The 71,345-nt window shown below is 41.6% G+C and overlaps 5 protein-coding genes across 6 annotated transcripts in view; 1 reads left to right on the forward strand and 4 right to left on the reverse strand.

Moving 5' to 3' along the window:
• Positions 1 to 825: 825 nt before the first annotated feature.
• Positions 826 to 1,783, reverse strand: c6h15orf61 (chromosome 6 C15orf61 homolog). The gene is made up of 2 exons (XM_085779031.1): positions 1,203 to 1,783; positions 826 to 1,103 (listed from the first exon to the last, which is right to left on the reverse strand). Exons 1-2 carry the CDS (start codon positions 1,570 to 1,572, stop codon positions 976 to 978), a joined length of 498 nt encoding a protein of 165 aa, XP_085635157.1. The 5' UTR covers positions 1,573 to 1,783; the 3' UTR covers positions 826 to 975.
• A 1,372-nt stretch (positions 1,784 to 3,155) lies between these two features.
• iqch (IQ motif containing H) lies at positions 3,156 to 24,183 on the reverse strand. 2 transcript variants are annotated; one of them, XM_085779014.1, is made up of 21 exons: positions 24,034 to 24,183; positions 23,695 to 23,817; positions 23,515 to 23,609; positions 23,300 to 23,384; positions 22,167 to 22,286; positions 19,965 to 20,079; positions 19,686 to 19,772; positions 19,199 to 19,386; positions 18,577 to 19,116; positions 17,237 to 17,303; positions 16,190 to 16,273; positions 15,921 to 16,102; positions 14,703 to 14,975; positions 14,352 to 14,540; positions 9,637 to 9,757; positions 9,103 to 9,389; positions 5,791 to 5,949; positions 4,424 to 4,546; positions 4,205 to 4,266; positions 3,621 to 3,729; positions 3,156 to 3,410 (listed from the first exon to the last, which is right to left on the reverse strand). In XM_085779014.1, exons 1-21 carry the CDS (start codon positions 24,091 to 24,093, stop codon positions 3,327 to 3,329), a joined length of 3,153 nt encoding a protein of 1,050 aa, XP_085635140.1. In that variant the 5' UTR covers positions 24,094 to 24,183; the 3' UTR covers positions 3,156 to 3,326. The 2 variants fall into 2 exon arrangements, with proteins under 2 accessions (XP_085635140.1, XP_085635139.1); XM_085779013.1 differs by having other exon boundaries at positions 19,686 to 19,784.
• A 470-nt stretch (positions 24,184 to 24,653) lies between these two features.
• Positions 24,654 to 27,771, forward strand: aagab (alpha and gamma adaptin binding protein). Its single transcript, XM_085779029.1, has 10 exons — positions 24,654 to 24,827; positions 25,135 to 25,325; positions 25,433 to 25,529; positions 25,619 to 25,708; positions 25,815 to 25,898; positions 26,001 to 26,080; positions 26,258 to 26,354; positions 26,453 to 26,557; positions 26,731 to 26,780; positions 27,209 to 27,771. The coding sequence occupies exons 1-10, from the start codon at positions 24,731 to 24,733 to the stop codon at positions 27,284 to 27,286; spliced, it is 969 nt and encodes a 322-aa protein (XP_085635155.1). The 5' UTR covers positions 24,654 to 24,730; the 3' UTR covers positions 27,287 to 27,771.
• A 242-nt stretch (positions 27,772 to 28,013) lies between these two features.
• Positions 28,014 to 39,403, reverse strand: smad3b (SMAD family member 3b). Its single transcript, XM_085779024.1, has 9 exons — positions 38,933 to 39,403; positions 34,923 to 35,116; positions 34,675 to 34,809; positions 34,425 to 34,499; positions 34,268 to 34,318; positions 32,059 to 32,271; positions 31,815 to 31,952; positions 31,524 to 31,668; positions 28,014 to 29,967 (listed from the first exon to the last, which is right to left on the reverse strand). The coding sequence occupies exons 1-9, from the start codon at positions 39,133 to 39,135 to the stop codon at positions 29,844 to 29,846; spliced, it is 1,278 nt and encodes a 425-aa protein (XP_085635150.1). The 5' UTR covers positions 39,136 to 39,403; the 3' UTR covers positions 28,014 to 29,843.
• Positions 39,404 to 65,035: 25,632 nt separating this feature from the next.
• Positions 65,036 to 71,345, reverse strand: part of smad6b (SMAD family member 6b) — a 20,112-nt gene continuing 13,802 nt past the window's right edge. The window contains exon 4 of the mRNA XM_085779023.1: positions 65,036 to 65,940. Coding sequence (XP_085635149.1) covers positions 65,399 to 65,940 — 542 coding nt within the window. The 3' untranslated portion in view covers positions 65,036 to 65,398. The remainder of the gene's footprint in view (positions 65,941 to 71,345) is intronic.

Below are 71,345 nucleotides of genomic sequence, written 5' to 3' on the forward strand. Positions count from 1 at the left end.
CATGGGAAGCTGTACATCACAAACAGCATGTAGGTGGATCTCATAGCCTTCAAGTGCAAATAAGGTCAAAAGGTGCATTGATTAACATGTACAACAAGAAATTATTCGTTCAGTTTCATTGTTGCTAAAAATGAAGGGGCCAAGGCCAGAAAATTGAGGTCGCTGATAAATGCTATTAGTAGGAGATGCTGAGGGGTGAAGAAATCAATATGGCAGTTTGTCAAGCCGTTTCTCTTAAGGAGCAGGACTCTGCAGAAGAGGTAAGTGTGCCCTGTCAGCAAAGCACATTACTAGAAATCAAAGGCTAGAGAAGGCCTGAAGGAAGGGATGTAGATGTCTCTTCACAAAGGCCACACTTTTGTAATTAAAACCTATTTTATCAGACCTGTCTTGTCACTGTTTTTTTCCTCTAACACTATTGACTATCTGTTGCATGGAGAGTGATCACTAATTCACCTTCAAGTAAATGAGCTGTGGTAATTTAGGTTCCCATTTGTCACATAAAATGAAGCAAAATACATTGTAATGCAGAACGAATATTTCCTCCTAATGTCATTTATAAGACCTTGACCATCTTAAATCATCATTCTCTCCTACACTGTCATCCCATTTGTTGCAATAAAAAACTTAAAACACATTAAGTGTAAAAACACACATTTACCGCAGGCAGTAAATGAAAGAGGGAGTGTGTCATACAGTCCATTCTTTGAGAAATCCTAAACTTTCCATTAAATTTTAATGGAAAGTTAGCTTTCTGAATAAACACTGCCAGTATTGTATGTCAGTGCAATAACAGGCATAACTGACTCCTCCATTGCAACTTTAAATCTTTAATAATTAAACACAAAAGAACACAATAGGGGCAGGAGGGACACTGGATGGCACTTTTGTCAACAGATCATCACCTGGGAGACATGTTGTAAATACACCCGCTACGTATTTTGCACTCTCTTCAAGGTGCATTCAAAACATTGTTTAATACTGTGCGTTTTCGTCTTCTTTGTAGGCGAAATATACTGTGACAGGTCCAACACTTGTCTGCACAGTCTCTGCAGCTCCCACAACCATCCAGCAACCAATGCCATAGGCCAAACAGGGGATGCCTGCAAAACAAAGTACACAGAGATTATGCTGTGTCTGCAGTGTTTATAATGGAAATTGTAATGAGCAAATGAGTGGATATTAAATATATATACACTGACCCAGATTAATGACTTTCAGCATGGTGAAAAACCTGTCCTCAAAGTCCAAGTTCTGTGGAGGTGCTTTGGTACAGTGGTATTTTATAAAGGGGAAACAGCCTGTTCTCAGTATCTGGTAGTTAGCTCCCTGAACTCTCCAGTTGAAGTTGGACAGTCCGAACTGGTCGTTGTGGACCGAGCTGTAGCGGACACAGTATGAGGTCCAGGGCGGAAGTTTCCGCTGCAGCAGGTGACAGGTCAGCACCTCTGAGGCAGCTGGCCGAGGAGCAGTCCGACCAAACGTGCTCGGAAACAGGGCGACCTTTAGAAAGGTGCTGTGTATCTTCTTCAGAAACCCCTTCATGAGTGGTGCAAAATGTGCTGAACGCATCGCTGCTCTTTGTATTTGTTCACCAGCGCTGCACGTAAACGCCTCACCGACAAGCCATAGTTAAAACAATCAGCTTTTATACAACTTGCCATTCATAGCTCAGTAACAAGGGAGTGTGATGCTCATATCAACACAGTGCAAACGACATAAGAAACACACGTTGAGTGTACGTTAGCAAACATGACCGCCGTGAGCTTAACACAATACGCCTTACATAGAGCTACACGTATTTGTTGAAGACACACGAAAATGTCACCTTAGCCAGCTAAGAGACGTGAGAAGACAGCGGTCTCCTTCGCTGCAGCGGTGTGCTGCTTGTCGCTGCTCTTGCTCTGACCTGGTTCTCCAGCTAAAGTCATCCGGTTGGAAACGTAGCGCTGCTGCACAGTTGTTCCTCCTTCGACAGAGTTAATCAACTACTAGCCTACCTGCATTTATACAGCGTGTCGTGTACTCACTTGTCACCAACTCCCCGTGTCTCCTGAAGTGTTCAGACTCTACACTGTCCTCAGCCCACCCTATAAAACTAGAAAGTGAAAATACAATTTAGCAATTGTTTACAGTCCCTAATTCACATGTGAACTATTTTACAAAAAAACATGTGGCTAATTAACAAATATTTCCTATTCCTACAATTATTTACCATGAAGATGCATTTAATAAAGTCCTTTGCCAAGTCAAATCACAACAAGTAGGCCTAATCCCTTTTTAAAACCTTTTTCCATGCACAGAAGCCAGCTGTAACAGTCCTCCATTGAGTACTGAGTTCTTAAGATCTGTAACCCACTGTCTAAGTATTTTGGTCCAATTGTGTATTATGCCAAAAATAACTTGCCACTTTAGATTAGCAACTGTATGCACAGATGGCTATGAAAATTAACAAATACCATTCAGTAATTTCAGTAATTACCCTGGATACACTGCATTTCAGGCACCTCCCACTCTGGATGTAGAGCTGCAGGAAGAATTGGTGAAATCCAAGTCTTTAGCTTTCCAAGCCAGAACCTTCATGAAGTAAAAATCCATGTACATCCTATTTGCAAACATTAAACTCAGTGTGTATATTTATTATAAAATATACACATGCAACTGTTGCAGTAATAACTGTAGCTACAATCTTTAAAGGAAAGAACCTGACATGAAAATTACAATGACTTTCCAGCCGGTTAAAACTCTAGTTAGTAAGCAACACAATAAGGGATATCAGAAAACAGTACTCTTCCCCACTAGAAGCTGTGTCAGAGAAGTAAAGAAATACATATGGGCAACTTAAAGAAATCCTTTGAAAATCAGATTATAGCTCAAATCAATCACTTTCCCAATGGACCAGCGTCAGGTGTGGCCACAAGTTTGCAGGTGCAATGTATTGGGGAACTTCTTAGCATCTCTAGTAGTTTTTTTTTTATCTGACCATAAAGTTAAGAGAATGTGTACTGCAAAATGAAACAGCCTTTTATGCAGAATATGTATGAGCACAGCCAGTTCACTCCCTTGTGGAATAGTGCATAGTTTACTGTATTTAAAGGACAGTGAACTCAGACTGTTAAAAGTTTTTTTTTTTTTTTTTTTTATAAAACCACATGGCAGTCTTTGACATTGTTTTTCAGGTATTTATTTGGCAATCTCTGTTTCCCCTCAAAATCAATTCATCTCCAGGGTTCACATGTTCACATTGTACTGTGGCGTTAAGACTGGCAAAGACATGATGACTTAACTTGGTGCGAGTAAGTCGAGCTTATCGCTAAAGCAGCTGTTTAAGCAGCATGTTTATCCTTCACCGCTCGCAGCTTGTTTTGAACAGTCATCTGCAGCACATCCTCTATGTCCTTGATCAGCTCCTTCGAAAAACAAACAAAACAAAGTGAATTTAAACTGCTACTACTACTCAATATTAAACCACACTCTTTCATTTGAAAATACATGCTATTGTGATAAATTTCTACAAATTAACTAGTTACACTTTCTTCAGAAGCAACATAGCTGCTTCACTGAACATGCAAGTTTCATGATGTAGATGAGGAGAGATCATTAAGTCATTAACGTGGTACCTTGAAATTGGTTTCTCCTTGCATCTTAGTGGATGATATTTCCTGATGAATGAGTGACAGATTCTGTGCAAAGGTCACTAGAGCTCCCTGGAGGTCCGCAGAGACCGTTCTATTAACGACACCCCAAACAAACGAGTTTACTAATGATCCCCATGTTGCCAGCTAAGAAACAATCACCTTGTTCATCTGACGGTGGTGGTTAAATGAAACTTTCAGCAGACAACATCTTCAGTCTTTGGGGTGTGGGGTGTGGGGTGTGGGGGGTGAGCACAGCTTGATTTAACTGTTACAGCACTGTGTAAGCTAAAGGATTTGTGTGATAAATATGTTAAATAACCCTCTGCTTAACAACTTGCAGAGTTCGTCGGAACATTTACAAAGCCAGAGGTGGCATCTTAATCCTCTGAAAGAATCGTCTTTGCTTTCAGTTCAGAGGAGTCTTTTATCCACCTAATCCTCTACGGTTTCCTCTTACCGTGGTCTATTTGAACAGCGAAAACAAAGCTTAATGTGCTCAGAATTATATCTCCTAGAGATGCAGCCAAAGTTTTATTAATTTATATCATGCAATGAAAAATACTTACATCATTCCAATGTTGCATCGCTCAGTGTTGTCATAAAATGCAAAGGTGGTTCCTTGCTTCCTCTGCAAATCAATCAAAAAAGAGCTCTCATCATGGCATAGTGTAAAATAAATGATTATCTTGTCAGTCATTGTCATGATACTCAGTATAAAGACGTAAGAATTACATAAATACCAGTGACATAAATGACATGAATAAGTTAACTGTGATGGCTTTTACCTTCTTGTTATATTTTATGCCATGAGCCTTGCAAATCATAGCAAACACATTATGGTACAACATCGAAAGGTTGGAGTGAAACAAGCGGCTCCCAATAACTGCATAACGGTGAACCACAGGAGGCTGTAAAAGTAAAAAAAAAAGAAAAAAAAGAAAAGAAACACAAGACAGAGACACTGAATGTACTGTACATGTGTAACTGTTGGCAGTGAACTGAGTATGGGGTTTGAGCAGAAGAGCTGGTGGCGTGTGTAAAATGGGTAGAGATGGCTGAACCCCATACACATGTCCTTAGGGTCACTGCTGAGTTTGGGGAGTGTGTGTGATTAGTGAACGTGATGAGTGTGGGGCATGTGTAGTAAACTGTTGGGCCTTTCTTAATTAACTGCAGGGAGGAACAATTAATGTTTAGAAAACAAGCCAAAACACAAGATGAGCTCGATTGTATGATGCCGACATTGCAAATGTTTGCACAGAATTACTAAATGCACAATGGGCTACTCAACGCATAATACATGTCACCTAATAGAGGGCATCTGAGTATGTGAGTGTCATGAGTAACGCTAGAGAGGTTGATTACTTAAAAGTGGCAGGGCTCAAGAGGATAAAAATGTTCCTGTTTCTCTGGCACCTTTGGGAGACAAAAAGCGCAGGCCTAAGCCCCTGTGAGCTCAGGAGATAGCCCATAACTCGCTGTGACGGCTGTGTGTTTGCAGTTGTCAAACACAGGACCCTCACACAACAATAAAAGTGTCCAACAGGGATTTAATTGTGTTTGTAATATGCAGGCCCCTAATGATGGCCACTGCTAAAGCCATTAACCACTGCAGAGGCTCAACTGCTGTAGTGAAGCACCAGGCCACCAACTAAATGAATGTTTGATAAAATAATACAAGTCGCAGACTAACAAGCGTAAACTCAGGCATACTGCTAATAAAAGAAGTCTATTGTTTAAGGCCTGGCACCAGGTTGATGAGGTGTTCAAGCATGCACACACATGCATAATGAAAATGGTATGAATTATTAATGTGTTGATTATTTAGGCTCATCTATCAAAATGATAATGAATTCAGCACCTAAACACCAATTGAGCTCAATGCATAATTAACAGTATTCAGTTGTATTTAACAAAAATGAGGATTAAAACTTGATCTAGCTCCAAGATTACTGTGGTGCTATAATAATATTCTCCAAAGTATCGGCGTGCTTTAGTGGTTTCTTTCTTTTATGATGACAAAAAAAAACATAATTTGGAGTGGAGAAAAACACTGCAAACGACTAAAAACATACCATTTAAAACTGATGTTCTGATCGTAAAGAAAAAAATAACACAATGAAAACGATCCAAAAGCATTATTAAATTGTACTTTGGCTGCAGTCTGGTGTTCACAGCATTTCTCTCCGCTCGGCATTGGCACTTCTAAACAGCCTGTGTGGCAATTCAGCGTTCCTCCGGTCATCATCAGAAGCATCTGGGTCATGGCCAGTTGGTCGCTATATGTGAGGTGAAGATCAGCAGCCCACACCTGTAAACAAGACATCATGAACTCCATGTCACAGCAGAGAAAAATAGACACTATAAACTTAATAATTCCAATTTAATCACAAAAATAGAACATCATAGTATTTCACCCGTCAATCCTTATAAAGAGAAGGGTCAGTACCTTTTAATCCTTACAATCTTATCCATGTTGAGAGGCAGGGGAAAGGAAAACACGGTTAATGGTGTGTGCTCGACAGATTTAGGTAATTCAGTTGTGGGGTGACACGTGCACAAAGTAGATTCTTCCCTGCGTATTTGGACTCGGCCTGCCCTGGGCTAGTTTGTTTGGCTCAGGTCTGATGAGAAGCGAAGTTCAGATATGTATGGTAAATGGCGTCATTATAAGTATATTAAGGGGTCAGGTATGGTCGTAGCCTTCTGCTTAAACAGGGCTAATTTTCTCAATAATAACCTAATAGCTATGCCCTCTCTTCAAAAGTGGCAAATAAATCACTAGTGAAGGAGTTGTTAATAACTAAGTGGCAGTCGGCTGCCTCCTTCTGCTGTTCCTATTTGTCAAAGTAAACGCTCCTGCCACTGAATGCAAATCGCTGCCTGTCTCAACCCTGCAGTCTCTGAAACCTGAGCACTTTATCTCCACTAACACATGGACATCTGACTGTACACAGTAATTGTCTTATATATTTTCGTTTGTATTGAATTTAAATATATGGTAAAACATAAAGGTCGCTGTCCAGGGTTTCAAAAAACAATTCTGTTCATTGTTAATTAATCCCACAATTATTTTCTTGATTAATACTTTTTCCAACAAAATGTCAGAAAACACTGAAATAGGCCCACAATCACATTTTCCAAGGTGACTTCTTAAGTTGATTGTTCTGTTCATCAACAGTACAAACCCCAAAGATATTTAGTTAATAGAGATTAAAACAAATGAACAAATCTTGACATTTGTTTAAAAAAAAATATATATATATATATATATATATATATATATATATATTCTATCAATAGTTGAGTGTGCTGAGTAAGCTGAGCTCACAACATTACATGCTCATACAACAAATACATAACATGAATGTCATTCATATGTTACGATGATATGAATATCATATGAATGATATTCATGTTATATAATTGTTCTATCAGCATATAATTTGTTTATACCAGGTCATCTATAAATTGCAGTAAATATTGTAATTCTAACATTTTTTTTAAAATACCCTTTAAAATTGCATAAAAGCTACATTATACTAGAATGCCATAAAAGAGAATATAATCACATAAAGTGTTTCTATTCACACCAAGACAATCACAACAATAACGATCACTCTACATTCATGAACGTCTTGCACTCAGTCACCTTTACTGTTGGTGGTACAGCAGATACCACTGGATAGATGCAAGTCTCTATGCATCAGATACCTGGGCCTGAGTGATGGACACACTCTTCCGACCGATTCACTAGACTCACTAAAAATCATACTCCAATGTCCTATTGTCGCTCTTAACAAAGCAGTGGGAAATGTAAGCCTGGATTGCACCTGTTTTCTATTGCCTTGAATTTTCATTAAAAACCCTGATGCTGCAGCTGGGGCCCCACCATTCCACAATGTGAGGAAAGACTGCAAGGGCAAACATATGTGACCCACTTCTTCCCATCAAATAAAGTAGGCAGCTTTTAGCAACAGGTTTGAATCTAAATTGATGTTTAAATCCAGACAGGTTTGCCCATGTGGCTCTCTTCTGTCTGAGCTGTGTGTGTGGGGAGATGGTTAAGAATCTGTCTTTAATGTTCCCGCTTCTATTGAAGCACATGCTGTTTATAGTCGATTCTTAATTATGCTGTCAGTGAATCACATTCAATTTCAGATCAACATTGAAACTGAAAATTAATTTTAAGGCTGTCATTATATCATTCTAAACAGTCAAGGAAAAGAGTAGCTTCTGCCCCTATTATATGTGAAATAGAACATTTTCTGATTTGAGTGTCACAGGTTTGTCCCTGGAAGGACAATTTAATTTGACTAAATGAAATCCTCAAATGTAAAAACATGTCCCTTTAATGTGAAATAAACGTGGTGAACTACATAGTCGAAATGAGGGCTGCTCTGCTTACAAGGATATATTTGGCTGCATTTAAAATAGTGAAGGGAACAAAAAATACCAGTGTATTAAATAAAAAATCAGTTGATTAAAAAATCTTTAAAGTTTCAAGACACAAATTGCATTGTCTGAGCACTGCTTTGCTCTCTGTGTTAACATCTAATCCATAAGATACTACCCTCTAGTGGCAAGTGTGCCTTTAGCTACTGTCTACCTTCATATTTTATTGGGAATCAATTATGGAAGCAAACATTAATAAAGCTTCAAAAGTGAAGGGGGAAAGAAACAAGTAGTGTAGATTTATCGAAATGTCCTGAATAAAACAAATGGTTTATATCTATCTGTTGGACGTGAACACTTTCTGTGTCCTTTTTCATGCCCTTGGTAAAACTGTGAAGTTGCAACAGAGCTTACTCCACTGTTTACAGGATTAGTATTTTATACACTACATTGTAAACAAAGCATTTCATTTTACAGCTCTGGATCAATGTGCAGTTAATGTAGCCACATGTTAGGAGCTGCGCTTAAACCCTCCATAAACCAGTCCATTTCCAATGTCATAAATCAAGAAGGCTTCAACAGAAAGTATCGTAATCCTGACGAATGAGATATGGCTTCGTTTTGCTATAAAATGACAGATTTCAGCAGACCACTGCAGGTAACCAGGCAGGGGTTAAACACTGACAGGACATCCCCGTGAAGCTGCCAAATCACTTTAGAATGACCTATTGTCTGAAAGATAGGTGCCTCTGAATTTCTCGGCGTTGTAAGGTTAAAGGGCAGGCCTTAAATGGTGGAGTCAGTGTATCGACACAATAAGACCTGACAGTTTATTAGATGGCCTTGTCACACATTTGGTCCCTGTGCCCACTGTTTGCCTTGCCTGTTTTCCAGATCCCCGGGGAGCAGTATGGGAGGCACCTATCTGCTCATATGGATCCCTGATCCAACCTAAAAATTGATCTCTTTCACCAATGTGGTGAAATAGAGAGCTTTGACACCATGTGTTGGAACAGCCCAGGTCATATTTCTTTTGGTAGCATGGGTTAAGGCCTTGTCTCGCTCTCACCTTTTGCTCCATGGTGTTGTGGTTTAAAAAGGTAGCCAGGTCCACGGAGACATAACCCGTGATACGGTGCTGCAGACAGGTCTGGCCCACTCGCATGCAGATGGAGTGTAAGGTCTCTGGGTGTACCGAGGTCTGAGGAACAGTGGAGCCTATAGCTTCAACTTGACAGGAGCCATGAAGCTGGTCTCCACACGAGAGCATGGTCACCTCACCCCCCGGCTCCAGCAGCAGATCTACTGTCAGACAGGTGACGCTGTCTGAAGTGGGGGAGGCCTCCACCACACCACCTGGACATACGGTGAGAGCAAAGGAACAGGACAGACCACTTCATTACAACATTACACATCATTCAGCATGGTCTCTCTCAACAGCTGTTTAGCAACCAACAAATGTAGCATCAAAATTATTCCAACTGTCAGATCGCAAAAGCAACATTTCCGACACTAGGAAGGAAACAGGAAATGATTGCTAGCATATTCAAACAGCTATTTCAGCAGGTGAACCGCATTTTGCTCCTGACAATAGGTACCTGACCTTGCCTGAGGAAGGTCTTCAGGAAGCAGGCCCAGCTGGGATAGCGGGAGGTTTTAGCAGGCCGGGCGTAACGGGCCAGCCACTCTGGGATTTCATCTAAATACCTGAGCTGTACAATGTCCTGCACAAAGAGAGTGAAGTTGCATACAGTGTGAATTCACAGAAAATGAAGTGGCGACAGATCTGAGCACATCATCTATGTTTGTTACTTCCAACGAAAGACAGTTAAAAAAAAAAGAGGCTACTTTATTATGTCCCGTTATCAAAGCTTTCCAGGTGTTGGCCACATTATTGGAAATGCCCTTGTGTTATACGGATGACTCCAGTGACGGCTTGTTATCCTTGAGACCTTTGGTGGCTGCTTCAATTTCTGTGCCAGTGTCTGATGGCTACTGCAGGAGGGTCTATCTGTGAGTGACAGCCTATTATCAGAAGGCCTCAGGAGTCTAATGGCTTTAACTTACAGCCACTGAGACAGCACCTGCCCTCAATAACAACTCTCTCCACTGGGCAGCTGATGAATACCTAAGCTAACCCCATCTATCTGGGGATCAATCAGGGCTTGACTGGGATCGATATCGCTCTCGTTTCTGTAACTAGGAAACGCCATAATGGTTTCACCACTTAATTACGCTGTTAATTTCAAACTTTTGTTTTAGGTGTCTCTTAAACAGTTTGGCAACTCAAGCACACTCATTCCTCTGTCAATGCTTTTGGGTTTAGCTTTACTGACAACTATCCAATTAGATTTAGTTTTTTAACATTGAAATAGAATCAGATTTGATATACCGGTAGTCAAAGTCACAACAAGGGCTTCACTAAACCTTTACTTGTAATTCTATCCATTAGAACTGAGAGCTTATGTTGACAGCCTGGTTCAAGAGCTGAGTTTTGTTTTAAATACACGGTTCAGTTTATTATAATGTTTTTATACGACTATCAGAGGGGAATTTCATTTGGACATACACAATAAAATATGTGAAATCGGTCTGAGAGTTGACTAAAGTCTGAATGGAAATGATATCTTTGTTCTTTCATTGTTCCATCCAGAGCGTTACTTTGTTTGAGTATATGCTGTCTGGCTTCGCTGGAGACAGGACTGGAGATTATGCTGTTGATATTCCAGTCATGTAACAGCCATCATCATATTCAAGTACTGAAAGAGGCGAGGTCAAATGCTACACAGTGATTCCCCCTATACAAACCATAAAGCACACAATGGTGCGGCAAAAAGTGTAAGGGAACGGTTGTCATTTTCAACGGCAGAGCAAGCTCACCCCAGGACTTTGCCTATGCAGTTCACAGAAACAGCAGGACAGGAAAGAAAGAAAGAGAGGTATTTTGCAATAAATTATTTGGACTTAAACTGCGTACAGTACCCCGTGATAGGATTCAAGCTTTACTTTGTGTCCACATAAAGCCAAGCAATCTGGTCATAAATAAAAAAGATGTTGCCCTGCCTCTGTGATTGCCATTTCATCTCTCCATTACATAGTGGAACAACTGAGAAACTACAGTACGTCTTGGGAATAGAATGATATAATCTGACTGGTCATACGTTTTCTATGAAGATTTATTTTCTGACACTGACCCACCAACGATTCAACCTCAATCTACCAGAGTTCAAGCCTAATTACATGTGTAATATTAGATAAAACATTAAGTTGTCACATAATTCTCATCATTGGTTCAATTGAATATCTTAGGAGAGAGACAGCCTCCCATTAAAAACTGCACAAAAAGCATTTATGACCTTCCATTATATGAAAGAACCGGCAAAACACACTGTTATGAAGGCAAATTCAGTTAGCTGTTAAGTTGTAGCATTATATATCCAAACTCCATGTACACACGGACTGCACAATATTTATACAGAAAACATCTGTATATAATGTCCCTCTACCTCTTCAGTTGTAGTGATTATCAAATGACCCATTTCGTTGACAAACTTAACCTAAATAAGGTGTTGCTCAAGATTTGTTTGTACACAGCATGACAAAAAGAAATACTCCATCTGTTGACGCTATTAGGTGTAATTTTTACCCTCTTGTGCCTAATGATCCATGTGCAAGCTGTGTGAGCGCTTAAGTGTCTGTATGGCCCCCTTCAGGCGTTGCATGGGTGCAGATCTACATGTCTTTAACCTCTCTCTGTGTAAATGCTAAAAGAGGCCTGAGGGCTTTCTGCGGGCTGAAACATTATGCTGGAGGCTGCGGGCCTCGCAATATTTAGAGAAGCACACTATCTCCGAGACCTCCGTGGAAGATCCTTTAGTGTGGATGTGATCCCGCCTCCTCTTTCTTTCACCCTTTTAGGCTTTCTTTTGCAAAGCCAGAAGGGATCTGATTGTTGGCATTATTCTGAAAGACCACATGGTATTCTTGTGAGTCAGGCTTCTTCATGCTGAGTCCTTCAAAACAAGCAATAATTCAAAGAATACACACAGTCTGTAGGCAACGGCCTAGCGTGCTCTCTACTTTGACATTGATAATAAAGAGTATGGGATTTGTATAATATACAATTTAATAACTACTTATTTGTTATTTTTGGTAAACAATAATCTTGGTGAAAAACTGTTGAATTAATATTTAAAATGCATCATTTGATAATTTGTACTTCATTAATAATTAATTAAAATGCTACTATTTCCATAAACATAGCTTTACACATCTATTAACTGAACGCTTAAATGCATGCAAATATTCAGCGTTGTGGGTATCTATCCTATTCACTAGCCATCATTGCAATTAGGTCCAGTTCTTTTCAGCAAAGTGCAACATTAATGAGGGTTATATCTCAAAATATACCGCCATGTTTAAACATCCATCTACAGTTTCTGCTGTGAGGAGATGACAGCAAGGAGATACTTTAATATAAAATATTCATATGTTTGAATCTAATCACCAACATTGCTCTGTAATCTTTCAGCATCTAGAGCCAAATTGCTGTCTTCAATATAAACTAGTACAACATCAGAGGGACAATGTAATACTTTTTAGGGGTTAATTCATTTAAGGGAAAACAACGTCATAACAAAAAAAATCATGCAATGAGGAGCACAGGATGTGGGCTTTGCTTTGATTAAAAGAGCAAGGTGTAGAATAAAGGCCAGTTAAAGTGTTGTGTCCATATGGCCCAGAAGCCCTGAGGCTGTCGGCCTACACTGGGGGCCTAGGCACTCTTCCCTCTCCATGGGACCCCAGCTGGTGAAACAAACCCCATTTACTTTCCTGTGCTGCCTCAGCCACCATTATGGACCTTGGCTGTGGCTCAGCCACTCTCTGCCATAATTAACAGCACCAATGCCACAACAATTACAGCCCCACATTGCACATGCACTATGAATCAAAGAACAAGCTAATAGGAACAAAACAGAGTGAGCCATAAGACGCTTGAGATGACTGCTGTTCTTTCAAATGGAATAAAAAGTAAAATCGTTGTGCTCCAAGCCCACAATCATTAGCCTGTAATTAGTCTACACAAAGCTCCGAGTTAAATGGCAAAATACGGTAATTAACACATGACAGAAAATCAAAGGCTACTATGTAAGCATATGAGAAATAAGAGCCAGGGGCTCAGGAGCTGTGTACAGATTGCATCTGTACCAAATGAATAGTTTACTAATGATTATTTACATCTTATTTGTTTTAAACAGGTCCAAGATTAAATCTGAATTTATTTTTTGAGTAAAGTACAAAATAATGTTAATATTTTATAGGATGATTACAATGCCACATTTTTACCATTAAAGACGAGGTATTTGGACAATAGTGTTTTACTGGCTTGGACCCTTCCAGTGAGTGTTACTGACAAAGATAGACAGGTCAATGCTGTAATGCTAGTAGCTAATCAAAGCATCCAACATGAGGTACAATTACACATTTAGTATAACTTGTACTTAAATATATTTTACATATATATGACATATGTAAGATATTGGATTCTTTTATGAATGTGTTGGGAATTAATTTGCAAACTAGTTTTAGAAAAACTACAAACAAACACAAGACATGTTCTTTTGACCTGAATGTCCACACTGTGATTTAAATGTCACCGCCAGGTGAATTAGGGCATTACTATCATTGGACAGGCTTTTGTCTCCCCCACCACATCGACACTGGTTGATATGTGTGCCCCAGAGAATTGATAATGGCTGTGTATATAAACAGATATTTTATGTATTGATTTAACGTTCTATGGCTCTGGGGACAATGCTCAAAATACTGTTCTACAGAGACCAGCATTGTGACTGTTACATTAAGACATCCTACTCTAAGCTAAATGATGGCATCTGTCTGACCCCACTGTGACCCATGCTTTTGTTCATTCATTGACAGAGGTGGATCCTATTCTCAGCTGTCTTAATATCTAGCTGTTACTGTAATGTTATCTGTTGAGTATCTAGTTGTTACCATGTTGACTTTAAATGGCCGATTCCTTGTTGGTATGACTGTAATAATAATAGCAATAAACTTTATTTGTATTGCACTTTTATAAAATCAGGGAGCCATAAAGACATAATAGTAAAAAACATCAATTTAGGGAGAAGCAATAATGGAAATGAATAAAAATAATAAATAAAAATACAAATCTAAAATTTAAGCTAATTCAGTGAAATATTGCATAGAAATAAAGCTATTAAATGTGCTTTAAGAAGTGGTCCTATAGTTTATGACAGGGGAGGAATGTCATCATACACAAGTTCAAATCTTTACCTGAATCCATCCTGTCTTCCATTGCTCAGGACCATAACGATGGTATTTCTGCAGGGCCCAGTTATAGCAGCCTAGATGGCATACGTCACAGTATGCTGTTCCACGGCCGCTGTGCTCAGAGTCTATCTTGAGGAGCCAGCGCTGCACATCAAAGTTTTGTGTCATAAGCTCAGCCAGTGTTTCATGAAGCTAAACCAAAAGAGAGACATTCAAATTACAAACTAAATGACATAATTAACTACAAATAAAAGTTCAGGGGAAAACAAAAATTCTTCTGTGTTATTATTTATTTATGAATCTTCTCAGGTTTTAACAGAGTCCCTCTATGCATTTGTGCTGTTGCTCTCTGACCTGGTTCAGTGTGTAGATGTCTCCTTGTCCAGGAGGTACATCAACTTCTGCCCCGGTGAAGATCCTCCGTCCTCCAGACTTGGTGCTGTAGAGCTGGGCAGTTGCTGGTTCTGGCCCCAGGATTGGCACTCCCAGCTCGTCAGCCACTGCCAGGTCATCCACATGGGCCACTCCACCCACAATATAGGCTTTCTTGCCCTGGATCAGGTTCCTGATGCGCTTCAGGGTGTGTGGACTGTACTTTAGAAGGGTAGACAGGCACATGTTACGAGTCTGGAAGAGAAGAGGGGAGAAAGATTACTGCTGGAGCTTAGAGTTGTCCGAGTCTCTTCCAAGGGTTGTTTCTTGACCTGATTTATCACTGTGTACACACAACAGATCTATTATTGTAATAGCCAGCGGGGTTTTGACCTCTCCTGTATTCCAGCAGGTTGAATTGATAAAAGCTGCCTGTGGGAGGCCTCCCCTATCCTTCACATCTTTAATGTGTGCTAGCAATGAGCTCCTTGGGAATACAACTAATTACTTCACATCTGTATTTATTTGATCCACATGGAATTATCCCTTCTGTCACTGGCAGAATGCGCTGCCAGCCGTGGGTAGCAGTGATTCATCTCAGCAACACGTCTGGCACAGTTTAACAACAAAACAGCAGGAAAATCAATAGAAAGAGATGAAGAAGACCATGTCATCTTGCACATTCAATCTAGTGCAAACAGATGTAAAAAGATGACTAGAATGGCTGGATGCAAAAAGAAAATATAACAACACTTTGATTTTTATTGTGTTGAGGTAATCAAAACAGTTCAGAATTTATAAAAATGCAGCAGTTACACGGAATGGGTAGGTAATTAAACCAACTAATATGGATTTTAATTATTTACTCAGCATCAGCCAGAGACCATGAAATAAATGTATTTTAATTAAGTATAACGTAATATAGCTCTAGTGTGTTTACTCTGAAATAACACAGATGTTTAATTTCAAAAGTAGTAAAAAGGAATGAAAAATATAAAAACCGTGTAGCTCTCACAGAACAAGTGTATACTAACAATCTCCTCTGGTACCCTCTAGAGGAGAATTCACAAACTACAAGTCCTTCTACCATCTGTACAGCACAATGCAGACTAAAGAAATGTCCTGCTGAAAACATTCATTATCAAGCTTTGTCTTTAGAGTTTAAATTTGCCCACAAAATGTGAATATGATTGACCTTACCGGGAAATAACCTACAGCCTCCGGTACAAGGATGACAAAGCGTCTGATGAAGGAAGAGGCCTCAGTAGCTTCGGCCTCAGACCCGTCCGTGGCTCCATCACACTTCAGGAGGCTGGTGTAAAAGTCCAAGATGTCCTCCCCCAGATGCTGGGGGCATATATAGATCACCTCCACGTTTTCATCTAAGAGTATACAGAGTGGACTTCACAAATCACATGCTGACAGCGGAGTACACAGAGACAAGAGGTGAGGCTGTGAGAAGCTCCTACCTCTAACATCACACAGCCTGGTTATTTGGATGTTCTGTAGGATGTCGAACGCCCTCAAGTTCAGTCGCTGGCTCTCAGAGTATCCTGTCAGAACAAGGTCATAAAAACTTACACAAGACATTTAAAGAGAAATTCATATCTTCTGTAAGTGGGTTGATTAAAAATCTTTAGCTCTGTACTGTACAACCACCCTCGGATGTGCATGATACTAGATTTGGGGGTGGGGTAGTTAAGTCTAATCACACACTAGTGCAATCCGATGATTAATTTAGCTTAATAACTAGCAGGTGCAGTGTCTGTTGTGTGCTGGGAGTCCTGTTGCACCATGTCCAGCCACCGCTGAGCTACATCCAGTGATACCTCCAGGATTTTACTCCATGTCTGTCTGGATTTCTGCCTGAGAGAGAATCCTCAACTGAATCAAGGTAATTAAATGATTGGATTCATGCTAATTAACAACAATGGGGTTCAACTTTCTAATTATCCTTGCTCACACAGCACTCTCTGTAGCCACCCCAAGTGCAAATAAAGCATTCCATCTGCTAGTAATTAGGCTTAATAATTTTAGACAATCGCTCAATGATTTACAATGCACATGCCTGATTACAGTCTAAATGTGAATGCCATGGTGAAATTAGAACAAGAACGGATCATAGCTTGCACTCTGTGTCTTGCGTGAAAACATAGCAACTCCTTCCGCTCGTGTGTGTGTGTGTGTTTTTGTTTTGCCAAGCAGTAAAATAAGACCTTTGTGTCTCTTGCAAATATTCAGCATAATGGCTTTTCATTTGCTTAATCTGCAAATTAAATGGCGATTGAGACTAAATTGTTCAGTTCCCTAGCATGGGGACTGTCATCATCCTGTGAGTGCTTTCCTGCAGAGAGTCATTTGAACGAGACAGAGTGCCTCCACCAGGGCCACAGACTGGGGCAGCAGAGTGGCGAGACATAGGATGACTGCTGCTAGATCAGATGTGTGTGTGTGTGTGTGTGTGAGTGTGTGTGTGTGTGTGTGTGTGTGTGTGTGCAGAAGGCAGAGAAAGCTACCTAATGAAGGGATGTGGATAATGGTCCTCTTGGAGGACTGGATGTGTTTCCAGTTGGCTGCCAGATGCTGGGGATGGAAAAAAGGAGTGATCAGAGAGGGGACTGCCTGAGCATGTACATACGCTCTCTCTCTCTCTCTCTCTCTCTCTCTTTTACACACACACACACACACACACATACACGCACAAACACACATGCACACCCATACACAGACAAATCATCACATCACGGCATAGCTAAAACGCATCAAGCCAATCTCTCTCTGGGCGAACAGAAGCAAACCAAGCATAAAATACCACCTTAATTAAATTAAGCGTTTACTTTAGAAACATCTTCTCACAATTAATTCACTAGGCAAGGTACATGATGCTACTGCCAGGGGAAGATTAGCAAGCTTAATTAACAGGGTATGAATGTTTATAGAGTGAGAACATACATTTAGTGCATGTATACACACACGGGGATGTTAAAACTAAATGAACTTGTAGACACTAATTAATATTGTGTCAGCGCTCTAGAAGATGTTCAGCCCAGATGACAGCACAGACACGACATCAACACCAAATGGGATAAAATTCACAGAGCATTATTCACCTAGAAAAATGTGCTGTCACACTGCCTTCTCAAGGGACTAAGTAGTAGAAACATTTATTTTCTTGAGCTTCAGACTGTTTAAGTTCTGCTATGGCTGCTATGGCAGAAAGGCGTTAAAACTGTTCGGACATGTTGGGCATAAAAGCTGTGATAACCAGGAAAAAACAGTAGTGAAATAAATTGGCTCTCATTGTTTAACAAGACACCAAGAAAATTAAAAATTAAAAATGTAATTATCTAGTCTTATTGAAGCAATATTAAACTGCATTATCAGTAAATTAACTAGTTTTGCTATGGTTTATGTTTTATCCATTTAATAATCTATAAATAAACCCCAATAAAACCAAGACCTCCACATGACCCACTGAAAAATAAATCTTTACATATGCTGCTGTGTTCACAAGATTTCTAGTTGCAAAAAAGAACTTTAAAGTCGGATTTTATTGTGGAAAATCACTACAACCACAACACATTTGTAACATTTTATATATAACATTTATATATATATATATATATATATATATATATATAATTCTGATATTAAAAGGAATAAAAGGAAAGAACCAAAAAGACTAAATGGAATCCTATACATCCAAATTTAGGGTTTGTCATATTCAATTTAGAAGCAATGAATAAAGTGCTGAATCTGAAATGGAAAAAAAAGATACATAAAGGCAAGCTTTGAAAAGGACAAGGAGAAATATTAAGTAAGAGAGAAAAGAGCATTTGGATAGAAGCTTCATCACCTGGGCTCTGCTGCGGTAATTCTCCAGCTGTCTGAACCGCCGGGCCTGCAGGGCCTTCCTGACACGACGCATCTGAGTGTGCATCAACCATGATATGGTGATGGTCCCTACCGCCCACTTGCGCCGGCAGTGGCGCAGGTAGGCTGTCCGGGCTACGTAGCGCCTCCAGCAGGACTGGATGTGGATGGCAGCCGCCTCAATGCCTCCTTCTCCCTTGTAGCGCTGACCTGGGCGTAAGACCAGACCCTGTACCTCCTCCCAGTTTTCAAGTACAGAGAGGAGGTCGTTTACTGGAAGTGCCTTTCTCCAACCTATATCCCAGCCATGGGCGAACTGCACCAACCGTTCTCCACTGACTTTGGCTAGAGGCACAGCAAAATCCCTGAGCAGCTTTACCAGGGCCTCCAGAGCATATACAACACTTCTCCAGCACAAGCTAAAGCTCTGCTTAAAGTGACGGAAATCAGCTGCCATTGGGTTGATCCTTCCCTTTGTGATGGTAAAGGGATATTTACTGGTTCTTACTGACGCAGGTTGATTCTACAAAACACAGTGAAATGACTGAGAGGCAAAGTAGACATTGAATAAATAGTTAATAGAATTCAAATATCATTGATTGTACCTGTAGACGTTTAGGGATACAATCACTGGTTGTTTGTATCAAACTCTTGTGGTCCATGCTCTTGGAGGTTGTGGAGGGGGGTGGTGTCTTGGTGGTCGAGAGCGGCGTGCATTTGCTGCTTGTTTCTTCACATGTGGATTCAGTTTCTGTTTCCCATTTCAGTGGCTTATGACATCTGGACTTCAAGGCTATCAGACCTTAAGTCACAAACAGACAGGCTGAACTATCAGTGTCACTGGCAGTCATCGCTCCTGAATCACTTGCTGTCCCTAGCTAAACAATAAAAGATACAAAAGTTACAAAATACTGTGGCAGCACAGGTTTTCAGTTTACAGGTAGAGCTTTTATACAAATTAAAGACCATGTCTTTCATTCAACATCATCATAATTTTTTTAATTTTGAAATACAGTATGTAGCATAAATATAACCTAAGATAGAAAATCATGTAAAATGTATCTTCTCTACAGCTTTTAAAGAGGCACTAACCCATTCTGGAGGAATGTGAATAGTCTCTGGGGTGAAGAGAAGCAGCCTTGTGCTGGATCGACATACGAAGCAAACTTGCATCTGGCACTAAAGAAAATACTTAATAAGAACAAAAAATCTTTCAAAACATTGTATATGTCCTTGTTTATAAAAATGTTACGCAAGGCAGGATATAAAAAAAACAAAAACATACAAACTAATGATAAAATAGTAGCATTTGTCTGGAGTGTGCCAGAAATGAGGGACTAATGATGAGAATTTCTGAGAATGTCTGTTTACCTGTCCCTGTCCCTGTCGCTGTGTCTTCTTCGGGTATTGCCAGGCTGTGACGGCCCTTTGGTTCAAAGCCTTGAAATCTCACTTTAGGGCCAGTGATAATCCTCTGATGTTTTTCCTGAGCCAAATATGTTCAGAAGATCACAGGTTATCCATCTGATACAAATAAAACCAAAGCAGTGCTATAAGGTCCTAATCATTTCCTGCTGGGGTTACAGCTGTTAGGCTGTAAAATGTCAATCTTTTCTTCTGTGGTTTTTCTAAATATCAATCAATTTACTAGCAGAATGAGTGTGAAGGAGAGGATTGATACATTATTACAAATTATATATTTCATTAATTTAATTAGAATTTGGAGAAGCAACTGCAAGGCAAAGTAGCCAAGACATATGACTCATACTAAAATATTACAACTCATAGCATACCTGCTCTGGTAACTACATTTTTATGTACACCAGTATCATAATTTTGAAATTAAACGAAGATCAAATGGCCTTATTTAAGAAAAACAGGATATGAATTTGAAGCCTCAACTATTTCCTTCAAAAAATTTGTGACATGTCTTATTATTTAAATAACAAAAAAACAAAGTTTGTGCTGTTAATCCTCCACACTTGTCTCCCAATGTCCTTTCCTTCATTCTCCTCAGACCACTGAGCTCTCTGACAGACCACAGGTAGTAGCCAGGTGTTGAGAAAATCTCCCCTCAAAGGCACACATCTGTTTCAGCTCGGGTTGGGAAAAGGTGGCACCTTTTGTTAAACTGCTAAAATGCAAAAGCTCATTCCCTGGCACGGGCACGGAGTGAAGAAGAGCTGGCCTGAGTTGCAGGAGTAGGCAGCAGGCAGAGAGCCAGTGGTTAGCAGTTGGGGAAGCTACGGCTGTCTTATTGGCATGCTGGACCAGGTACCCACTTCTGTCCTGAGACAGCTGTAAACCAGTAGCCCATAGCACAGCAATCAGGCGCCTGTTTCTTTAGAAGAATGCTGATGTGCTGCAATCTGCTGCTTTCCGCTTTCTGCAGCCAGTTCTTTCATCTCTTCCATATGAGAGTGACAGTCTTGGCCTCAATTTCTCATGTCAGATATAGATTACCAAAAACATATTGGAAAAGAAAGTGCGTAAAAATATATCTAAAACTAATGCCGACCTTTGCAAAGATTAATTTGTTTTCTGTGACAAGTGTTGGCTGTCATCACTAATCCGAGTGACCTTTATGTCATCATTCCTCAGAGCATGAGACTTGAGGAATCTTACGACTTCAACCTGTACTATCACTCTTCACTCCAGCATAAACGGTCAATTCTGGGGAATAAGGGAGGCAGTGTCAAGGAAAGGAACAATTATATCCAATTTATTTTGGCAGTTGTAGAACCTCTTGTGATACTTAATAAAATCTTTCCTGGGGCATTATTTTAAGTTACAAATAATATCAACAACAACTTGGGACTCGGAATCAATTTCTCAGTGCACAAAGCAAATAACTGGAGGACATTATTCTGATTCTAGTTTAAGACTTCATGCACTGACTGCTGTCTTTTGTGGCAAGACTTAAGTGTGATGAGAAAATCTGCTCCATAACTAAGAAGCCAGTTTCCCCAACAAATAAGTTCAAATTCTCCTGGGCGTTAAGCTTGACAAAGCCACAACAGTTGAATGAACCGATCAACCACTCTACGATTGTCACGTAGACCAATATGGCAACAAACTGCAGTGCATTATAATGGGGGAAAACAATCCACTTTCACTTCAGTTCCACAGAGAGCCTGAATGGTTGTAGCACAGTATTTTAAAGCTGAATTGCCGGACTTTTAAATATAGATTAATGACCATTACATTCATGCCCTTTCTAAACAATTTCACGCAATGCTGATTAAGCCCATCGGTGCCAGGTACATCTCTCTGTTTTCCACAGAATTGGGATACAGATGGCCCAAACAACATGCTGTATATCGGAACTATTTCTATAAACCTTATTTAACCTTTTACTTAAATAGGCAGTCTTGTTGAAATCATGATCTCTTTTTCAAGACAGAGCCGTGTAACAGTATGAACACTTTACTATAGACATGCACATAGAGTAAAATTATCCACAATCAGTGGTTGCTGTAAATTCTATAGAAAGCATGAATTGCCCCAGAAATGTAATACTATTAATTTACAACTAAAACTCAATTAACCTACATTAATAGTCGGATTACTCACTGCATTTGTGCTCCTCTTGTGGACATCAGGAAGTGTTATCCCACATTTCTTATACAAAATGGCTCTGTTATTTGGGTGAGAAGGATTGCACAGCAAACGCATGGCTACTGGCGACTTGTGCTGAATGAAACAGACAGGAAAAAATTCAGAATTTCAATTATAGCACGATGCACTGTAGAAAGGGAAATGCATGTAATCCCCAGTTGACAGCTGATTGAATATGCCTTACACTACTAAAAAACAAGGAAGTCTGGTACAACAGTACAGCTGTAAATCTTACCTACACCAAGGTTATAATGTTCAGTAAACTTTAAGAAGGTTTTTGATTAAACTGTATGACAATTTTGGAGGTTGTAGTCTGCTGAGCTGCGTTGCATTATAAAGATAAGTGTTTCTGTAGTCTACCCTCACTGATGTGATGGAATGGTGAGAATAAGACAAAGACCAATTCATATTATACAGTAATTCAACAACACAACAAACTGCATCCAGAGTGATCATAAAGTAGTGCCAATACACCCATCAAACAGTTAAAAAAAACAAACCCAGAACATTAAATCTGCAATGGAGGTAAGATTTACTGCAAGACGGTTGAACCTTATAAACTGACAACAGTTACATATGCCTAATAAAATAAGAGTATCTTTGTCGTGATAATGTTTTTTATTGTACTTCTCTATCACACCTTGTCTTCTTTTGTCTTTTGTATCTGATCTGACCATTGTAATGAGAATACTCTAGATTTGCTCCGTTTCAGTGAAACAAGCTCTTCTCTGAATAAACTCTTCTCCCCCCACAGAAGTATCTATCAGTAGTTATACAATACAGCAAATAAAGGTTAAGTAAAAAATCAGAGCTACCAGACTTTGCTGCTACCAGTTGAAGTGCATGTGGTAACCACCTGTCAACAAACCTGTCTGTTCCCAAACATAATCTCACTGCAATTTTCTTACACTTTTTCTCCATTGTGTTCAAATGAGGGGCTGTGGCTTGAAGCAGTGTCTTGTCTGTTTTAATATGTAATACCACATAATAGTTCATTTCATTTCTTGTCCTACAGTCTATATTGTACTTTTTAATCTACATCATCAAGTAAAAACAGTGTTCAGATGTGAACTTGAATCTTAATCTACCTTTTCTGGAGATGAGGATGTGAGATGATGTGAAGGGTCCTCTCTTTGTGGACGCGCATCTGTGAAAATCTCCAGAGCAGGTTTCCTGTGTAAAATCTTTGTTTCAGGCTCACAATATCCATCAGCAGATGCAATCCTAAATGTATTTGGTGAAACAGCGAAGAAAACCTTAATCTTCACCAAATTTCGATCTAATTTGTTAAACATACTCTTACCATTTGGGAATCTGCTCAGTCTTTTTTAAGTCTTCAATACTTGGAAGAACCAGTAGCTGCTCAGTCACAGTTTTAAGATAATCCTCTGCATGCTTCTGTTTACAATATAAGAACACAGAAATGGTCATTCTTTTCTGAATGTTTAATTTCATTGTGATCACATTCACTATTTAGACTTACCTTGATGTTGCTCTCTGTTCTGCGAATGGCATTGTCCAGGGCTTGAATGTCAAGTGCTTTGCCACTCTCACTGACAGCAATTTTCTCAAAACTACACTTGAGTTGTCTCAGATCATCTTGAACCTGAAATTTGCAGTATGCAACAACAGACACTTTCATTTTTAGCTTAACACTTCTGTACATGGCTAATTTAGCTAAATTTCTGAGTCTCAAAATAAGTCTAAACTTTGTCTGTGAAGCACTGTAGTAACGTTAATCATATCAATTAGCAAGCGTCGAGTATAACGTTAGCCCACGAAAGTTAGGAGTTGTTCTCCGAGCAAAGTTAGATAACAATACCTGAACTAGAACTTCTCCCAATGTATCTTCGTTTTTACGCGTATGGGACATTTTTTCCATTTGGACTTTAATAAAATTACTTTAAAATGTGCCACTTTATCATAAGGATGAGTTTGGGATAAGCTACCAATCGAAAACAGTACTCGTCATCATGACAACCAGGGACAAACACTGTAATGTATTTCTCCCCGGGTTAGGACTGTCAGGCAACTTTTGCCGCTCCCACGTCTTTCGCTACAACTGGCAGAAAAAATGTCCAACAATTGCTTGCATACTTTAAATGTGTTTCATACATTGAGGTGAGCATATATCTCTATTTAGTAGACCTTCTGGGGGAGACCTTGCTTAGCCTGAAAGGCAAAAATCAGGGCTCCCTGAACATCAAAACACAGGACACGAATTCAGCGCATCAACCAAGTGCTACTCAGGCTCAATATAATACATCCATGCTCAGGCTTTACTAAATACTAAAATGAACGCAGTGTCTTCAAGTATGCGCACTATATTTGTATGCATAAGTCCCCAGTAGAAACGTGTAAATGTATATGTACGTATAAAAAGCTTTTCGTCCGGTTTCTGCTTTGAAATGTTGCACCGGAAGTGACCGTCGCAGAGTTGAAAGGTTGTCGGAGTTGGTCAGCGCAGCGCCGCGTCAAGCTAGCAGCAGTTGGAGAAGCCTGCCCTAAATATTGTAAAAATGTCAGATACAGAAGAAGAGACCACAGAGATGATTGTCCCCTGTGTGCTCATCACCAGCTGCGACAACAGTTTTAAAGAGGAAGAGCTGATAAAACGTAAGTGTAGCAAAGGTTAACATGCATTGTGTCGCAAACAAGCTACATGTTCAGCACAGCTAACTTAACCTGCTGTTAGCCTGCATGTCGCCAATACAGGTTAATAATATGTTTGTCTGAGCCTGTCAAGCGAGTTAAGTCATTTACATTCGTGGGGCAGATACATAACTTACCGTAGGCGGCTATGCTAAGGCTCTTGAGGGAGGTTACGTACGTCTTGTTTATTTAGCTGGGCAGTGTAGCATACCGCAGTGTGTGTCTCGATTTGTTTGTGTCATTTATTATAACCGATGTGTTTTTGCCTCAGAGATCCTCAGTACCAAGACTTTGCCCGAGCCTACCAAACGAGAAGAAACAGTAGCTTGGTATCCCTGGACCATCAACAACAAATATTACACAGCAGATGTCCGGCTATGTGTTGTACCGAGCACTTTTCAAATGTCGTCAGAGATTGCCCAGTCCATGCAGGCTTTCGTCGCCTACTTTGACAGCTCAGTGGTACGTAATATAAAAAAAAACATGTATTTATTCATATTCTTTCGATCTCAGAGGAATATCCACTGATATATTTGTTAACGTGCATCATGTGTGCATCGCATATGCAGAAGGATGGTCTGGAAAAACTACATCCTTGGATATCAGTGGTGGAAGATCTCGCTCCAGAGGTGCTCATTCTGGTGTGTGACAGAGTCTGTGAACAGGGTTAGTTCTCCAGCACTGTGATGAGTGTCTGCTATTATACAACTCCTGCAAGTTGTTGCATGACACCTGAGATCTGATTCATATTCCAGGGGTCACCAGACATGAAGCACAGCAATGGTGTTTGGCTCACGCTTTTGAGCTGGTGGAGATCAATCCACAGGAGCTGCCAGATGAAGATGGTGAGTTTTTACAGGAAGCAAAAAAAAAAGGACAATACTACAAACATTTATATTTTCCCTATTCGTGTTTTTCCTCATTTTTGATTGTCCGTGTTTCCTTTATCAGATGACTTTCCAGAGTCCACAGGAGTAAAGAGAATTGTTCAGGCTCTCAATGCAAATGTGTGGTCCAGTGTGGAGATGAAGGAAGGTGAGATAAAGAAGACACATGGTACAATTACCTACAGCATGTTCCCTTGCTTTTAAATGTAATAGTATGGTGACAGTGACAGTTTGCATCTCTGTCTGAAAGGGTTCAATCAGGGGTTTGGTCTGATGAGCAGTTTGGTGGCCTCCAGACACAACAATCCACGACCCTGCCAAGATCCACCAGTCAGTAGCTTTTCTTTCTTGTAACCATTTTCAATTGCTTTGACAGTAATTTCATTTACATTTATAACTGTTGTTCTATGTTCTCACTTTCTTTGGTACATAAATCAGTCCATTTTAAATGGGATCAAATATGTTTATTTTTGAGAAATGCTAACCCAGCCTCCCTTTCTGTGGCAGTCTTCCAATTTGCCAGTAGAGGGCTCACTTGAAAATGAGGAGGCCGACCACACAGAAAGTAGTACAAATGCAGACACACAAGGGGACACAGTAGTCGGTAAGTGAGTGGCTCCTGGTGGAATCTGTTTTTTCAAATCATAAGGGATTTTGTTTCCCAACCTGGTTATGAATATCCATTTGTGTTGATTCCCTCAGATGCAATGACTGATTTGGACATTCAGGAACTTGCTAATCTGACAGCTGGAGATGCAGATGTGGATAACTTTGAACGCCTCTTTACCAAATTAAAAGAGATGAAAGGTAATGAAGAAAAACAAATGACACAACTTTTGTCAGCAAAAAACACAATTCTCCTTTTTAAAACTCACAGGATTTTATGTCCACATGTTGCTCTAATTGTTCATATTGAGGTCAAATCTGTGCAGAGCTAAGGTCGTTTATGATGATTTGGTCTCTGATTTTTAAACCTGCAGACAAAGCTTCGTCATTACCTCATGAGCAGAGAAAGGTTCATGCAGAAAAGGTAAGAAACTGTTGACTGCAGGACAACAAGCATGGACTTGTTGATTTCCATAGCTTGTGATAATGGGAGCATGGGTGTCTGTCTGTCTGTCTGTCTGTCTTGTCTGTGTGTGGTGACTGTAAACAGTGTCAACATGTGCATCAGTGGAGTAGGACACCATGGGATTGTTTGGAAGTGTGTCACAGATTGATAATAAGCTTGTCATTACATAACTTTACACCATTATCAAACTAATCAATCCATGCATAAATTATTAATGTCATGATAATCATTCATTATTAAAATAATTTAACATAGAAATGTTACCTTACAGACATATTGTTTACTCTTGATTGGCAAATACTTGACTAGTTCACTTTGTTGTTTATGTAAATGTGTTCATTATAATGTAATTATGTGTTTTTTATTACACAAAATGTCATTTACAGGTAGCAAAAGCATTTTGGATGGCCATCGGTGGTGATGTAGATGAGATAGACGGGTTGTCGTCTGGCGAGGAGAGCTAAGAGGAGCTACCTGTGACTCCGTCTCCTTTCTCCTGATCCTCCTCCTTTCCTGGGGCTCCCACCAGATCCAGCGCCCTTTGATCTGCCGCTTGCACTTGGAATGTGGAGATGCTTACAGATGGCACTGCAGGCATAGTCGTGTTTAGGAACTTTTGATTACTAAAATGAAATGATTGCAGTACTGGTGTATAGTGAGAAGCAGATGGAAATCCTTAGTAGGGAGAGAAGAGTGCCAGTGTGTGGCCCTGACCCTCAGCCTCCTCCCCAGGGTCCCTTCACTATGCTTAAAGCCCTCAGTGAACCTTCAGCACACGATGGTGTTGCAGGTGGAAAAACATGGAATTAAATTGTGTGGGCTTTGATTTGTGTATTTGTCCTTTAGGTACAGTTGTCACATATATTTTCAAGTGACATAATGTGCCTTATCCTTAGAGTTGATGTAATGCACTTTCTGTTGAATCAACATAAAGACTTGTGATTTTAAATTTGGTCTGTTCTTCTGTGAGAGTGTGGTTTATTTACTCTGTAGACAAGACTGCCCTTACACCTGCAAATACATCTTAACTCATTCAGTTTTGAACAGAAAAATATTGAACACCTGTATGCTACAATAGAGTACCTCTGTACTCAAAAGAATAATAAAAAAATCTTACAATATTCTGTCCAACAAGATACATCACAAACTTTATATTGTCTCTGTAGTAACAAGTCACTGGTTTTACTACAGTTTCCCGGTTGCAATTTATTAAATTTTCACAGATAACAAAACAATGGTAATTTGAGAACAAATATTAGGCTACATGAAATAAACATGTACATAAGACTTAGAATAGAAATCCACCAACTAAGAATATCAAGGAACACAAGTACTGATACAGATCTACCAACTACCTAATGCACTGTAGTAGACAGTATTTGAGTTTAGCACCATGTAACTATTAAAATAGATTACATGGTGACTCAGTCTTATGTACTATACATAAGTGCAGGGTTAACATGGTGGCTTCATAGACAATGACCAAGGACAGCGAGCATATTACACATGCCTTATACTGTAGCAATGTACATGTAATATACAGTATTAATTGGACAAGCAAATTACCACTAGAACTAAAGCGTTACACTGGTCAACACATTAAATATGAAGTGCATCATTTACCCACAAGGAGCATAGTGTACTACTGGCTAACAGTTGGTAATATGTGAAAAGACCTGCATTTATGTTTTCACTCCACATCGTCATTGAAGGATGAACCACAGTCACTGCTACTTAGAACCCTTCACACGGTGCATAAAGTCAATCAATCCACGATGATCACTCATACTGTATGACATATGACATGCCATATGACTTGGAATAACAGTAATCGCTGGCATAGAAATCCTGTGTTACACGTAACACCCAGCTGACCCGGGTTAGAAAAGCCTGCATCACTCAGGCCAAGTCTAGGGTCAATACAGCAAAGTCTATCTGTGAGTCTACTCATGCCAGAGGTCAGTCAGGTCCACTGTTTCAAGCAATGCATGACTACAAGAAATCACAAGCTATAAATATTTATGTACAATCATATTGAGGCAATAATAAAAATATATTCCCATGCAGGACAGTATGCAAAAATAACTTATAAAATGTCTCTTTCACTGAGCAAAATAGTTTTCATACAAGGGTTCTTCTCAAGAAACAATGGTGCTAATGTTTATATTTTGTTTAAAATAGATACCAATTAAATGATCAGATATCAGATAATTGATGCTTTCAATAATATAGATAAATCAATACGGTACAAGTACCTTGTACTTAAAATATTAATTAAATATATTCTATTTAATCACTACTCTTAATGACATTTTTCATGTTAATTCATGGTTTGGTTGATAAATAAGCCTCCCAATTCAGTGATCACAAAGAGTGAGTCTGGGACACTGACACACCAGTGATGGTAGCGCGGTCATAATTTTAGCTAATTCATAGAATCAAAAATGTTTCGAAACATGTAGATGATGATCAAGCTGAAACTGTTTAACTTCATCTTGGAAAACAAACAAAAGAAGAAAAAAAAAGAAAAGAACGTAGAGCACAAAGGACAGACATAATATCTGAGGCCCCCAGTCCTTAACCCAGCACCCCAGGGTTCATGTCTGGCCTGGGTGCACCCGCCTCTGTCTGTCCTTGCTCCCCCTGTGTCCCTCTCACTATCACTATCACAATAAAGACAATGCCCAAAAAATAACTTAAAAAAAACACTATGTCCTAATGAATAATGAAGAAAATGTGGTTATTCCTTTGAAACCTACTGCAAATACCCTGTGGTTTCCTGTTAAACACTTGAAAACAAAACAATGTACAAAAAACATAGTCCTAAAATAACCATCACATGGGGACACTAAATGGTACTAAGGAAAGTGCTATGCATTTGAGGTGAAATGTTAAGAGACAGCAAGGGAGGAGAGTGAATTGCCAATTTGACGAATGGCGTCTCTTTCCTAGTTTGAACTGACAGACGCTCGAGTTTTCCTATGTGGTTTATGTTCAAGTGTGTGGATGAAATGGCTGCTCCTACGACACACTGGAGCAATGGATGCTGGGAGAGCCCATCTGTGTGAGGACCTTGTCTAGCCACTGCAAAGGGCCATTGAGATGCAGCTCTATCCAACAGGGGGTGCTGGTCACTGTCTGACGTCTGCAGGGTGCAAAGAAAGAGAGGGGAAATGGTTTGTGAGTTTGAGGAGGAAAAAGTGTCAAACACATAAAATCCTTGTTAATAAAGCTTCCATAACACTCAACGCAAAGCTACTTATATACTGTCTTGTCTAGTATCCTAGTTGAATTGGCACCAACATGGAAGCTAACTCCACTGGTTATTTCTGAAGTTATTCAAGTATCTGTCAGAGATGTTTTTCTCCAAGGTGTTTGGTGCCAGAAACATAACACGCACCACTCAAGTCCGGTGGGAATCCCCTTTGCAAAGCGTGTCTGAAATGGTTTCATCTCCCACTCCACGTCCCCCTCACCACCGCATGCCTTCTGCATTCTTCTTCTGTTACTCAAACCTCTCTTGCCGACTCACAGCTGCATTCTCCCCCATCACCCTCTCTTCCTTTTATAAGTCTGCTACCGTCTGTGTACAGTGCCTCTTCATCTCAACGAAAACAAAATAGCTGATAGCTGAATTCAGTTTATCTATTTAATGGGGGAATGCAATTTAACAAAGTTCCAAAACCGAGAATGAAACATAATAGTTTTGTTATTATAAAACCAGAAAAAACTCTAGATATGGGAGCAAAATAAAATATATTGAAATTCTCTGATTGCACTGCAGTCTAAAAAGAGATAACAGCAAAAACAAAAGAAACATACAAATGCAATTACTGAGGGGCGCCGAGTGGCGCAGTAGGTTGAGCAGGCGCCCCATGAGTTGAGGCTACAGTCCTCGTTCAGGCGGCCCCGGTTTGAATCCCGCATCGGGCAGCCCTTTTCTGCGTGTCATTCCCCCTCTCTCTGCCTCCCCATTTCCTGTCTCTCTCGACTGTACTAATATACTTAAAATGATAAAAGACACAATAGCAAACTAAAAGAACAAAGCAAGTAGACCAAGATACACAATTATTAGCTAGAACTGAGTTCAGCTCTGCTTTGTTTTTATGCAGCACAACAATTTGGAGTTAAATGATTTGAATTGGGCTTATGTTAAAACAGGAGGTTTTTCCACCATAGAATCTGAAGTAAGATAACTGATGTAACTATGAAGTGAGTTTCTACTCAACAAGCAAGCAGTTAAAGTGTGAAGAGAAGGCAACACTGTGTGTCTGATCCTGGCTGTGAATGGCTTTTTGTGCTTTTGTGCCTGCAGCATGACATTTTCTTCAAAAAAGAGCGGCAGATTTACAGGTCCACACCAGTCCCCCTTAAACTCTCTGTCTCCTTCCCACACACTGAGCATTACTCAGACCTTCCAGCATCCCTCATCCAACCAGTGTTTATCTAAGTGGTACATATGAGAAACAAGAGGAGAGAAAAAGTGACAGCAGCAGGAGGCTTTAGTCACTTGTTGGGTTGGTTAAACATTGCTTTTTAAATCTAATTTCTGCTTGTCAAATTCTGTCTTGTCAATTCTGGACCGAGATTTATCATTATCACTCTTAAATCAATTTAATAACCCCAACAGTTCATTCAACTCTAACATTAAACATTAAGCAGCCTACTTTTTTTTAAAAAACAAAATAAAAACATGCTTACCTGTACTCTGCTCCCCAGCCTTTGACAAAGCTCATGCGGATTGTACACATCCTAGTGAGCTGGTAGACGGCCTCAAAGCCTTGGTTGACTGACTGGGCAAGCAGGGCAGCAAACTCCTGATTGTTGAAGATCTTCAGGTTGCAACCTGCCAGGCAGAAGATTTATAATTAGGCTTACTAACACCGGGAACACTGAAGATGTTGGTGTTACTTAGTCATTAGAACTCAGTTGAGCTCTGATTACCTTGCCTCTTTTAGCGTTATGCATTTGTTCATATGCTCTCATGCTAACCTGGAGGGATTTTGCAGACAGTAGCAGGATGCCAGCCGTAGCGCTGGTTGCAGTTCGGGCTCTGGACAAAGATGGCACTGTCACTAAGACACTCTGCAAACACCTCTCCGCCGATGTAGTACAATCTCACACCCCGTCCTGAGAAGCGAAGAGAGACAATTGTGGCTCAGTGCACAGTAACCTCCTGATTATGTCAAGTGCAAATATAAAAACAAAAATGAGAAATGTGAAACAAAACGAGCACCTATGTGTCTGCGTGTGAGCTCTACTGCCGAGTTGCGGTTGACGTTGGACAGCAAGCCCAGACAGAAGCGCTCAGAGTTGGAGGGGTCTGTGAATCCATCTACTGTGAGGGAGGGCTGGGAGGCGTGGAAGGTCTCTCCTACACGTTGGTTCAGTTCATAGTAGGAGATGGAGCACCAGAAGGCAGATTCACAGTACGTCACAGGCTGCAAGTCTGTGGGAGCAAAGGGCTTCAGTTAGGGCCTTGAAAGAAGAACCATTCAGGAGTGTTCATGAGAACAGGTAAATTGCTTCGTTCCAACATCCATTTGACTGAATGATGCACGGTGATGATTATGTTCCCTTTGATTTTTCTTCAACTACCTCTTTCCCACGACCTTTGTGGCCCCGGCCAGGAATAGCCAAGACATGACGTGCATATTTATTTTTTTAACAATGACCTCCTAGTGCCTCTCCACATAGATAAAATAACCTGGCAACCGGATGTTATTATTATTGCATTACCTTGAGCTGTCTGTAACTAGCCTTTCCACAGACGAGGACAGACCATAGACAATGACTCCATTCAGACCATGCCTACTCTGTTACTGCCCTGAGGCTAAGCCTCCCAGACGTAGTCCACTGCTCCTGTCTATTACTCATCAGTCTCTCACACTCATGATCTACCCTCCAAAGATATTCTAATCTGACAGTCTGTGTGACTTCATTAATCACCACTTCATTAAGCAGTTTTTAGTTGACTGGCTTTTTCCAAACTGAACAACATGGGGAAAAAACACAGATGATGATGTGTTGTCATGTCCATGATGACCAAAGTCAGAAGAATGTAATCCCACTGCAGATTAAATCCTACCTAATAAGGATGAGTCCTTTGCAGGGGGCATTTTAGATGACAGGACAGGACATGTACACTTTGGTGCAGTCAGTGGGTGCAATGGAGGTGGGGTGGGATAGAGTTACAGTTTATATGTAGAATAGTGATGGTGAGATGAGAGGGTTTGAAATTTAAAATGAGTAATGTAATATTTCGATAGTCGGTTTGTTGGAAAATTGTCATCATATAAACAGGATTATTCTTTACCTTCTTTAGGTCAACTAAAACCAAATAGTTTTTTATCTGCAAGAGCATACCCATCAACTCTGTTTATCTACAGCCACAAGGGAGAAATTAATACTTTCTAGTTCTATGAGCGTACATCTCAACTTTACATTATTTTAACCGTGTATGTAGACAGACCTTGATTTTCTGTACCTAATTAAACCTTCCACAAAGCGGTGACACCAGTTTTCTATCAGGCAGAGCAGACGGTCACAATGAACCAGACAGTAGCTGCAGACTTTGACCACAATCCTACATTAGCTTCCTAAAGTCTCTTTTAAACTTATGAACATCAACACACATCTCGTCAAGCGTCTAAGCTTATTTATGTTATTCACATATGAAGGAACAAACTGAAATTTTGCCTTATTTTGTTGGAATAAATATCTAAAAAACAACAACAAAAAACCTGTGACCAAACAAACACTCACCGTGTAAACATGCCGGAGAACACAGAACATGTCAACATATCTGCAACTGTCACTTCGGTCCATTAGCTGCTGTTGGCCATTAAAATCTAATCAGTTTGTTGCATCCTAATAAACCTTTGTGCCAGAAGTGAGGGGATTTCTCTGAGGTCTTCCTGAGATACTCTGTTCACAAGGCCAAAACCGTATTTTGTGAGGTCAATGTGACCGCGACTTTTGACCACCAAAATCTAATTAGCTCCTCCTTGAGTCCAAGTGGATGTTTGAAGAAATTCCCTCAAGGAATTGACGAAATATCACATCCACAGGGCCAAGACTGTGTTTTGTGAGGTCACTGTGACCTTTACCCACCAAAATCTAATCAGTTCATTCTTGAGACCAAGTGAGTATTTGTGCCCAATTTGAGATCAGTACTTCAAGGGGTTACTAAAGATGCTGTGTTTGCTGGGACTAAAGGCTCGGTCAGTCTGACAGAATTCTAGTCTACTTTTGATTGGTCGATTTGTGGCATTTTCCTGATTGCTCAGTTTGTAGGCATGCTGGTGTGGAGGCACAAAAACACATTATACAGTACAATATTTCACACTGCAAACGATGGCCACGTGTGATTTCAGTTGGGCTTAATGTCAACCATATGGATCCTGGGCTCTGTAAGTGAAGCTAACCCCTTTGGTTTTGCTTACCAAGATTACTGTTTGCGGGTGACACAGGATTGGGCGACAGGCTGGGTGAACCTGAAATAGAGCAGTGATGCAAGACTTGGTCATGACCTTGATAAGGCAAAATTAAAACAGTATGTGTCTGAATTGTGTGTCTCTCTGTCTCTCTCTTATGTCTCACCTGTGTCCATACTGTGGTTAAGCTGGTGATCATTTGTCTCACCATCCTCACTCAGATACCCTGGTGGGGGTGTTTCTGTAAAACATGGGCACATAAGAGGTTGTTATATACACTGTCCATCATGACCTTTCAAGTGAGATATACATTTGACACTTGGTGAAATTATGCTTTAGTTTTGGGCATGCTTTCTTGTATATTTTTAGTCTCTAATGTTGGATGCCTTCAGAATGAGAGGCGCAGATTTTCTTACCAGGAATATAGTTACTCTGGGGCTCAATGCCAGCAGGGAAGTTGGTATTCTCAGGAATGGATGGACTGTAGTCATCCAGCGGTGGGAACACTGTAGGGATATCTGTATGTCTTGGTACTAGGACAGGAGGCAAAACTGGAGACACACAGATATGTTCATGAAGGACATGTTGAGTTCTGTATACTTTATGGCACAGGCATTATTTTAAACACAGTAATTTGGATCATATAGCAATTAACTGTACTCACTTGGCGTCTCCACCCTCTGGTAGTGGTAGGGGTTGACGCACACTTCGTCCTTCTTGGTGTGGAAGGCAAATTCACAGTGGTCGACCGCTCTCAACTCATGGTGGGACTGCAGATCTGGCCAGCGCCACAAGCGGCAATAGATGACATGAGGAAGACCTTTTCTGTGGGAGACCTGGAGACGCCCATCTAAAGACCTGAAACATAACATCAGAGAAACTCATGATACACACCGACTTTATGTTGCTTTGCTCTTTGCCAGTGCAAAACGAAACTAATATTCCTTATGTAAAAAAGCAACAACTGATTATGATGTCCAACTATGAAGTGGTCAAAACTACAGTGACTGTGTATGTACACTTTTTGGCAAATAAGCTTAAGATGATGAAACCTCATATGAACAGTATGATCTACCTGTGAAGAGAGAACCATGTATATTGCCATGAAACTCAAATGACTAAAGAGGGAAAGGAAGGAGGACCGTAACAGATCCTTGATGTTTTGTCTCACATAGAGTCCAGTGTGGTTACAGTTTTTTTCCAGTTGAACTCAACAACAGTTCAGCTCATTGTTGAGCTGTCAGACAAGAAACATATGGCTTTCATTCGGTACCATGGCCTGGCCTCCTGTGAAGTATGTCAGCGAGGACTTGGGTCCAAGGTAATGTGACTAACAGCTGATCAAAAAACAGACCACTTCAGGCAACATTTATCCTATTCATTTATATAGAGTAGGTAATATAAAATGACCTTTTTATGATTTTAAATAGCAATTCTTACATAAAAAGGGACAGCCACAGCTGTGTCATCTGTCTGACATGAGCGGTAGATTTCAACGCTGAATCATAGTGTATCATCTATATTTACTGTTAGTATAGATGTATGTTTGCTGACATTATGACACAAAGAAGCGCTTTGAAAAGACTGCACAGACTGCAACAACCCTGAACAGCTCATCTTAATTCAGATGACTGCAAGTCAATCGGTTTGTTCAGGTAGCAGGCCTAATTCACTCCTCGTCTTTCTAGCTGCAAAAACTATGTTCAAATGAAACATTTTGCCATTTTGTAATTCAATGCAGCACTTCAGCTACATCAAGCAGCACATATAGTTTTAACTAGTCCGTTGAGAATTAACATCCTTTGACACGTCATAAGAGTGCATTTCTCAGCTAAAGAAGTTAATCAGACTAAGACGGACACTGTTTCCATTAAAGCAGAAGTAAGCGATCCGGTCGTTTTGGCTAATGCTGCGTTCCAGGCAGGCTTTTTAAACCGTAAGTTACAGCTTCAAGTCACGACTTACGACTTTGTAGCGTTCCAGGCAACCCGTAACTCGTGTTTTTCCGACCTGTTACCTGTGAAAGTCACTATAACGGCCACTCGTAACTTCCGACCAGTGAACTCGTACCAGCTCGAACTAGTACGACTTCACAGGTCGGAAAAACACGAGTTACGGGTTGCCTTGAACGCACCATCACTTCTTGTCAGCAGATGGAGTTAGCAGTCTCCGCCCTCGTCCCTACGTCACCACATTCACGCGCATCCCTTGGCTGCACACACAGAGAGGACTGCCCCTTTATGCCGTTCTCTCTCCTCATTGGATAAAGGTTGTAGGATACAAGGAAAATTTTCTCCTCGGCTTACAGCAGAGAAGAGTGACTGACAGACCCGTGTTTCAGACCAAACTGATTGCTGTCGGAAGATATAACTATTTAAGACTTATATTAACACAAAAATATCGCTTACTTCTGCTTTAAGTTTGATACCTTAGTAGTTGTCCACATCCTTCAAACTGCCTGCTTTAAGAAATCGGTTCAAGCTTTCACTACAACAATAAGCAGTGCCCATCAAAGGTTTTGGACTTGTGCTGTAAGTGATATGCTACAATTAAATAGAAACAAAGGGGTCTTTTGCTTTTATTTGAAACTGGCAGTAGACAGGTGGCAGGTAATGAGGCAAGGGAGAAATTAGGATTGTTTTTGCCTTTATACCAAACCAACCAAAATTAAGTTCATGCTGTTATAAATCTCTCCACATACTGCAGACACTTGATCTGCTCTAACACAATGCAGATGTATTAACACATAATTTCCTGCTGCTTGAGTCCACCCTAGGTGCAAGCACCGTAGGTCTGCATTTGACTGCTTTTAAATGCTGACAATCCCTTTCTCTCAAAGCCACATTAGAGAAGGTGAAGAAAGTACGGCACAAAGAAGTCACTGTATAGTGTATACCCAGCAGATAGCAAGACAGCTGTGATTCTGTAAACTTAACAGTCTCTGAACCCACAGAAATTGAACCGCAATCCAAACAGTGACCCACACCCTCCCCAGAGCCTCGAGCACATTCTCAAGAACTGAGAAAAGGTTTTTAATGTAGGTTACCACCCATGTTCTGGCTGCTATGTAGACCACAAGAAGACGCCCATTTTAATTGGTAATTAATCCTTCAAGTTGCCTGATGAAAAAACTTTTAACAATGATTAACATTTACTGAAGAAGTTACTGAAGGGTGTATTCATGTTCCCTCTACACTTCCTATCACCAACATGGCCACTGGCCAGGATGTTGAGCTGTCATATTTACATTACGTAGGGACAATGGGGAGAGAGACAAAGAAATCCATATGGTGCCAACACCAAAAATAGTTCACATTGTAGAAATGATCTAATGTATTACTATTAACAGTAAACGTTGTGTTGTTGTGCCTCTTTATATCTCCCTGGCTGAGTCAAAATTTCACTTATATGCTAAAGTGATGGGATGCATCACTTTATTCATCGATTTCATCCTTTTTGCCTTGAAATGAAGTTACACAACTATCCATTTCATGAATGGGAGACCTTGAAGATTAAAAAAACATTGTTGTGTTTTGTTCTACTTTGGGTAGGGGTACCTCAAAATCTGAGGGCGCCTCCTGTTATTAACTATTAATTTATTTTCACCTTAGACCAGGACAACAGGTGGAGAAAAGATCCAAGGTAAATGCTGTCTAATTTACTCAGTTACAATGCATAAACTGATATAAACTGCACAATATAACATTCACATATAACATTTGCTGACTCACTGACAACACAGCTATATGGCTGCACGTGTCTTGCATCACATCCCAAAAAAAAAAAAAAAAATCAAATTCATATGTCAAACTATACTGATGGGGGACAGATGGTTATCCCATACCGGGAACCCCACACCGGGTAGCTACTTCTTCCAGCTTTCCCACAGTGCACACACTCCAGTCTAAACATCCTCCGTGAGTCAGAGTCCTGCTGCCTCGCCAGAAAAACACCCCTTCTCGCACCGATCATCACACGTGTGAACCGTGGACACACTTGTTTATGTAGCACGAGAGGTACCGCCGGCTAACATACAGGAGATATTAGCTTAAACATGAGGCAAACGCCCAGGCTTGCCCCTCGCATGCCTCCACACCACAGCGGTGACCTGATGGTGGTGGTCGCGGGCAGCACCGGGGGAGGTGACGGCTGGTCCACCGGTGCTGCAAACTCACACCGGACTGTGACATAACAGACTTACATGTGTGGGGTTGCACTGCTTTTTTGTGCAGCAACGTTAGCTAACATCAAACACAGATGCAATGGTTTGTCATTTAGGGGGGGTAAGGCATAATGACATAGTCTTAACTGTTTACACAACACAATGAAAAACGTTTGGCAAGAAAAAGCGGGTTAAGTTTACATTGGACAGCTAATGTTAGCTCTAGCTACTATCCAGTTTGTACTGTTGCGGCTAAAGCTAACGACTGTGTAAGCAAAAAAATAAAAAAGAAAGAAAAACAACTGCAACAATTACAGTTTATCAGTCCCTTAATTAATTACTCCGATAACAAACTCACTGTAGTTAACCTTGATGTGTTATTATCAGAGCTAACTCGCCTGCTAATCGGCTAATATTAGCTGTCAATAGCAATAGCTTGCTCGGCTGGCTAACTGCGAGCAGGAGCAGGAGGCTAGTTAGTTTTTCTGCTGTCTGTGTGTGTGTGTGTTTACCTGGGTATGGTTATGCATTTCGTGTTGACATTCTGTGTTGTGATGGCTTTTTCCAACTCGTCCAGCTGTCCCGTCTTTTTCAACTTCTTCACTAGACTTTTCACAGCCTTTTCGCACCATTTCTCCTCCTGCCCGTTCTGCTCTCCTTTCTTCCAGCCGAGGAGCCGCTTCACGATCGGAGGAGTGAACGGTAATATGGACATTTTTAAATAGAAACTTAAACAACTAGTTATAACACTCTGGGTTTAATTCTGGCGTCCAGAATTGCAAACGACACGGGCTCCCCTGTCACTGTGATAATAACCACTTGGTCGGCTAGCTGAGGTTAGCTCACTAAACTCCCAGGCAGACGAGCGGCTCGGTCGCTGCCGGTGGCTCAGCAGCAGCAGCGGCGGCGGCGGCGGCGGCTGCGGCGCAGGTTCACTCCGCTCAAGTTGGAGCAGAGCAGAGCAGAGCAGCTCCTCCAGCAGCAGCAGCAGCAGCTCTGACTGCCTGCCCCTGCCCCTGCTCCTCCTCCTCCTCCTCTTGCTGCTGCTCCTGCTGCTGCTGCTGCTCCTCAGTCAGCTGTTCTGTCCTCCACCTGCATCACGCCAGCACATGTATGTTGTTAACCTCAAAATTCAAACATTGTTACATCAGATTATATTGTAGACCAGAATATTGTAGACCTGAAAATTCAAAATTAAAACAATCATATGCATTAAATGCTTTTTATATGCTTTAATAATCGATTATTGTCCATTTTGCATTTTAAAATCTAAAGGTTAACTCCCTTTTCTTTTATAGGCCTACGTCCATGCGTTTTCCCCTTGACCCCCACCCTCTTTTTTGATGCATGCACTTATTCAACATACATCCAAGTCAGGTTGCAAGAAATGGAAAAAATGTTGTAATGAGAGATATGTCAACACTGAAAAGTGATCCAACTTTTGCATTTACTGTCTCCATGAATAGAAGACCCCACAGAGTAACCCCTTTGATCCTCTCATATATAAGTGATATAATTTCACACAAATACATCTTCCCAGAAATGGTCATGCATTCATTCAGTGGTATTTGCAGGGTTTATGGTGTTATTCAGAAGTGCACCCCTAGTTGCTGCCTCCAGTAAACAGCAGTGTTCCTGTGCTATAAATATCCCAGTTCAGGACCAGCCCCTTTTCCTTCTCTCTATTTATATCCTCTATTAATGACTGCTATCTATTTTTAAGGAAGTATTTGGCATGGCGTCTTACTTCCTTTTTCTTATGTAAATATTGTAGCTATCCTGGCAGTGGCACTTAAAACAATAATAGTAGAGGACACTATGTGTATTTTAAAATGAGCCATATTCATCATAAAAATCACTGATAAACACTTCAGATTGCAATTATTATTATTAATTTCATAATGGATTAATCTAGTAATGACAGATTTAATGACAATTAATGAGATTAATTATTTGGTGTATAAAAAATACTCCTCACATTTTCCAAGCCAAAGATGACGTCCTCTTCACACTGTCTGTGTAACTGTCTGAAAGTCGAAAATATTTTGGCAGTTTATACAAAGTAAAAGCTCACAATATTAAGTGGTGATTTTCAGGGACATTTTTTGAAAAGGAAAAAAAAAAGATGATCAAACCAATCAATTATTCCACTTATTATTACACATATATTACTATAGGCCTTATATGTGACATATGACATAAAAATTGATTGCCTGTAGTGTTTATACATATCAGTCAGTCTGGCGACAGCTGTTGCATGCACCAGTTTGTGTTGACATAAGTGCATCTATCTTATTCTGTCATTACCACTGATAAATGAATCAGGATGAAGTGCGGTGTACACTTCTCCGTGTCTATTCTAACTGTTTGCCCCAGGGCCGCAGCTCTTTACTGCCAGAGGACACGAGCTGGACAGCTGGTGTGGAGAGCTTTTTGCGTGCGTGTGTGTGTGTGTGTGTGTGTGTGAGAGAGAGAAATGGGGGGCTCGTGCAGTAGACAGGGGGGCAGATGGGCGGCAGCACGCAGGAGAAGGTCTTGGGGACAGACTGAAGAATGATTTTGGACAAAAGGCATGACGGCTGGCTGAATAAGTAATGACTGCAGACAATCTGATGGATAACAATGGCATTGTGATGGACCACTCACGGGCTACGTGGGAAACAAGCAGGATGTGTTGGAAGGGGCCCGATCAGCTGGGCTGTTGTCACAAGAATACTTAGACAAGGATGGAGTGGCAATTAGAGTAAATGTGCCTTTTGTGTGTCCGTACGCACACATTGTAGTGACCTTTGTGATGCCACAAATGAAATCTCTAAAATCTTTAAAATATTCAAATTTTTCAGGGTAACTCGCATCTGGTTGTGATCATAGTTGTGATCAAAACATATATTCTCTGTGACAAATATAGCACTCCAGTGTTTCCATTGTATGAATAGGAAAAAAAAATCTAAGTAGCTCACATTTACCCTCCACAAACCTGTAATTGCCTCAGCAGCTAATTGCAGTGTGTTAGAATCAGACGTGGCTGTTCAGCACAGCCCCACAAGGGTGAGGTCCGCTCCTCCCTACAATCTCTGCCTCTTTTTTTAATCTCCCGTCACACTGCAAGCTGTTATCTGTTGCTTGCAGCCATCAATCTCTCCCCAGACAGTGGCACCTCCAAATCTGGGGCAGTAGTGACCTCGCTCCTCCCTGCATCCCTCTGGCCTGAACCAAAGCGCCCTCAAATCCTCCTCCTCTGGCTTCAGACCCATGAAGGTGATACATCATCACATCCTCCTCTCTGCCTGCTCATCAGTGCAATTCTCTCTCTTTTTCCCCCCTGTTTTTGTCCAACACATACATTTGCAGTGTCACTGTCCAATAAGCTATTTTATAAAGCACGTATAAGCTGACTGACTATTTTATTCAGTGATTAATACATAATTCACCAATGTTTGATATATTAATCTATCAGCCATTTATTAGAACCATTTGTAAGTCGTCAGGTCTGTGTTTATCCCCCTCCAGCATGACACCAAACAAACAGCACCAACACCTACCTTCTGCTGAAGGTTTGCAGAGCATCTGGAGCAGAAGCCATCTAGTTACAACATAACAGTAACATTTACAAATGCCAACATGACAGCTTATTAGAAAGTGAGAAAGCCGCCAGCTTCTATAAATGGCTCACCAACATTTGTAAGTGCATTTCTAGCAAATCGAAAAGGTCATCACCGGCAAAAGACATTTTTCAAATGGCAACCCAAATCTTTTTTTCTCATTATTGGCCTCAAACGGATTTATAACACATTACCAAATTATTTAATAACGCTATTATTGTGGAATCTCTCTGCGATTCTGTACAGAGCACCTTAAAGTGGCAAATTCTTTCCTTTACCATTCACACTTAAAATCTGCGGACATGAGCTACAATCCTATGACTCATGCATTTACACAGAATATGATCCTAATGCAAGCAAATGTGTGACATACACTGAAGCTTAGAGAAACACATGAATCCACAACATTTACAAGGTGCTGGTTCCTTTGCCTAAATACAGGTGCCAACAATATAACTCATGTATCGCCACCTACTGGTGCTCTTTTATCACTACAAGAGTAACAGAAGTATGTTTATAGGCAACACAATCGCACAAAGATCAGCTTTTGGAAACGTTTATCTATCTGTTTATCTTTTCTGTCACCATTCTCAATTTTCTGACAGAAGGTCTTTTTCATTGAATACATTTTGACATGTCACAATAAGCAGAGAACGTATGTAAACAGATGTATTTTAGCATCCTGTATCACACTATTTAATAACCTATTAATGATTGAAAAAGCATTTTCTTTGTTGTGATTTATGTGATATTGTCTGCCACTCCCAATGTCTATGTTTTTGCTTTTTTTCTTTGCCTTTGCACACACATGACTGGAGCTCACTGTGATTATAATTTATTTGTGAATCAGTGCCATTGATTTATATGCTATCGCATAAACACAATTTACATGTTTATTGTGAACAATGGCCCATAACAGCATTAAGTTGATTCAGAGGCTTTGCAAAATATCTCCTCGTCTTACATATGGATAGAATGCAGCACTTGGCCATGATTCATTAACTTCACCTCCAGGCTAAAATGGTTTTCTGTTGGGCCTGCAAGCTCTCGGCCCTGTATTTACAAAGGACCTCTTCCTCTCTGACTCTTAAATATCTATTTTATGGATGCAGACTGAGATGATGAGTGATAGACATGAAGTAATTTTGATTATTTACTGTGTCCCTTTGTGTTTGGAAAAGGAAAGTGTGGAAACTACAGCAAAGCAAATTTCCCTCGCAGTCGCCGCTCTGTTTCTCCTGAAAACACAGGGCCTCACATCGATCAGACTTTCATGTGTATAAGTTCCTTCTCAAAGCTGGTGGAACTTGTCATTTTCTAAAATCTGGTAAATACACTCTGTCACTCACACCATCACCAAAACTAATGATTGTGAAATTAGTTTCAGAGCAATCAGTAGCTCCCCTGCTAAGACCCACTGTATCCATATGCATGAAATTGCTTGTGTTAATACATGCCATGAATCGTGGGTAATGCAGTGAATAATTCTGACTGCACGCAATAATGCTATCTTCTATTAGATTGGGGACTGTTGTGAAACTGGAGCCCTGTGGCAATATGCTTGTAAATGTCCATGTATGGATAATTAAGCATTACTCTTGAACATTAAAACTTGCTTATTTCAGAGAGCTGCAGGCAGTGGAGTGCTCTTATTGGACTCATCACTGTTTTTGGTGTTTCCTTATTATGTGTTCTCATTAGTATTAGTATGCAAGCAATTGTAAAGTATTTAATCTCTTTTACTGTATCCTGAAAACGGATTTTCATTAGCGTGAGCATATTAACAATGGTAATCATTGTGAAATAATTTTAAACATACATTTTCCATCTGTACATTCGATCTAAGTGGTTTGAAACCCAAATAATATGACTAAATGACACTAAAACAATGAACTGAGATGTGACGTGAAGGTTTGGATAAGAGGCAGCAAGTAACTGTGCCTTTTTCTTTACCTCCTGCGTCAAATGTGTTTTTGGACTAAAAAGCAGATGCACACTGGGGCTACAGATGTGGGGGGATAAAAGGAGATTAGGTCTGAAGGGGGGTAACCAGATTAGGACCAAACTGCCTTAATTATGTGTCAAATAAAATAGTGTCTTAAAAAAAAAACTCCCACACCCACCAAATCACCTCTGCCGCTTTAATTCAGTGGTTGGAGTAAAGAATGTCTGTGACACTTAGAAGCTGCCAGTAAAAATTTTTATCAGAGGATAAACAACACTTAGGTCCACTGACCTTAACCAGGTTCATTAAATGATTTTATCCTTCCTCCGTTTGGGTACACAATTAAGTCTCAAGAAGCTGTGTAGACAAGTCAAGTTATCACGCACAGTTTACAACAGAGAGCCAACAACTGACTTTCATAACATCATTTGAATTGTAAAGCAGTTTAAGTGCAGATCTTTACGGGACTGCATAAGCGTGTAAGAACAATTTAGGTACTAACAAAAATGACATTAGTCGGTTATTGATTTTGCTGTACAGAAATGAGTGCGAACAACTGATGATGGAAAAAGGAGACCCAAAAAAACTAAAATACAGCGTGTTTTACAGAAGGGATGGATGTCAAGTAAAGCAACTTGGTAAAATGGGCTAAAACACACAACATCACTGCTATAGCCTTTTGATATAATGAATGTATTTTTGATTTTAGGATATTGTTTATTAGCCTCAAGTATATCTGTTCCAAACCACTAAAACCACTCTGGTAATCTTGATTTTCATAGTTTCTACCTTTATGAGTGGATGAAGTAGCTGAATGAGCCTATAATCTATAATGTCTATGGGCTTTCTTCCAGGTATGACCTATCATTCATTAAAACTACAATCCTATTATCCTTGTAATGGGAATGGAGTTTAATGTGGCTTAGGAGATGATTTAATGTGGCTTCAGGAAAAGAAAGCAATCAGGCTAGTTGTAGTCCTCAGCAATCGCCTACATTTATCTATTATGCATTGGCACATAGCCTCTGGTCAACCCATACGTTTGCTGAGTTTAACGCAGCAGAGTTTGTTTTAGTGCTGGTAGCCGCAGAGAAGTGAAGATATTGCTGTATCAAGTTAGATACAGTCTAATTTACCAAAGGTCAAAAAGAAAGGAACGATAAAGTCCCACACTCTGTAATAGTTTTCTTTGATCCAAGCCTCTTCAAAGTGTGTTACCATTCTGAAAATTAAATGAACTTCATTTTCACAACAAATAAATAGGCATTAAAGTGTTACTTGCATGAATAACGTGATACATTTTAAGCTGAAACAGAAGTGAGTGTGAAAGAGCAGCAGCGGTGGAGAGACATGTGCTCCAGGATTACTTAGTTTCATTAAATACACAACATAGCTGTGATGCCTGTGCTCTTTCAAATCCATATGTAAACCATTTCCTCCCTCCTCTTCTCCCTCTCTTAAAACCTCCGGCTCATTAGTGTTGCCTTTATGACATGGCTTTACCTGAATGCCATGGATTTTTCCATTCCCTTTCTGGCTCTTTCTCAGGCAGCTCAGTCTCTGCTCAGTAGCTAGAGAGAGAGACCGGGAAGACGTCTCCTTGTTTGCAACATTCTTCTGCAGTGATTGCCTCCTGATAAGCAAAAACTTGCGTTTAAGCTTGGTAATGTATTTGCAGTAACTGGTGAATTTACATCACGTTGACTAGAAGTGATGGAGGCTCATTTGTTTGGCCACAGACCTTTGATCTTTGCTGCATATGATCCTCACTCGCTGCACAGTGTCACGCGATGCCACAAATGCAAATGCAGTCACTGTGATACATATTGAATGTACTTTGTCTTGACAGCAGATTTGCAGAAAGATTGTGGTAACAATGTAGAAACAAACAACTTCCAGTCTCTTTTAAAGCTCCAGCTCTCACATATTCAACAGCAGAAAGTTCATTTATTCAAGCACTGTTGTAGTAGCAGCATTGAGCTTAACAACTATTGTACTTTTTATTCCACTACTTTTTTCTGACAGTTACTTTTTTGAAGTTTAAGTTTTTCAGTTCTTTCAAGTTTTTTTTATATTAACAACACACTATTAAAAATCGGTTCACTAGTTCCAACCTTTTTGGCTTGTCCCCCTTGCAGAAAAGCCTTGCACCCTGTTTCATTTCAATAACTCAGTCCAAAAGAGGTACAACTACACATTATTTTCCAAAACAAGGGGAAAGAACCATCCAAACCAAAATGCTTTTCTTTTCTTTCTTTTTTCCCCCCAAACTATGAATCACCTCACAACCTCCCAGACTGAATAAGGCCTGACTCCTACATTGTGAGCCTGGATTAAAGTAATTAAAAACTGGTTACACCTCAGTCAGTTGCAACAGTAAAAAAAAAAGTGCTTTCATATCGATAGATCAGTATTAAAAGTCTGGTACCTTATTTGACTTTAAGTGAGTTTTTCTGACAATGCTTTTGTATTTGTGATATTATTTGTAATTAGATGTTGGACATTGTTGCTCTGGTAGTTTCATTAACTACTATAACATTACTATAAGTCTGTGCCACTCGGGACAATATAGCCCACAAGGTGGCAGTGTTTGAGTGCTGTACAAATAAAGTAAAATGAAAGTGCACACAAATTCCTTAAGCAACTGTCTTTACCATTGTCATACATCAATGTTGTTATGATGAGACATTTTCAATCATGTTAAATCTTTTAGGGCAGTCTGAGATTAAATAGCTCCCTCATAAATTATTTACAAGTGTGGGATCATCCATGATCGTTGATGACGTCCTGAAATCCCAACAAGTCTCCGATGGTGTAATTTGCAGTTAAACATATAAAGAATTGGTCGGACAGAGACAGAGACAGAGGGCAGGAGAAGCACAGGCTTAAAGCTGAGGCGGCAATGACTGAAGGCTTTGCCAGAAGGGGAGTGTATGATCCAGTTTTCCAACTGGCTCCTGTATTTTACAGAGAGTGGTTTAGAGTGAGAAGTTTTTTCCTGTTTATCCATTCAGTGGAAAATAATATCCTGTAAAAAGCCAATAAGTTTCTGTCTTTGAACTCTCTGAGAGTTTTTCTTCCCCACTGGCTCAGGCTCTTTGGGAGAAATGAGGGTGAGCCGCTTGACGAAGGACTTCCCATCAGCCGCCTCCAACCCTCCACACATGTTTCTGATAGACCTCCACAAGCCCCAGTAATCCGAGGGCAGCTCATTCAGAGAGAGAGAGGGAGAGAGAGAGAGAGAGAGAGAGAGAGAGAGAGAGAGTGATAAAAAACAGGAGTGGGTGAGAAGGAAAGGAAGGATATGTAGGAGGGAAGGATGGACTAGAGAGCAGAGTGGGAGCAGACCAAAGGGGAGGGAGGATAAAAGGAAACATTTTAGAGCATGTAGCTGTTATTTGCTTCTCCAGAGACTGCTCTGTAGACTTCTCAATTTAAAATGGCAGTTTGTTTGTTCCTCTTGGCCAAATCCTGTGTGTGAAGTTCATGCAGTGTATAGGCCTACAATATTTCACATCTCTGATTATCAGTCTCCTGTATTGCTTCATAAAGCCACCTCAGCTAATTTAACAGTGAAAAACAAATCCATGTATTCACTTTTGTTTCTTCTCTTTTTTTCATTACAAATATCCCACTTTTCCAAATAAAATAAAACAAAACATCCCCCTACTAAAAAGAATGAAACAAACAATCTCATAAACTTCCTGGTTAAAGTGCACATCAGTGCTTTTTTGCCACTTCCTTTAATAAAAGTTAACATCGCTTTGTTTATAAAGGTCTGAATACTTTACATAGATCACAACTGTTCAAGCTGCTGACCAGAGAACTCACATTTCCAGGCCAGTGACCTTTTACGACAAACACCACACACACTGCACAGGCCTTAAACAAAATGTAATCTGTCATGCTTAATTTCCTCTGGTCTGGTTTAATAAATCACACTGAAACCTGTGTGTGGACAGACAAGCAAGTGTAAACACCTGTTGTGGTGCATGTCGCTATTTTAACAGGTGAGAGTGAATGTGAGTGAGTATCAGTGAGTAGCATAGGGGTGGTAATGGAGGAGGAGGAAGTGGTAGGGGAGGTCCCATTCTGAGATACTGGGGATGGGTGGTGGTGGTGGTGGTGGGGGTATGGACTGTGAAATTAAAAACAGCCGCAGCAGGCTACAAAGAAGCCTCAGCTGGAATAACTCACTCACAAAAGTTACTCTGCTTCCCTGAGTGCAGGCTGATTGGCGCATCCCCAAACACAGGAGACCACATCCATCCAGCAGCCGTCCTCTGCTGTCTGTCAGACGCCGAGGACAGAATATGTGAGCAGGTGAGGCAGTCATTACAAACTGGGCTACAAACTATGTGCATACCCCCACGAAACATCCCCAAAACATTCAGAGTGTCTTCACGAGACAGAACAGTGCAGCCATAAAAGCACATGGAGTCCCGAGTTTAAATATTTCATTCTGTGTAAACAGAGTATCAAAGAGGAGCTGGCTCCAGTTGATATACATGATACTGTCAGACAGTGCTGTGTGTGGAAATCGTAACTTCAAAGTACTTACAAGGAAACATAGAGAGAAACTGTGAGTTAGCTCAGAGATGTTACCACGTTGCTCATATAGTGCTAAATGTCGCTTTGATAAACCAGACAAAACTGATTAAAGGGCAGTACTTTAAGTGTTTTTCCTGTTTGTTTGGTTGCTGTTGTTTTTTCCACCAATGCGGTTGAGAACCATGCTTGCTGCCAAAGACTCACACTACTGAAAATGTTATTACATTAGTGTATATTGCATACTTATGATATAACACATGCATACCATGAGAGAGGATGTCTGGTCCTACTGTGTGTTAATGTAGATGAAGTCGTTCCCTAAATTATTTGGATCAGTTTACAGAAACTGACCAAATTCAGAAAGAGGGATGGCCTCTCTCTACACTCCTACTTATTGTTCCTGAATATATCATACTGATATACACTGAGTAACCGGACAGCATTTCAATGCAATCCAACAAGACAATTATCTAATACTTGGTTAGAAAGTTAAAAAGTTAAACATGTTTGTATTGTTGTTCTGGATTCTGTTGGTGGTGGAGGAAGTATTCAGGTATAAGTAACAACACATGGATGTGAAAATCTCTAATAAGTAAAAGTCCTGCAATCAATATCTTGTAATAAAGGTACATGATATGCAGTCAAATTAAAACTGAATGTCCTTATTTTGCAACCAAGTGACTCCTCTCATTATTACATGTTTACAGATGAGTATATTGTATTGTTATAACTGACACTTTGCTGTGTAAATGGCATCCAGCTGGACAGTCAAATGTGTCAGTGCATCATGGTTTATAAGCATGTAATTGTGTTTTGGTATGACAAAAATCTGAATCTCTGCAGTGACTACAGCTGTCAGGTAAATATGTGGAGTACAAAGTACAATGTATATGAGTATAAAGTAGTTTAAAGGGGAAATACTCAAGAAAGGCCAAGGTATCTCAAACCTGGGCTTCAGTGCTTGAGCAAATGTACTTTATCACACCTCACATGTCAGCACTGGATAGGACTTTATTATTATGTACTCAATGAAAGTATGACATGCCGCAGTGTGTTACTGCAGCTCACTCTGACAGCTGCAGGTGACCCAGTGTGTATGTGTAATAAATGTATAGTAAGGCTCTAATTAAAATGCTATTGCATGCAAAGTATGTGCTGGCACAGTGAGCAGGTCAAATGTCCAATCAATGGTCAATCTCCAGCAAGTTGGAGAAGGAGAGTGAAGTCATTGACTGCAGGACAGAGTGACACTGCAAACACAGACACAGACAACACAAACAAGAGGACTGACACTGCTGCCTGAGGTGGGAAATGAAGTAAGTTATCTTGAGTGTGTTCAGATGTGCACGTGTGCACGAGGATGGAAGCGTACGTGTGCACATGGCTGTGTTTAGGGCCTAGAAGCTTGTTTAGCTGACCTCAGTGAAAGCAAACCTCATGACAGAAGGTCTGGCATTGTCTGTGTGCCCGGGCTGCTCTGGAGCCAGACGGTCTGCCGGCCGCCAGCTTTGCTTGCTTATAACGGCTGAGAACATCCGATCCCCTTGGGGAGGACAGGAGGGGAGGGGGGGGAGGGGGAAGGGGAAGGGGTGGGCGGGAGGAGGAGGGTTGCTGCAGCACTCGCCACTTTCCTCTCTGTTTTTATCTCTGCTCTTTAGACTAAGGAACAAGCATTAGCCAGGTCATCAACTAATATGTTTATTATGTATGTGTGTGTGTGTGTAAGAGAGAGAGAGAAAAGAAAACAACAAAGGGGTAGAGATGGGGGGTGGGGGGGCAAGTTTGAGTGCAAGAACTTAAAATACAAATGGAAAATGTTATCCATGAGAACAGAGAACACACACAGGGAAGAAAAACTGAGGCGATTCCTCTTCGATTTGATCTGGCCCATGGTAGAAAAACATTCCCCAAATCACCGAACATCTCAGTGTCAAAGTATTTCATTGATGAGTATGTCCCCTTTTATCTTTCTATCCAGTTCACTTCCACTAATTCATCTATCACGCAGAGAGAAGGCTGGAGCTTTGTGCTCTGACAGAAACAAATGGTCTCTAATCACCACCAGACGCCAACGTTCAACCATGACAGAACACTTCCACTCCCTCCCCAAGCTGTGTGTTTGCTGTGTCCGTCCAACAAACCCTTCACGGACTCCACACGTGGCCCTTGAGGAGTGTTTGCCATTCTTGAAAAGCCCATGAAAGAAATATGGAACATTTTTTTATGTTTATAAATTGCATAACTCCTGGGTGGAGTATTTTCCCCCCTCAGGTGTCTCAAAATAGTAAGGTTTCATTCCCTACGCGTAGTGTAAGGTGGAAAGCAAACAAGCTGGTGGGAAGGTGGAGGAGTGTTACCTCTGCTGCTTCAGGTCTCTGTTCACAAGTCAGTGTGGGAACAGGCGGCCGTCTCCGTGACTGAATGGAAAAAGGGAAAACTGAGGCAAGACGAGGACAAACTCTCCCGGAGCACAGATTCGTGTGCTGGAAGCCGGAAAAGGGAAAACCTGAAAATAGTGAAAGAGGAGATACGTTGAACAAGAAGGCCTTTTGCTCAGGGTGGAAGTCACAATATTACAGATATACACTCACAATCAGGGGTAAAAGCTGAAGGCACATTACGACAAGTCAGAAGATGAAGATAAGCTACAAAGGAATGAGAAAATTAAAGATTGATTGCTTTTTGCCGACAAAGCGAACACAAGGGGAGTAGATTGAACATGGATGATTTTGATTAACCACAGCAGTTTGGTGCAAATTGTATTCAAGTCCAGGCAGTGGCCACTTGATTTAATTCAGTGTTTTGAAACAACTGCAACAAATACCAACAAAACTGTGTAATGTGTAGTGTGAAAGGAATAGCTTGCTAGAAAATCATCCCTGCAGCTGCCATTCTGCTCCTGTTTTAGCATCTCTCAGCTCATTGTTTTGGTTTGGAGGTAGATCTTTCCCAGGTTTGTAAAAAAAAAAAAAAAAAAGGTAAAAGGACAATGAAAACTGGGCTTGTATTAATCAGGTCATGGACATATAAATGAGCTGTGCCCCAGACAGTATTGTCATATAGAGACGGTACACCAGCAAAGTCAGTTCAGACTGAGCTGAGTTGTGCCCCAGTAGGAGCTTGATGGCTAGCAACGCAACATCAACAACGCAAGATGATTGAGTTCATTTCTGCTAGTGCTATGTGTAAATACTCCATTGTTTGCTAGCATGTTTGACATGGCGTATGAGATGCTGCACTAATCAATACTGTACACCAAGGGACAAAGAACATGACTTTGTGTGCAACAGGTCACTTGTGGTGACAAACCTACAGGGAAGTCAACTCTATAATGAAAACATCAAAGAGTATTTGACATCGACTCAGTAGCTCTCAGCTCTACAAAGCTCCTCCTTTTGATCCTCTGGTTGGTTCTTTGGTTCACTCCTAACACTTTGTTTCCAGCTGCAGCAGACAGCTGCTTTCACAGAAAAAGCTCCATAAACCCACTGCACGCTGCCTGGTCAGCACCAAACAGGAGAAGGTTAAAGTCAGTGACTAACAAGTGAACATTGTGGAGCTAAGGAGGTGGAAGTATTTCCCTCAGGAGGTGGAGGAGACCAAAGCCAGAGCTAAAAGGAGAGTTAATACCACAGAGGCAGACACAAAACTCCAACTAATACTTATCAACGAAAACAGTTATAATATTTTTACGGCTTGTAGAAATTGCGGGTAAATGATCACGGTCACGGTGTGATAAGAATTCTGTGCACCACAGTGAACTCTCTGATCTGATCATTGTATTTTACTGAGGCAAACAACCATGTTCAACATGAAGACACAGACAGGCCATTGAAAATGTCTGAGGATGCTGGATTCACCTAATGAATTTGTTTCAGTTTAACATTATTAATGGACTGTTGCTCATTTCCGAATTGAAGCAGCACATATTTCCTCTTCATCACTAAACTGTACTTTTTTTCATTCTTTTTTTTATTTTTTACAATGCACATCTCTCTCTCTTTCACTAAGTAAGGATTTATTTCTCTTAATGTTTTCATTCTGTAAATCCTTAATAGCCAGCAGTTTATCTTGCACGCTGTGAACAGTGAGCCGTCATCTGCTGCCCAGATCCCTCAGTGTGTGTCCAGTAGCACAGCTCCTCACTACACTTACAACACAGGACAAGGCCCAAACAACCCTGCACATCTGGGGCTTCAGCTGGCCACCAGCCACCAGCACTCCCTTCTCCTTCTCCCTGGTGTAGGCTACATTACAGCTCACTGTAAACATACATTTTCATACCTACAGCCTGAACCACAACTCATAGAGATGCTCTTTGTGGACATGGGTCAAATAAAGTTTACACATAGCATGGGAAGAACATCTTGCCTCCGTGCAAACTCTGGTTTATTTGAAGGTGTGTTTCAGGAGAGAATAGCACTAATATCCAACAAATCTAGATTGTCACAGGTTGCATGTTGCTGATTTCAATAAATATTTCACAAAGATTGAACTCAGTCCCTTTTGCTGCGGTGGTGATATTTGGCAGGTCAACTGTCAGACAGGGCCGAATTTAAAAGAATTCACGAATGCAAAATGAATTTCTAATCGAATGCTCACTTAGTCGTGACTTCCTCCTTGACCTTTGCAACTGTGGGAACAAACTAAATATCAGTCCTCAAATCAGCACGGCAATCTTCGAGGAGCAGCACATCAAAGCCGCTACGAGGATGTTCACAAACAGAGGCATAGAAATACTGAGGAATGTCACAAGTCCTGCAGGCCATTGCGCTTTTTTTTCCCATCACAAGAGCAAACCTTAAGAAGATATCTTCAAGGTAATTCATTACTGGGTGTGATTTTTGTTGCTCTCACCCATAACTTTACTTTCAAAACAAAACTGGGCAGATTATATTCCATAATTCATCATTGCAGTATATGAGAGTTGAGAAGTATTTAAATCCTTCTTTAAGTAAAAGTGTGATCATGTGAAAATACTGATATGACTAACGATCCTACATTCAAAGTATAGCCAATGTACTTAATGTATGAAAAGGAATAGACCCATAGACTCGCTGGACTCATCAGGACAGGAAGTAAACAAACCGACAGACATACAAGGTGAGTCATTTCAAAATAAAACTTGTACTGACTAAAAAGAGGAAGGTGGGAGCAGCGCATACAATCCCAAGTTCCTCCAACGTAATTTTCACACCATGTCTTGACAAGGTGATATGATTTGAACTTAAAAAAGGGCCGTGGATGCATGCCTGCATTAGAAAGGAGCATCTCTGCACAAGCAAGTTTGACTTTGGTTATAAAATCCAAAGAAATCCTCAGGAAATGAGGCTGTGGCAAACCAAAAAGCTGTTCCGGTTTTTATTACGTAAACAGTTGGCTTCAACTACGTCCCTTCACCAGCTGTAGGTTGTGTGCACACTGATGTGGGCACTTTTTAGTTTTCTAAGTGTCTATTTATTAGGAGCATGTGTTGATTTGTGCCAATAACTGTGTGTAATTTATGGGCTGTGAGGCGTAGAGAATAAGGCGATCAGCCACTGCTGTTAGAGAGCCAGTGTAGCTGTTTCCAGGTTGTGTTGCTTCAAGGTTCTGGAGGTTATAGGTTTGAGAGGTGGGGAGGTGGAGCAATCAAGTCAGAGGCTAAACGCTATTTCCTGCATTTTAAACATTTATAGGTCATAGCTGAAAGCAAAAATGTGGGGCAACAGGAGTCAGCAAATCACTTGTTGCCTTTCAAAATGCTTCACTGCTGTGAGCACAGTAATAAATGAGAACAACTTAGACGAGCACAGCAATTTGATCAACTACTTGAGACACTAGAAAGATTTTGCTGAAAGAAAGTTAAAAAGAAGGAGATTAATTATCTTTAAAAATCTTCACCAGTGACTGAGTCAGATGCATCAGGACACTCTCATCAGGGATTTGCTGTCTGACACCTGCAGCTGGCTGAGGTAGAAGAGGTGTTGTACCTTCTTTATCTGACTGGACGGTCAATGTCATGTTCTCTGTGAGGTGCACACCAAGACACCAAAAGCTGTACACAGTCTCCACTGTAATCTAGATCTTCTCTCTGCTTCTTAAACTGCAAGAGGTCATGACAAGGCCGTCACGCATTTACATTCACTCATTTGGCAGACATTTTTACCTGAGGCTACTTTATTGTAGGACATAACTAAAACTTCACTGCAGTAGGATACCTTGTTATAAATACTATCTGTTAAACAACTATATGCGCACCATAAGTGCTGGTTAGCCATGTTAGGGTGTTGGAGGTGTTAGCAGAGGCGATGCTCTCTGACATTTCTTGAAGAGCTGGATGCCTCTGCTTTGACTCAGTAGGTCAGGTAACCACAGACAAGAACTGTATGAACTATGACTGCCTCATGCGCTGGGATGTTGTCGCTACAGATATATTTTTCAAGCGTGCAGGGCCTGTCTTGTTGGTTTGATCCGTGATAAACAACATTCTTCAAAATACACCGAAACATCGTGGAAATCTCTGCACGGCTTTGCACAACTCCAACCGGAGTGGGTCTAAGCAGCTGCAACTGAAAAAACAGGGTATACAGGGTGTTTAGTCTATAATAAGACATAGTGGAGCGGAATTATGAAGTAGCATAAATTGGAAAAACAGAGGAAAACTAAAAATTGTACTTAGGCACAGTGCTGAGTAAATGTACATAGTTACCTTCACCACTGCTGGCTTTTCATGTATGGTGATATTAGCGTAAATTCCAGGCAAACCGTAAGCATATTACATTTCCCTGGGCTGTGGTTGTCATTCTGTTTTCTGGCAGTGACACAACAGTTTTCCCTCTTTCCCACAGACGCAGACACAGATCGTGTCCTTAATGTACGTGATGATATTAGATATATGGGGAATCTGAAAAATGAATAGTGTTTTCATATCTACAGTGTGTCTGCTGCTTAATAAGCCAAAATTAAGTTATTCAGTTTCATAGCCCCTGCCAGACACCTAAATAATCTCTTTTGTACGTTGTGTAAGAGCCAATTCTGTCCCGACCCTTTTTCCCCTCTCTTCATCTTCCTTTCTAACTGAACAAGGGTTGACAAGTTCTTGTCGTTCCTGGCCGGTTGGAGGGAGACCCAACAAAAGAGCCCTTGTTTGAGACTTACCCCTGTCAGACAGCGCACTTTGATATTAAAAACTCTGCTGAAGGGAGGGGGGGGTTGGAGTAGGGAGGGAAGAGGGGGGGCAGTGAGGGAAAGATGAAAAGGATGAAAACAAACTCCTACTGTCTCCTAAGCTCATGTCTGTAGGTGTAACCTCATAATGGACTCGCAAATATTTGTCCAGTCAAAACAAAATAAAACAGCTCTTTGACTCCTCGTGTAGTAAGTCTGATCAGCCTCCACCAGTGTGTCTCTAGCTCGTCCTGCTGTAACAACCACCTGCCTATTCTCTTGTATTCTCAAACAGTGATCACATTGACACAGGGGGCCTCTCTTCAGACGTGAACAGGCCTCTTAGGCTGGACTGGAGCCATCGCCAGAGGGAAGAAATCCCCTGATACTGTACCTCTCTGACTGAGGCCGTGCCAAAGACCTGAAATACTAGCAGATGCCGGGTTGTGCCCAAAAACGCGCACGTGCCAGCAAAAATAAACCAAACGACGAGGACCAAATTTACCTTGCCCTCGGTTTAAACCGGTGCCCGAGAATTGAGAGCTTGGCATGAGAGTTCAAGACTGCAGCTCCTGGAGAAGAAGTGAACCTTAACACTGGAGTGCCACGGGACATAAAACACATTACATAAAATATGAATCTTATTACATCCCTCACAAACACATAATTTAACCAGATTCTGGCTTCCTCCTTCAATTTGCAGCCCGTTCTGGAGCGCAGGAGGAATGAACGGCAGCAACACAGATAAGTCTGTATGCTTTCCAAACAGATGTGACAAGCTGCGGCATGTCGGCCATTCAGAAAGAATGTAGAAGCAAGTGTAATGAGGATTTTCTTTTTTCTTTCTGCTTGCAAGGCGTCTGCTATTATCTCAGTTTTGAGTAGCCCTGATGGCAGTTATTACAGCATTTATATTAATTCCTCTGGATTGCTTCATTTTGTTCATACAGGCCAGAGAAAGAAAGAAAAAAAGACTCAAGCAATTAAGAGGAATGTCAGTGAAGAGAGATGATGGTACAGAGTGTTCATTGATCTGTGTGTCGTTTTTATGTTGGAGCGACGTCTTCTCCCAAACGACGATAACATCCCTGGCTGCTCTGTACCGAGGCTGACCTGGCTGCCGTAGCTCCAGGCTCATTCCTATTAGCAATTGTTTGCCATGTTAATGGCTGTAAGAACATCATCAGGCTTGTCAGCTCTGACAAGCTGCCGCCACTCGTACCTGCAGCCACAGGCGAGGGGATGGGCGTTCACATAAATCTGCAGAGGAATCTGTGGGAACCCACGGCACGGCACCCAGCAACGGGCTGACAAGAGCAGCAGAGATAACAAAGGGAAGCGTACCTGGCTTGCCTATACCACTCTGCACAGGTACGAGCCAGAGAGTTGGCGACACTCAGGCTGCAGTTATCAGAAAATTAATGCATGTCATGCACTCAGGTATTTGATATATATGATTAGCTACAGCCAGAGGAACATAAATATCACTGTAGGGGAGTTGGAAGTGAAGTGCAGCCATATGACTGGAGAGAGGGAGGGGGGGGATGAAGATGTTTCAGACAAGGCCAAACTGTCTGACAGTTTTCTTCTCTCTCTCTCACCTGCAGAACATGTGCAAAGCAAATGCAAAGTAACAAAGTCACTTAACCACAGCTCCTTGTTTTTCGACAGTTTTTTGTAGGCTACTTTACTGCATTGCAGAGGAACTACTCCACAATGTACTTTTTTTTTGCTGTTTATCTGGCAGCTGTAGTTAGTACTTTTATTTCTGATTTCAATTGTACATGATAAAACATATAATCATCTTGCAAAATACAGTGCATTTTTATAGATTAAACCATTCATTTTGACTTGTGACCGCTTCAGATAGCTCCTATGAACTCCTCAGATGACTTCACTGCAACATGATCCAATTTTTTTCTTTAAAAAAAAGAAGAGAAAAGTCCAAAAACAATTGAATTACATTTGTGAAGCAGAGCAGTTTTGTCTTTTCTCCAACCCCATTAATCATTTCACAACATCTCAGATTTATCTTGTGACCATTTGGACCGGTCTGAACCCTGAGTAGTAAAGACTCCTTAACTTCACATAAAGTAGTTAAAACTTGCTCCACATTGGCCAACTACAATATTAAACGGCTGCTTCTGAATTGATGCAGTATTACAGTTGTATAATGCAGTAATTTATCGCCATCAGGAGCCACTCTCTGCAGAATGAGCTCTTTACTTTTGATGCTTTTGCAGATTTTGCTGCTCCTACTTACGCCTGCTTTTCTCAATCTCCTCTTCTCAGTCTCTCTCCTGTCTGCTCCTCTCCCTCTCTCCACCTCTCCCCTGCCCTCTTACGGCGAGGTGCTGACAGAAGTTAGCATTCACAATCTTTCTGTTAAGGCTTTAACAGGAGCCAGATGAAAGACGGCAGCTGATTAAGATGTTAAACAGCCTCATATGGGATGGCACGGGACGAGTGAAGCGGTTGGGGCTGGAGACAAACAAAAGCCCAGGAATGTCAGATGGAGATCATGTTGCACAGCCCTCGAGGAATAAGACATGTTATTAACACGGGCTGCTCTCGTTGGCTGGGAAACCCTCAGGGGGAAGCTTATGTTCTCAGGGGACCCCACAAAAGCACAGGGCCTGGGGACCAAACACCCGTCCTCTGGGCCAAGTCACTGTCTTTTGATGATGTTTGCTGCAATCCAAATTATTGCTCAAAAGCTAACTACATAACAAAGTTTTCAGCTTTTTTTTTTTGCCATAACAATTGATGAGTTACTGCTAGGAGGCATTGTGTTCCTGATCCATGGTATTGAGCAGATGAGCCGACAGTTCCTGGCCAGAGGCCCCCTCGTCTGCTGCGGCTATATTGGCACAGAGGTGAGTATTGAATGTAAAGCAACACTATGCTGGAGTTGCCAAGCCTGACATTAATTTAAAGCACGGAATTGAGATTGAGCATCATGAGCATTGCTTTTACAGTCCGAGACGATGTCATAGCACATAAAACTTTTACACAGGGTTGGACTAATATAAGTTTTAGAGCGTTTTTAGTAGTGTTACTGTTCTCAAAACATTGCCAGGAGCAGAAACGGTACATGCACAGCGGTGAATTCAAATTTATACTGAACTATAATTGTGACAAAGACAGTATCATTTAAACTTAATTAGCGATTGACCCTCTCCTCACGTTACCCATTCGGGCCTGGTTCAATGACAGTGAAATAAACACTATTGTTAAAATAATGAAAACCATTGTGTGCGCCTGGACTGGTATTCGTTCCCATTAAAATCACAACAAAATGACTGAACAATTACAAAGACAAGTCCCTTTGTTTACCGAGGCTTTTACGTTGAAATAAAATGCTGCATGCGGCACAGCAGCCCAGTAGGCACCACGGACTGTTTAAAAGCTGCAGTGGTTTCCCCTCTCTGGATTCCTCAGCGTTTCAAGGGCACCAGCAGCTCTGCTCACATGAGACTACAAGGAGCCCTGCAGTTTTTTTTTTTTTTCTTTTGCTCTTTTGGACTCCCACCCACTCTCTGAGCTGATTGTGAATGGCATGCGTGGAGTAATGAGTGCTTGGTTTGATTGGGTGAGCCAACTCCTCTCTACATCTGTGTGTGTTTTTCCCCCTGGTATCAAACATGAACGAGAGAGAGAAGTAACTCGCTCCTTTGTTTTGCCTTGATAAGCTCCTCTTATGTATGTTTGATGATGTGTAATGGAATGTAATATGTCCATTTTCACACATTAGTTTGAATGAATAAAACGCACACTCCACCACGTGCATGTGTACACAAATACACCCCGAGCACGCACACGCATTCCTGGCCCCTCGCTGGCACTCATACACTCAGCAGGTATGTCAGTGTGGAGACAGGCGGTGGTGTGTGCCCCAGGAATGCGAAACCTGACCTCTGGGCTGGAATTTGAGCCTCCTCACTCATCTTTGCTCTTCTCAGAGATATGCTCTCATGGCTGGGCCTCACACTGTCCTGCAGAGCACTTTACCGCCTCCATAAAGTCATCCTCAACAACTGAGGGGTTTGATTTAAGCCCTGCCACCAGCTAAATGAAGATCTCACCACACATGGGAAACAAAACGAGAATCAAGGGAACCAAACTGGGGACTCTTGTGAAATAAGAGTAAGACGGTCACACTCTCATTCTCTTACTAAACTAAATTTAAAGAATGGCCAAGCACGTCACCTTATATGGTCACGAAGCAACACAATCTTACATATCGAGAGTTACTCTGAGTTCATATTTGAGCATTTTCCCCTTCAAACATTAGATACATTAGATGATTATTTACCACGCTCTATGTTTGGAACTTTGGGAAACACGCTAATTTACTTTTCTGTCCAGAGTAAGAAGAGAAGATCCACTCTCACGTCTCTGTTTGAAATATGAAGCTACAATCAGCAGCAGTTTTCTTATCTAAGCATAACGACTAGAAACCCACCTTGCTCTGCCTGAGAATAACAAAATCCACATAAAACTCACTGACTATTTGAATATATCACATCTGTTTAGTCTGTACAAAAACTGTGTAAAAACACAAAACTGCAGTTTTATGGACTGTTATATACTGCACTATTTCTGGGCCACAAACTGTGACACCCTTATGTCAACAAGACTTCAAGAGACACAGTGGGGTCCAAAAGTGTAGGACCACTTTAACGGCCTGAGACTTTTGGATGCCACTGTTTGTGCGTTGTGTTAGTCAGAGTTGCTGTGGTTCCTGTCTTTATGCTTAACGTTGCTTATCTGAGCTAAAATGCTGCAGAGAAACGAGAAAGGTATCAATCTTCTCGTTTGACTCTTGACATGAAGGCTAACACAAAGATGTTAAATGATTTCTGAAAGCAGTAGTGAATAGCAAGGCGAACAAAGTGTAAGCCGGCCTGAATCAGAGTCTACATGAGATGGGGCTCCAGTGCAGGCAGAGTAACATAACAAAACAGAACCAGCGACGTGGACATCTCGGCTCCTGAGGAGAGGAGGAAGAAAGCCCACATGGCTGAGCCTAACCGCCTCGGCAGCTCCAGCCGCCCAATCAGCCCCAGTCCACAGAACCACCAGCACTGCAGGCCAAACCTCAGACTGGAAGCTTGGAAGGCAAAGCAGTGTGACTGCATTTCCTGAGTCCACCCCATTTAAACTCACAATATGGAACATATTAGGAGCCCTGCAGAAAAAAAAAGGGGGCCGCGTTCCTAGATCTCCTCTTTTACAGCCCCTCGGAAAGAAAAAAAAAAGAGTCAGATTTCTAAAAAGGACAAACTGGGCCTGTGGAAAAAAGTTGTTGAGCTCTTGGAGAGATCAATGAGCATGACATACTTTAATATATAGGATTACTTCTTAAAACACATGAGACTCAGTGTTAAGTGAATGCATTTTGCATTACTTGACACAAAGTGTAAAACTGAAGCACGACTGTTTCTCTCGAAAAGTCACCCCTACCCCCCACCCCCACCCTCAAAAAAAAGAGGAAAAAAAGAGAAAAAACACAAGGAAAACCCACAGGCAGGCACAACCACAACCATGCAGGCAAAAAAAAAAAAAAAAGTATCTCAGCGCCACTGTAGAACGCTGCATTCATGTGCTATTGCCTCACAATTTAGATAGAGGGGTCTGGAGGGATTTGATTATAGCCCATAAAGCAACTCTATTAAAGGCTGGTATAAATTATAGGGATTTTTTTTTGAGACAATATCACATAGAGCTCAGGAAATACATCTTTTCTTCTCATCAGCGAAACTCCTCATGCAGACAGCGCAAGACAAAACTCTGCTACTCCAAGAAAAATGGGATATTTAGGAGTGTCATTCTTGTGGTTTCTGCAGTGAGTCGAGCCTTGTCCCTTGGTAGAGGTTAACGCCAAGAGGAATTCTCATTTCGAGGGCAAAAATGACATTGAAAAACAGTTTAGTTTAAGTGAGAGAAAGTGAGAGGTGTCATGCCACACTCAAAGAGACACTTGTGTTCAGACAGGTTGGATGAGTTGTTGTAAAGTTTGAGTGTGACTTCACTCTTTTTATACGCAGAAGTGAGAATTGACGTCAGGATTCGGAGAAACCTCTAATTCAGATTCACAAACATTCCCAGAACATCTTTAATGTAGCAGAGCTGTGCACCACTGTGCTTCTATGATATGTGTTAGATGGGGGTGGCAGGAATAGGCTGTTGATAAATGCAGGATTGAGCCTAAGGGTGTGTGTGTGCATGTGTGTGTGTGTGCTCTCACACTGTGGCATTCTTTTAACCTCTGTGGAAACTCACTAAAATAAATCCTTTTCGTACGTCAGAGAGGCCCCTGTGCACCCTGTAATTACCGAAGGGAGGGTGGGATCTGCAAAGGAGCATCAGGACCGAGCTGCTTTTGGCTTCTGAAAAACCACCTAAATGCTTACTCAATGGTCTGTTCCAGGCTCGGTTAGAGGCCTGCAGCACAGTAGCAGAATCAGAGTTTGTCATCTGGGAGATGCAAAACAAAAAGAAAATGTCATTATGGAGGCAGAATTTAGCAGCAGAAACATCTTTAACACCCGCTTGTGATCAATGTGGAGATGCAATACAGACACGCAGTCTCATCACCTCTCATGTGCCGTGTTGTATTCGGTCTTCGAAGGTGGAAAAACACCCAAAAGCAAAGTAAAGGTTCCCTTTCCCGGCTTGCCCTGCGTGCTGGCCCATAATCCCCTCTGAGAGCATGGATCCCCTGTGCACTGGCATGTGTCAGCACGCCCAGTAAGTGGCGAGCATGGCAGCTGCAAGGAGCCGTAATTAACACCCTCAACCAAGGTGAGAAGACTTCCGTGGGCCGGCGTTCACGAGGGAGAGCAGGAGAGGGAGAGAGACAGAGAGAGAGAGAGAGAGAGAGAGAGGGAGCAGGAAGTGTTTCAGGCACTCTGTGTAATCTCTCTGCATTTCAAAAGGTGCTATTACCTCACTGTGTTTTTACTGAGGCCAGATGTGCAGGACGGGGTCATCAAACGGGTGGTAGCGGTAGTTCCACATCTGCCCAGCCGAGATGACCTACTAACTCCTCACTCCTCGGGGTTGTGAGCGTGTTTCGACTTTAATCTCTTACGAGATTATCACTCTTCACTTCACAGTTCTCCTCACGTTCAGCAGAGGGTATGTCTTTGCAGGTGAGCTGACCTTTTGTTTTAAAGGGGAGCAGATGAATTGAGCGACTTGACTGTAGTTATCAGGCCCTCAAGTCCTTTGATGCCAACTGTGAACAGGGAGAACCAGGCCTTAGCAGAAGCTCACAGACAAGAATCTACAGTCTAAGGAATGTAATGAGGCTTTGGCAGGACAGAAGCCATAATAACAGGGTTTCAAAACTCGAGAGCTTTAAAAAGCAGTTGTCCGCACACAAGCTCACAGAGAAACTCGTATGTGCGCCTGAACGCAACTGCAGATATCCACATGAAGCCTCTCTGTGTGCTTCACGTATGTGCTGCTGTGAAAAGAAAAGTAGCTACTATGTTGTTTTCTCTCTAACATCCGTTTCTAATCAATGCAACTACAGCTTGCTGTAACATAAACAGTGGAACAAAATGGCGGCTTTTTTTTTTTTTTTGGTGGGGGGGCAAGAGCCACACAGACTTCTCCAGAAAATGATTGAGGGCTGCAGCCTGCTAATCAATACCATTCCTGAGCTCATGGAGCTGCTTACAAGGCTTTCCCCCCCTTTTTTCTTTCTCCTCCATCTTTGCCCAGAGTTACAGTCGTCCTGCCACAACTATTCCGGCTCTGGAGCGCAGCGGAGCAGGCGCCTTCCCAGAGATGCAGCTTCAGTGGATGTGTATTGTCGCTTGGCCTCTCCCCAGACCTGTCTAATTAGGCCCCCCTCTCATACCCTCTGTGGTGGCTTGTGTAATCTGCCCACTATGTGTCTTAGCTCCTCGCCACCCAATATAATTGTCTGCCAGTTCCTCTCCAGTGGTGATGTGGGCCCTTTTCCCATAACAGAGACACAAATGAGCAGGATAATGGCCCCCAGTTGTAGGGGAAGAGAGCAGAGGCAGAGACAGAGGCGGAGTGGAACCACTCCTCTCTGCTGTTTGAACTCTACACAGTCTTGGCTCCAGACAGACAGCAGGCCTGGAGGAGACTGTCTGAGCCTTCACGGAGGAGGGGAAGGACAGAGACACAGCACTCAGCAGCACGGCTGATTGGAAAGTAGCATTTTCAACAGAGAAATATGACAACCTGTCATAAAAAAATAACTGCTTCTCATTGTCTTCTCTGCTCCAAACACGCCGATCACAGACTTCTCCCAAAAAAAGCTCACCCAAGCGGTTTCGGCGTCTTTAGAGAGCCCACTTTGAAAAACACATATCCTTGTAACTGCACAGTTCAGCAGCGCTCATTAAACCAGAATCAGTGTGTTACTGAATGCCTCTATTGCTGAATGTTGGCAGAGACCCCCCCCTCTCCCTCTCTCACCCCGCCCCCCCCCTCACTACCACCACCGCCAATCTGACAACCCAACACCAGCAATTATGAAGGAAGCCAGCTAAACCACATCCACCTTGGCTGTAGTTTTTAAGATTCCAGTAGGCTTGTAAAACTTCTTGGTTTCTCTGCATACATTCCAGTATCACTGTGCCGGTTTCAGGGTGCCGCATCTCTGGTCAGTTAGAACAAAGTCCATTGTGAGACACGCTGGCTGCAGAGGCCTGAGAGTCAAGACCGCGAGCCAGCGATGATGTGAAGTGGGGACACCTTCGAGAGGACGTCCTAACTGCTGAGCTGGAGCGGTTTCATCCTTTCCTCCTACACTGTCCTCTACTGCACCGTCTCCTCTCGGTCCTCATTACCGGGGCTCCTTAGGACCTCAAGGACATGTGGATAAGCTTGTCTTCAAATTCTCCTTACAGCCATAGATGTAAATGAAATCTAAACATCGTCATCTCATTAGGCCTTTTACTGTACTCCTCTATAACCAAAGAGGGCAGATACCACTCTGCTCTTCACAGCAACCATTTTGAATAAACAGTGAAATGACAGCTCTGATCATTTCCTGCTCAGTAACGTTCAGATAATGTTGAGGACAAGTTCAACTTCATATCATCTGTGCCCACGCTCTGTGGAAAATGAGCGATCTCAACCCTTGGCTTATATGTCAAATACTACATAAGAGAGTGGACCTTATTTCAGCACAAGACATGGTGCTATATTGAGATTTATCATCATTCACATCTTAGACGAATCACAACAGGCAACGTTTAGTGTACTGGTGTCCCGAGTGGATCAATATACACGCATTAAGACACCATGAAAACAAAGCCGAGTGAAATGTTAGATGTGGAAATCACCAAGAGCTAATGATACAGACCAAACAAAGAGAATTATTATGCGAATACTTTATTATCAATGTGTGAATGGTGTTAGCTTTTTGTCTGGATATTAATAGTATATGAAAACTATACACCAAATCCAGGCTCATCCTAATTTTGCTGTATAATTTCTCAAGTTGGTATTGAAAGATTCTTTATCTTTATATATATTTATATATATAATATATATAAGCCAAAGTGCATTTTCCGTTTTTTTTTCCTCTTGTCCATATACACATTGCACCATACATAAATAATTACATTGTAAAAATGACTCCGTATTTACAAGTATAATATATATTTCATATAATATATAAAACTTTATATTAAATCTAGGTAGATGATATTTGGGATAGTTTGTGGGGTCCGTCTGTGTTATCTATGGTTGTTGAGGAGGATCTCCAGCCAGCAGGGGCAGGAGGTGATGAACTGTCTTGAGTAGCAGGGGCCCCAGCCCTTAGCAAAGCTGATGCGCACACTGTTGGGGTCATAGGGTCCGTCCAGGAGGTCGGCCTCTGTCGTGTGCCTCAGGAGGCACGAACGCTCATAGTCAAACACCTTGATGGAGTAGCCCGGCATCACCTTCCGCACCACCAGAGTTCTGCTGTTAGGCATGTCCAGAGTCGGGGAGTTGACGAATATTGGATGCTCGCTACGGTTATACGCCCAGACGCCGTCCGGCTCTTTGCTGAGGAGGATGCCGTAGCCGATTTTGCCTCGTGTGCGCTGAACGGTGCTGCTGCGGTGTTCCAGATTGAGCTGGCCCAGGCAGAAGCCCGTGCCCTGAGGTAGATCATAGAAGATGCTGACGGAGTGCTCGTACACTGTGTAGAGGCGTCCCACACGTGTGCGGTGCTCCCAGTACGCCACATTACACCAGTGGCTCTGCTTGGGGGCATCAGGCGACATACTGGCATCTGGAGAGACAGAGAGAGAGAGACAACCATTAAACAAAACATAAACAAAAGTAAACAGGGCTAGTAAAATAGGAAGGCTTGAGTTTTAAAGGATTAACCACCTCTTTTTATTGTTCAGAGCAGATGGCCACACTATAAATACTGAAGGAGGCACTGTATTGAAATCTAAGCCTTGTATAAATACGGCTGTATGCACTGTCTAACACACACACACACGCACACACGCACACAGGCGACATATCCTGGGGGTGGAGGGTGTAGTGAGGTCAGTCTAGCTAAGGTTCTGCACTTCCCTGCTCGGCCTTAAGAGGGCACTGTAATGATTGAACACTGACCACCCAGCACAGCGCCAGTCTGCAGCTCACACATGCACTTTCAAAACAGATCATGTTTACTAAAACGAGTTCAGGATTACACTCAGTGTTTCCACTGAAAATTGGCAAGACACTATTTGCAGTAGTCTGCTGAGGCTACACTCAAAATGAACTTACATCCTTTTGTAAAAAAAGAAAAAAAAGAAATTGTCACTTTGTCTGTGCACATTTTAATAGGAAAAAACACCTTTTTCTTTTTACAGCGGGACAAAGTTGGCATCACATTCCTAAACATCTCTGTCCAGTAAATCAGCTTGTTAATTCAGTTTTCATGGCTGCAGCCTGTGAACTCTTTTCAGTGACAGCCCCCAGCACTCCAACGTGAGTTACTGCTCCCTAGGTAGACTTCTATCTTCACCAAACTGAACAGACACGCCACTGCTGACTGCTTTCAGAGGCTGCTTCAGTCCGCACAGTTCATAGCTGTCATACATTTATATTGCTCATAAAATCCTTGGTATGAGGAGTGGAGAGAGGCTGGTGGTGGACCAGGAAGAAAAAAAACACAGACTCCCATGATCTCACATCCGTCTCTTCACCCTTTCTTCCTGGAGAACGAGGGTGCCTCTTTCTCCTCTTCCCTCATCTTCCTCACATTCCACAAGAGTGGGGGTGATGGGAGAGGGCCAGGCAGGGGGTCTCCCTCCCCCTCCACCCAGCTCTTCCCCCTGCTGTGGGCCCAGGGACGGCATTCAGCTCCCTGACAACTTAGCACAAGCCCGTGACCCGCTGACCCCCCAGCCTTCATGCTATCAGCTCCCATTAACTCACACACAGAGTGATGCCATTATTTTGCTTCAGAGAGTCTATTGGCACAGAGGATTTAAAGCCTGGGCCTGTGGCCCCATTCCTTTCAGTCTCTCTGCTCTCAGGGCTTAATGACCGCCCGCCCCATTAACAAACGCCTTTAAGGTGGAGCATCGCAGATCCACACAGCAACAAAATGCCTCACTCACCTCCCACCCAACTAAACCTTTATGCTGAGTGACCCATACTAGTAAAGTTTATACAAAGATTAGCAAAAACGTTGACCAGACCTGCACAGACAAACGCCTGCTGGTTCAAGGCTCTCTGTGTTGTGGAGGGGGAGGAAGAGCGAGTGAGCGGGTGAGTGGGGATGTGTGGGGGTGGGGGGAAGCTGCAGACAGACTCTCTGTGTGTTTGCGCACACACTGATGGCTGAAATGACCCCCTCTCTTCAGGGGCCCCAACATGCATGTGCCATTAGTGAATTCCACACTCCAGCTCCTCCACTCTGAGCTCAGCTTTTACTGCAGTGTGGTTCGGCCACACAAAGAACTCAGCCCCAACTTGTTTATGGCCCTCTATTGTCTCAAATCGAATGGAGCCCACACATCAAGGTAAACTCACTTTGAAACTGTGCACACAAACACAAAAGACCACTTGGCTACTGTCTCCTCTTTAGATGAGAAGAATAAAGAAAAAAAACTATTTAGTCAATAGTATCCAGTTTTCACACATAGTCTGGAACGAAGGTAGCCAGTAAGACTGTGAGGACCAGGAAGAGGAATCAGCAGGACAAAGGTTAGAAATGTATCTAATGTTAAGCCTGAGCCTGAGGGAAGACAATGAGCACACCATAGGCCAGGCCTTTTCCTGTCGCTCTGTTGTGTTAAGCGTCTACGTGTGCCTGTACGCACACTGTTTGGATGGGAGAAAAAAAAAAAAAAAGCAGACATATTTGTGTTTTCGCTGTAAACTTGTGTGTTTTGGCTAGGTGGGGGTGCTGAGGTGAGTGCTCTGACAGAAGAACTCATTAGGATCTATTTAACCGAGCAGAGCTATCACCAATCGTCAGACTGTTTGGACAATATCCCCACAGCGGCTGCAGCCTCCACTCCAGAGCTCAAGCTGGCCTCTGCTCGCTCTTCTTCAAGTGCTTAGTCTTTATGCTTTTTAGGGAAGCTCTTGTTTCTTCAGCCATGTTTAGATGTTTTGTAAATGTTTACAAAGCTTTACTGAATGGATGTTAAGACGGTATGAAGGCAGGTTTAATTATCAGTGCACGACTAGAAAACTGATGCACGGACCAAAAAGTCAGACATGAGGCAATGACGCGAGCAAGCATGTCTCCCTCATTCTGACCACAGCGGAGACACCCAACTCCCTTTGACTCCATGTTGGGCTTTCAGAGGGTCTGCTCAGAGCGGAGCCATGATGGGCTGGGAGCAATTACTGGTTCTCTGCATCCATTTAACCCTGCCACCTTTTAACAGCTCCGTTTACCCATTAGAATAGTAGCGCATGTTATTATTGTTATTTTATTCTCAAAAGCCTCTTCTCTTAGTGTCAGTCTCAGAGTCAATGGATGTAGGCACAATATGGCTGCTCCTCTTCCTCTTCCTGCAGCCACAGGCTACAAGATCTGAGTGTACGAAGGAGTTAATCGACCCTAACGCCTTACGTAACCAGTCTCACAGTGCTACTATCAAAAAAGTTGAGATACATAGATCTGTGGAAGCTATTTAGTCTGCGAGTTTCCATGGCCAACAGGAAATATGCAGAAAAAAGCAGCTTCTAGTGTTCTAGCAATTTGATTAGGAGAGGCTTTGTTTGGCTTCCTTAAAGCGTCATGAAATAAGTAAACAGATTACAACATTCAGATTCTAACAGGCACACACACACACACACACACACACACACACACACACACACACACACACACACACACATTTTAGCAAATCAAAAGTAACCTTGGACGCCTGTATCTGCACGTACTACATGTCTTTGTACAATCACACAGTAAACAGAGATATTTAACAAACGCTACTTCAACAGTAGAAAGCGTTTGGAGTGCACAGTTTGATTTCCATAACAAGGCACAAGCTCCATGGAAACCATGTGAAAATGTTGATTTTTCTGTTTCCCTGTGGCTGGTCTGATTGGAGGAGTTCAGAGTATCAAATGCAGGACATCAGATCTGACAACAAACACCGACTTATATCAGCTCACTGGAACTCGGAAAGCAAACAGTGACACAAGCTGCAGCGTCTGCAAAAAGCAAATGTCAGCTACAAGTGGTCCAGGTTCAACGTAAATAACCTACTCTGGATGTGACCGCTTGGAGATAATCAATGTTCAAGATCCTTTACTTAAAAGAAAAAATAGCCATACTGGAACATAAACATAGTCCATTACAAGTAGAAACCCTGCAATTAAAATGCACACAAGTAAATCACTCCTACACTACTACATGATTCAAAGAAATGGCCCCTGTGAGTGTTGCACTGTGGTATCATTGCTAAAATTATTGATGAATTAATAATGTATCAGCATATTTTATTAATAGGTTTAATCAAATAAATCAAACAGATTATCGTATTTTACTTCACGTGTTTTGCATGTAAAATCTTTATGTGTGCAGTCACTAAAGCTGCACTCGAGTGCAATGAGAAATCGAATGCTTTAGTAAAAAAAATTGAATGAAACGGAAACACTTGTGTAAAACTAAAGCACCACAACTTTGTACAGTACTTAAGTGCATGTACTTCCAACACAGCAAAGCAAACAGTAAGAATTTATAATTCAGCTATAGAATTGGCTTTCCTCTATCGTGCCGTTAAATATGTCTTTGTTCAACACGACTTGCCCGAGCCTTTTCCACAGGTTTACATACGGAAAAAAAGCAGATCGACCTGTTACGAGTTCCTAGCACTCAAGGGCGAGTCAGGGTAATTACTACTAAGTACACAAAAATGGGGGCTTGAAAGTTTCAATGGCAATCCTTGATGATCATCCAGTAATGCTTTTAAAGACAGCATGAAAACGAGGGGGGAAAAGGGCAGAGGGAGAAGCAGAAAAGAGCTGCCCCGGGGTAAACACAGCTCCGCAGCCTTGGAGTGAGATGAATGGGAGGCCGAGTGTCAGGGACAGGCAGACAAACAACAGCTTCCCCTCCGTGCTAACATCTCCCCACCAAGCTCCGGGGCCACCTCCATTATACTTCATCTCTCCTAATCCAGAGTGGGGAGCAGAGATGAACTCATTCCTCCAAAACTTTGCTGAGGAGGAAAGAAGGGGAAAAAAAGGAAAAATACTGTTGCCAGTCCCTTTAAGCAGCGCTTTCGAGGGGAGGAGAGCAGCATGGAGAGGAGGGGGAGCAGCAGTCTCTCATCCTGTGCCAAGGATTAGATTCCCCTCCAGCTATTAGACTCTACCAATGAACTGATAGGCTGGGGGGCTGGTGGTGGGGAGTGTGTGTGTGGGGGGGTATGAGGTCTCTATGTGTGTATGTGCACTGTGGTTTGTGCATTCCTCTGGCCCTGTCCTATAATTTGTTAGATTTAACTTTCTTTTACAACTAAAACAACAAAGTGGAACTGAAGCAAACACCTCCCCCCTCCTGTTCGGAGTATGGTATGGCTTTAATTCTGTAGACAAAGGTTCCTACAGGCTGACTGTAACCCCTGAGCAGGCCACATTTAGGCTGGCGTCTGGGCTATCACTGCCATCAAAGTCGGCTTTATCAGACAGACACGCTAACTGGAGCTGCTCTTATATGTCTATGGATTTTTTTCCCCTGAGGTCTGGCCTTTCTCTGCCGAGAGAAAGAGAGCAAGAGATAGAGAGAGGAAGATAGAAAGAGAGGGAGAGAGAGATATGTGCTCAGAGAGAAAAAAAACTGTGGGAGCCAGAGAAACTGAATCCAGTCACCAAGCCTGGCTGGTCACAATGGGAATGCTTTACATTGTCATCCACTTCCTCTCTACTTTCCCTCCGTTTCTGTTTCGGGATGACCCCATGAGGGAGGAAAAGTGCTGTACCCTTGATAGCAGATAACAGAATCCATAAATTAAATCAATAAACAACAGAGGGTGTAAAAAGCACAGGAAGCTAAGGAGGCTAATACGGAGGAGCCGTCTGGCTGCGTGAGTAAGAGGCCACTGGTTCGAGGGAGAAGGCTCTATTTTTTCTGTCGGGGGGAAGAGAATGTGCTGCTCATTTCCTCCAAGTTTCCTCCAAAGCTCTGCAGTGTGTCAGAGACACAGAGCGCAAGTGATGGTGGTGATG

The sequence above is a fragment of the Trachurus japonicus genome, chromosome 6 (assembly GCF_045865225.1).
Source record: "Trachurus japonicus isolate A0001 chromosome 6, Traja_1.0".
NCBI classification, from domain to species: domain Eukaryota; kingdom Metazoa; phylum Chordata; class Actinopteri; order Carangiformes; family Carangidae; genus Trachurus; species Trachurus japonicus.

Bases quoted from the DNA above. Each gene is read 5' to 3' on its own strand.
- c6h15orf61 (XM_085779031.1), bottom strand. From the start codon at position 1,572: ATGCGTTCAGCACATTTTGCACCACTCATGAAGGGGTTTCTGAAGAAG. The intron at 1,104-1,202 runs GTCAGTGTATAT...TTTGTTTTGCAG, and splicing joins GCTGAAAGTCATTAATCTGG to GCATCCCCTGTTTGGCCTAT.
- iqch (XM_085779013.1), bottom strand. From the start codon at position 24,093: ATGGAAAAAATGTCCCATACGCGTAAAAACGAAGATACATTGGGAGAA. The intron at 4,547-5,790 runs GTACAATTTAAT...TTACTTTTACAG, and splicing joins AACACCAGACTGCAGCCAAA to CCTCCTGTGGTTCACCGTTA. The intron at 4,267-4,423 runs GTAAAAGCCATC...ATTGATTTGCAG, and splicing joins GCATAAAATATAACAAGAAG to AGGAAGCAAGGAACCACCTT.
- aagab (XM_085779029.1), top strand. From the start codon at position 24,731: ATGTCAGATACAGAAGAAGAGACCACAGAGATGATTGTCCCCTGTGTG. The intron at 25,530-25,618 runs GTTAGTTCTCCA...TTCATATTCCAG, and splicing joins TGACAGAGTCTGTGAACAGG to GGGTCACCAGACATGAAGCA. The intron at 26,355-26,452 runs GTAAGTGAGTGG...TGATTCCCTCAG, and splicing joins ACAAGGGGACACAGTAGTCG to ATGCAATGACTGATTTGGAC.
- smad3b (XM_085779024.1), bottom strand. From the start codon at position 39,135: ATGTCCATATTACCGTTCACTCCTCCGATCGTGAAGCGGCTCCTCGGC. The intron at 34,810-34,922 runs GTGAGTACAGTT...GTGTGTCTCCAG, and splicing joins CCAGAGGGTGGAGACGCCAA to TTTTGCCTCCTGTCCTAGTA. The intron at 31,953-32,058 runs GTGCTCGTTTTG...TTCGCTTCTCAG, and splicing joins GCTCACACGCAGACACATAG to GACGGGGTGTGAGATTGTAC.